Source organism: Uloborus diversus, chromosome 7 (genome assembly GCF_026930045.1).
Source record: "Uloborus diversus isolate 005 chromosome 7, Udiv.v.3.1, whole genome shotgun sequence".
NCBI classification, from domain to species: Eukaryota; Metazoa; Arthropoda; class Arachnida; order Araneae; family Uloboridae; genus Uloborus; species Uloborus diversus.
Genome location: NC_072737.1, coordinates 171,290,194 through 171,362,282, shown reverse-complemented (window position 1 = coordinate 171,362,282; position 72,089 = coordinate 171,290,194). Strand labels below are relative to the sequence as shown.

General features: G+C 36.1%; 1 protein-coding gene across 1 annotated transcript; it reads left to right on the top strand.

The window, feature by feature from the left end:
* The first annotated feature begins 11,947 nt into the window (after window positions 1-11,947).
* On the top strand, window positions 11,948-52,518 carry LOC129226999 (sialin-like). The gene is made up of 9 exons (XM_054861627.1): window positions 11,948-12,154; window positions 13,292-13,525; window positions 16,184-16,367; window positions 19,906-20,036; window positions 24,150-24,299; window positions 26,019-26,151; window positions 48,919-49,074; window positions 51,476-51,561; window positions 52,300-52,518. The coding sequence occupies exons 1-9, from the start codon at window positions 11,948-11,950 to the stop codon at window positions 52,516-52,518; spliced, it is 1,500 nt and encodes a 499-aa protein (XP_054717602.1).
* Window positions 52,519-72,089: the final 19,571 nt, after the last annotated feature.

The window sequence follows — 72,089 nt, the reverse complement described above, 5'->3', positions numbered from 1 at the left end:
TTTTTCGTTAAAAATTTTCTTTTTAACCTAAGAGAAATCAAATTTTTTGCAGGTACACATATGTGTACCTTAGGTCTGAAGAGGTTATATGTTTTCATAGTAACTTCTTAAAATGCATGTGATTATTGAATTAAAAAACCATATCAACAAATACCTTTTCTGGGGCTCTATAATTATGCAATCTCGGAATGACACAAGATGGTCTTTAAGAGTTAAAACCATAAAAACATTTCTCGATAACTTCAAAGCAGCAATTTGACGACTGGAAGAATTATTGCAAAACGATTCTTTCAATGGTGAAAAAGCTCATGCCCTTCGGCATGTATGACTTCGTGCGAATTTTTATTCAATTTGTATTGAGGAAAGTTTTTGAAAAATGCTTTACTCTATCAAAACATCTTCACAATCTGTTACCCTTAATTTTCGGACTATTCAAGCCATAGTTCAATCTACAATTGATCTGTGCACTATACTACCATAGTTCAATCTACAATTGAAACTGAAAATAGATTTTACATAAATGTATATTTCAATGAAGCGTTGATTCCTCAGAATCAGTTTTTTTAAAGGCGAAAAAAAAAAAAAAATAATTTGAATTTTTGGCATCTTGAATTCAAATTATGTTTTTCACAATCACGAGCGTGTGTGTTTGTGTTGGCGCATGTGTGTGGGTGCGTGGCTGCGTAAGTGTATGTATGCATGTGTGTGAGTGAGTGTTGTGTACGTGCGTGTGCGTGTAGGTGTTCGTTTGTGTGTGTGTGTGTGTGTGTAGGCGTTCGTGTGTGTGGGACATGGACACCACCGCCCAGCAAAAGTGGATTTCGGGGGGACAGTGCTCAGGACCAGCCGCGCCGCCGCCGGTGGACTGTGGTGCTGCAGCCCTGGTCCAAGCTGAAAAAGGCACGGACGCCAAAAACGGTCAAGTGAGAACAATAAGCAATCGTGATTGCTCAAAAAAAAAGTGACAAAAATCTACATGATGATGTGAAGTCAAACATTGATTTTTTAAATATTTTGTATGAAGTAATAGATACAGTTTCGAATGAAATTAACACAAGATTTGATGATACTTATTTTTCTGTATGGTTGGCTCTATTATATCTGGATTGGATTTTGAAAACGAAAAATAAAACGCTTCAATTATGAGTAAAATTTTTAGCATGAGGCAAGAAAAAATACAAGCAATATACCGACAAGATCATTTCTCACGCGAAAGACTACAAATTCGTCCTTGTTATGGACTAATCAGTCTGGAATAGTGAATGACAGAACTGGAGGTAGATGACATCTTATTGAAGTTGACAGCGCCGACGAGACTAGATTATTCATAATTGAAAAATTAAGCCCCTCATAATTTTTGAAGTTGCCTGGGTGAGCAAGATATAAAAAGTGTTTTTCATACATAACTTTGCTACTTCAACTATTTTTTTAAGGTATTCCAATCAGTTCAGCTAGTAGAATTTTTTTTTTTTTTTTATGTCTCAGGAGGTTAGAGAATTATTTTCGAAACACAACGGGTAAAAAAAATTCAAACCAAGTCATACATGTTAAAGGGCATGAGCTTTTTCACCATCTTTTCTATTTAGTTGCACTGGCCAAACAGCACGATATTAGCACTGATAGATTAGTAACACAATTTCCTGCTTTTCCGAATTCCAAAAATCATGCATTAAAACTTTTCCAAAAGCTATGATAATTTTAGTATCGAGATGTTTTGTATGATAACTTATTAGAAAATGAATCAAAATTTTAATTGTTTCTAAAACACTAATTTTTCATTCATATTAAACCGATTTTATGACCACTTCCTGTTAGCTAATGTATGTTTGGGACCGCACTGTGGTAATACATACTTAGGAAACTCAACCCCCCAAATGAAATGCTGAAATGCCGCCCCTGGTCACTCGTCTGGTCAGTGCTAATTCTATATTAGCTTCCAGTTTGTTTGGTACTTCTTGGCTTCATAGTCTTGGCTTCATTCACATCTTGGCACTCTTGGCTCACTCTTGGTTAGCTCATAACCTAACTTTGCCCCCGAACCATGAGGTTCCTTTGGTTCAATGGTTAAAGCACTGGGTTAGCATCACAAAGGTGCATGGTTCAAATCACGACTTGGACAATCATCGTCCACGTCATGATGATCCCGTACGCCGCATATTGGGTGACCCCCGGCAACAGATGGCGCAATGTAACGCAGTATTAGGAATAGGCCCTTATGCCCTTCGTTATGGCCTTATGCCTTTCACCTCGTCTGCCCGACTGCTGGCGCTCACTTACGAGCCCGATTGCGGATGCTCATATAATCTGCATCGCCTCTCACTCTGCATGCGGCAAACACTGTCGCAACGACAGCTGCAGCGTAACGGCACAACTACAGCCAGAGCGGCTGGCTTCTCGGAGGCCCCTCATCTGTTAATAAATTGAATAGCTTTTTCGCTTCTCTGCTCCATCACTTAGTGGGGGGAGCAATGCGGCGTACGTATAAGAGGTCATAACCTAACTTTGCCCCCAACCTTGAGGTCCTTTTGGCTCAGTGGGTTAAAGCACTGGGTTAGCATCACAAAGTCCGTGGTTCAAATCCCGACCCGGACAATCATCGTCCCACGTACGCAAACGTCCATGATTCCGTACGCAACGGTTCTTAATAATTAAGATATGTTTAGGTTCATGGAACCATGTTCTAATCTTACGTAGTCCTTTTGAACACATTTAATCTATATATATAAATGAATGTTTGTCTGTATGTCATCCACGAACTCAAAAACTACCCGGCAGATTTGGTTGAAACTTTCACCGTTTGTTATTTTTTGGTACAGGGAATGTTTATAGACTAGTTCGAAAAAAATCCGATCGATAGTTCCTTTTTTATTCCAATTTAAGTCACAATCCATTGGATAAATACGAATAAAATTAACGGCTGCAGAAATTAATTCGCGTGAAATAATTTCATTGATAAGAAGTTAGCTGTTGCCATTTTTCTTGAGTTTGAACAAATAAATTCTTTCTTTATTTGTTTTATGGCTTTTCATGCAACGGGGGGAATTAAAACTTTTTTCTAGTTGATATTTTTAGCGATTGATTGATTTTGCAAACTGCGTGGAGTACAAAATTTGAGTATAGTCACGGCTTCACTTGATACCTGGACCGATTATTATGAAAATTGCTATATATATGTATTTTTCCACGGAGAAGGTGCATAATATGCTCATTGAAGCCACTCGCCACCAGGTGGCACTGCAGAGTAGCAACTTCAGCCCCGTTCAACCGATTGTCATGAAAATCAATATAATGATGTATTTTTTTGTGAGCGTAGCAACGCGCGTCGGGTACAGCTAGTGTTATATAAAAATTCATAATTCACTATTTATTATTCATAACAAGTTCACTACCATGAAAAAAAAAATTCTTTTTGAGCAATCACGATTGCTTACTGCTTTCATTTGATCGTCCTTGATGTCCAGTTCCTTTTTCAGAATGGACCAGGGGCCTCTGCAACACCGCCGTTCACGGAGGACGGAGCTGCTCCTCTGGTCCTAGCCTCCATTAGCAGCACTGTAGACCGGAATCCCCTCCTCCTAGGCGGTGGCGTCCATATCCTACATACATACACTCTTACACACACACACACACACGTCTACACACAAACAAGTCCTTACACACATACACACACGTAACCGTCCAGGAGGAGGGGCAGACTTGGGAGGACCATGAGCCGTTTCTAGAAACAATAGCCTCCAATGAGTAGGGTCCTGTGGCAACTCATGATTGTGAAAAACAGAATTCGAATTCAAAGTGTCAATAGGTTTAAGTATACGGATGTTTTCTGAATCATGAAGACTTTCTCATAGTATAACAGGATGTGTCCCAAGCCCAAGATACAAAAGGATGTTGTATCTTGGGTCAGCTTGGAACTTTTACTTCAAAAAAATGGCTGGCAACATTTTATTTTCAAAGGGTCTGAATTTTAAAAAATTGTATGGCATAGAAGTATGTTGGGGTATTTTAATATTACTTTTAGATTTTGAATTCGATTCAAATAATTGACGTTAAAAATTAAAATATGAGAAGGTTCAACACTCTCCCCTAATCATGATTCCTTTTAACCCCACTGACCCCGCGACCTCAATTCCTGCGAAATGACTCAGATTCAAACCATTTCTTGTTACAACATAATTAAAACAATTTCTTGATGGGTTTTCGATTTATACAATACTTGCAGTACCCGCACAGCGGTGCCTGTGTTAAAAATTTAAAGAAAATCCGTTGAATGAAAGAAAAACAAATTATATCAAAATTACATTTGCAGTAGCTTTCAAATGTAAAACACTCCATAATTCATCGCCAAATTCGCCAAGCGACTTTCTGCTTAAAAAGAAAATCAATTAACATACGCACAATTAATCTTTACTAATAATAAAGCTAAAAGTCTCTCTGTCTGGATATATCTCTGTCCGGATCTCTCTCTGTCTGTCAGGATCTCTGTGACGCGCATAGCACCTACACCGTTCTGTCGATTTTCATGATATTTGGCACAAAGTTAGTTTGTAGCATGGGATTGTGTTCTCGAAGCGATTTTTCAAAAATTCGATGTGGTTATTTTTCTAATCCAATTTTAAGAACATTTTCCAGAGCAAAATTTTCTTGACGAGTAAATTACGAAATTATTATTAAGTGGAACCGCAACAAGCCAATTGGTGAGAAAATTCACCATACATTATTTGTAAAAATACAGGCGAACCACAAGCCCTTTAAATTTTCTATTACGTGCAAAGCCGTGCGGGTACCACTAGTTTAAAATAAAGTAATAACAGTAAAACATTCATAAGCAACAAAGGCAACTTCCTCCAAAATGTTAAAAAAGAAAGTAATTGAAAAATTGTCTTGAAAGTGGACCTAGTGTTATAGCAATTTCTCGAAAGAGAAGTCTTGAAAATTGGCTCAATTAGAACCGCTTATATCTCCTGTTCTAATTAATTGAGAAAATGGAACAAACATCATCTTGTTTGGGAAAGAAAATCCTTTCCAACGATGTATAATGTTTGGGGGTGGGGGGATTTTTACCCCTAATTTGCCGAAATTTAGCTTAATTAGTTGATTAGAAAAAAAACTAATTCGAAATTTAGAATTTCGGCTTCGAGGTGCACGGTCTCGAGGTACGTTCGAATTTTTGTGCCACGTTTCAGGGCTGTAGGTGCTATGGGATCTTCTGGCCATCGGGTAGAAACAAAGAAACACCGTCACCTTTATATATATAAACAATCAAATGCTGTTTAGAAACTGGACCATCCATCAACATTAAAAACAGTAAAAATTTACAGTAAAAAAAAAAAAAAACCTATGTCAAAATATTTTTTCCATTACTGACAAGCGTTTTGTTTTCTAGGTATTGCCATAAAATTAGTACTCTTGTACAAAGAAAGAACATGGATGAAAGTGCTAAAGGTACTCGTAAGCGTTTCGGTAAGTACTTACGTTCGAAAATTGCGTTAGAGTTCATTTATCAATTTTATTAACTGAAAACTAAAATGATAATAATAATAATAAAATACACAAACTCGTAGACTGCATCCTTTCGTAATCAACAATTCTCTAATTTTCCACTGTATTTGATAAAAAGAAGAAAGTAGAGTCAGGTGTGGTGGAATGGGTATAAAAACAAGTACTTTTGAAATGATTATCAAATTATTCAAATTTAATATCCAACTTAACCTAGACTTAACCTAGAGATCTTTCTCATTTTACAGGAAGAAAAAAGTTCATTTAGTTAATCTGACACAGCTCCCTGAAAGATATTTTAAAGATCATTCTTTAGTTGACTTCTAATTTCGTAATAATAGGGTCAAATGTACTCTTGTGTCAGAAAACATTCAGCCGAACTTTGAGTGTCTTTGTTCCACAACAATTAAATTTAAAAAAAAATTTCAAAGTTGATAGAAGCCCAACGCAGAATAATCACTGTTTATTTTTTGGTGAATTTGTTTTGCATTCAATTTTTATCGATCGTTTTAGTTCGTAGCAATATTTGTAATTCTATATTTTGCAATGGGATTGTTTCCTTTAGTCAAAAGTAGTACTTTTAGTCACTGAAATTGATAGAATAAGCAAAAAAATAACATGGACCGAGAAAATTCTTTCCTTTTCCCAACAGTTATTTTTTAATTAATTTTTTAAACTGTCCGATTTTTCAAACAAGGCGTGGTCTAGATGTCGTCACAAATAATGCTTTTTGGCGCATCTTTGTACCGCGTTTCCACGTTATGATAATCAATAAGCGAATTAAAATTGCGCTCAACCATGCGTAATACGCTTGCTATCAACCATATCGTTGCCAATACACATGAGTAGCGAATTAAATATTTTGCTCTGAGAATGGCAACACAGAATGGCATTTCATCATTTGTGATGTCATCGGCAAGAAATGTAAACAATGAAAGATCACCGATTTAAGTTATGTTTTGAAAATATTAAACTTAAACAAATTATTTAAAATATGGTTAGATCTTATGTTTTTAAGCAAGTTCTTTCAGAAAAAAATACTTTTAAAATGTTGGAAACGACCCCATTATGTTTTCGTTCTTGTTGTTAACTATGAAACAGCATCAAACTAAAAAAAAAAAATCTCTCAAATTTTATTTTCTATGTGTGTGTGTGTGTGTGTGTACGCATTTTATTTTTCTGCATGCCACTTATTACCTAGTAGCCAAGGGTTTCGCCAACTCCTTTCGGAGTTTGGAAGGGGTTCGCAAGGGGGAAAAGGCTGTGAACCGCTGACTTAGTGGAATGGGAGTTTGATCAGACTGGTTTTCAATTTATTTAGTCAGCTTTCGCGTTGTCTAGTGGTTGCATGGTATGACTCGTATTAGGCGGTAGGCAACTTTTAGTAGGATAGTTTCATATCGATAGCATGCTTTACAGTTTCATAGGTCAGCTGGCTTGCATGTCATTTCAGATGCCTTGCGGAAAGTTTGAACCATTCTTTAAATATTGTGTCTTCTATCCAACCAGATTTAGTGCAACCATAAGCAACTCCATAACATAAGGATTTCAGAGTATAAAATTGTTGGTAAAATGAATAACTTGCTTCAGAGAATAATTTTTAATGAGAAAAAATGTGAATTTCACAGCCTATGTCATTAAGCCTAATATTATACTTATTCCACTCCACTTAAAAATATTTAACATATTTCATAAAATCTATGGAATTTTTCTTTTTTAATTTTTTCAATTGACAAAGGAGACTTCCTTTAATGAACATAACAGCAATAGAATGCTCTCTAAATTCAAACGAAATCCTGGAAAAAAAATTTAACGATATCAGTTAGTTTAGATTTTTACACTATAACTTACAAGGAGGCTGCCACTAAACTGAGTGATTCCATTCAGTTTTTTCTTGGCCCAAAATAAAGCCAAACTATTGTAAATAACATGAGTGTTTTTATTTAAAAAATATATATTTTTTTCTTTTCTGCAACTCGAAAGATTAATAAACAACCCATTCCACCTCACATACCCATTCCACCCAACTTTCCAAAATAATCGAAATTTGACTTCTTAAACCTGATTTTTACATCTAACTCTACTTACTGCTTTAGATCTACACTACTTACTAATTTTTAGATCCACCCCACTGGCCGAATTTTATAAACGAGTGACTGGAATACATGGTACGATCCAAAAGTAATGAACCTCACTTTATATTGACGCATGCACACCTTGCAGCTCGCTCCGCTTGACAGCGACGATGGTGGAGGTTGTTGGCTTTACAGCGCAACGCAGGTCAGTTGCCTTTCAGCTTTCGGAGCGGCAGCATCGGCTTTAACAGTAACCCCTATACGGTGATTCGTAACACGGCGATAGGAAAAGTTCATCAGAGCAACGCAATGAGATCAAATTATCTATCAACTATCAACTATCAAAGGACCTTTGGCCCTCAAACCATGAAGGACTGCGTGCCAGGCGCCTTGCCTTCAGAAGACAACACAATAGATGGTGGTGTCATCTATGGATGGTTCGAGAATTCAGAACCAGGCCAGGAGCCGAATAACTTTCTGGTCTGGCACCCCCAGAGGTATCGTTTCACTTGGAGGTCATTGTGACCACGAGCATATTTAACATCGCCCAGTATTCACTAATGACAACGGTGGATCTTCGACCAGCGAGGATCGAACCCGAGACCCTCCGGCCCCAAGTCCAATGCCTTACCAATCAGGCCACCTCGGCCCTCAGATCAAATTATGCTTCCGGTTTCCTTCCCAAACGTTCGCAAAGCTTCAACAGGCGCTTGGGACTGAGTGTGTCCTATTCGCAAGTAGAAAAATCGCACGAGGCCTTTCGTAAGGCCAGGAAGTGGTGACAAACGAATCCCAGTCTGGACGCCCGTTCTCGGCCCGTAGTGACGTAAATTTGCAACGGGTGAGTGAGTTTTTGAACACGGACTGGTGTTTGAGTATCTTCCAAGTAGCAAAAGCCTTGGACTTATCGGAAGCAGGGGTGAAACACATTGCTACGGAGAAGCTGCACATGCGGAAAGTCTGCATGAAACTTGTGCCGACAGTTCTGACTGAAGAAGTGTTGCCCTAGTCTTCCTACAGTCCGGGCTTGTAGCCTGCTGACTTCTCCTTGTTTCCACTATCCAAATCAGCGCTGAAAAGGAAACGTTTTGACTTCATCGAGGACATCCAAGCACATGTCAAGGCAGCCCTTGCAGATGCCTCGAAACAGAACTTAAGGGATGCCTTTGAGTCCTGGAAAAGCCGCCTACAGAAGTACGTTCTTGCAGGAGGTGCCTATTTTTAAGACTATTAGCAACGCCCCCTATATGCTATTAGGCAGTTGTACCGATCAGCTCAATAAATCTGTCTTTTTAAACGAAGGCTCATTACTTTTGAATTGCACCATGTAGTCACTACAAATTCCAGTCACCATAACATTCAATCTTTAAAAAAAATCTCATCCTATAGTATATTGAAGTTGCGATTATTTTTTTTTTAATTAACTAGAAATTCACCCGTCAAGCTCTGACGGGTGAAAATTGCTCCTACATTTGAACGAAGCCTTTGCCTGTTTGATTATATTTTGATATTTGAAATAGTAACCCCAACTCCAGTGGATGAACCCTAAACTCCAGTAGGTACCGTTCATTGTTGACCCTTTTTTAACCGACTTCAAAAAGGAGGTGGTTATCAATTCATACCGTATGTATGTATGTTTTTTTTTTTGTTTGTCCACTCATAGCGTCTCACCTAGTGAACCGATTTTGATGATTCTTTTTTTAATGGATAGGGGATGGCTCAACTTAGGTCCCATTACTTTGTTTGACCATATTTGTTCTTTAGAAAAAAAGTTATGGTCAAAAAACAGTAAATTTTATGCACTTTCCCTATTAAATGATTAAAATGATATTGTAGCGAAGTTCGCACTTTTCATTCGTGGATAACGGTGGCTCAGTGGTAGAATTGTCGCCTCCTACACGAGCGATCCGGGTTCAAATCCCGACTAGGACAAAGTGAAATTTACTAAAATTTCGTTTCTACTGTTTATCGTATTTTCTCGAATCTTCTATTAATTTCTGTATCTTTCCAAGTCTGGAAAGTTCCAGCACTTTCTCAAGTTGTATATAAGGAGATATAACGTTCATTTGTGGTTCTGAATAAAGATCTCGAGTTGAGACTAACGAGTATTCGCTTCATTTGGCTTTCACATTGTCTTCGCTATCTTCATCTACGCGACAATATGAAACTCATTGTTATAAAAGTTTGGTGCCATATAACAGTAACATTAATAGTAATTGAAATGATAATTTTGAATGAAGGCTTCTCTGAAGCAAGCATCTAATATCTTCAAGGGATATTTCGATAATGGGGAATCTGGCGCTGTCGTCTCATTTTTGGCGTAAATAATTTTATTTTAGTAACCCTGCTGATTTATAGTAACCTTATGTGAATTATCAAAATCTTCCTTTCTTCAGTGCTATTGCTCCATAGTAGGGGTAAACCTAACCTGGAAGCGAGGTGATGCAGTGATTAGGATCTGCTTAGCCTTCACAATGCTACCATTAGGTTTGACTCAACTACTCTGTAGTATTTTTATCGTTATCATCTATGCCGATAGCAGATGATCGGGGCTAAGTAAGAAAATACAGGATTGCATCATGAGCAACTTAGATGCTGTGGAATGTAAATTTGTTAGGAAAAACGTAATACTTAAATGGTTATAATTAAATTAAGTACGCATGATTTCCAGAGAGGAGCAAAGATAAGTTTTTAGTGCCAATCGCTTAAAGTTTGACGCGTGTCAATAGTTTTTTTTTTTTTTAGTATAGATCATTTTTAAGAAAAAAATGTGAAGTTTCGTGATGGTAACTTTTTATTATTTCTGAAATACCTACATTTACACTAAAAAGAATGAAATAAAAAAATTTTGAAAAAAAAAAAATAGAACCGACTTTAAAATTGCTCTAAAAAGTGAATTTTATTCTTTAAACACCATCGATAATGCTTTTAAACATAATTTTTGAAGTTGGAGCAAAAACGATAGATAAAATCATTCACAGCCATAACTCAAATACAACTATAAATTTAACCAGGACCAGTTTCTTCACTATCACATACATTACGCATTGATGACAACATATTTGAATAGCGATATAAATGTTTCGTTCGTAACTTTGGATGCTTTTCTGAAAAAAAAATATGAACGAAGCGTGGTTACACTGGATTTTACGTTTTGTTTTTGCGCCAACTTCAAAAATTATGTTTAAAAGCATTATCGATGGTGTTTAAAGAATAAAATTATTTTTAACTTTTTAGAGCAATTTTGAAGTCGGTTCTATTTTTTTTTTTTTTTCAAAATTTTTTCGTTTCTTCATTCTCCTGAAATGACAGTCTTACCAGTAAAACTGTTAAGTGACCGGATCGAGTTCAGCTTTGTCACAATAAAGCCTTTCCCTGCATGTGAAACACTACCAAAACATATTATCAAATTATCATGCCGTGGCTCGAGTTTGACAAACGAAGAAAAGAGCGCTCAAGTGATTTTAAACCAAACATTCCCATTAAAAAGAAATGCATGTGTAATCATTTAAATGTATGATTGAAAGCTAGATAATGATAAAAAATTCTCTACATGACTTGAGCCGCTCTTTTCTTCGTTTGTGAAGTCTTTTTCTTGGAACAATTGAAAATTACTGGAATACTTAAATTATCCTTTCGGACCCAGAAAAGTTATTTTCCCCTTTTTAGTGCACTATGAAAAGTGATTAGTATTTTTTAAAAAAAAAATCTGTTTTAATATATAGAGATAACAGATTGATTATAGTAAAGGGTGTTTTTTTTTACAGGTATGGAACTTTAGGTTCAAATAAAACACCGTTAAATGATATAAATCGCCATGAATATGGCTTTATTCGAAAGATGATTCTTTGCCATTTTTATTTAAATGTGATTTCTGGTATATGGCCACTTTGGCTGGATTGGAGAACGTCTAATCGGGAAGCCCAATTTTCTATCACTTTTTGCAGCAATGGGGGTCGTATGTGAGTGATATGTGGCGAATGTTATTGTCCAAGGCGTCAATCGTCTGTGGCTTATCGGTGTAGACCTGAGACTTCACACAGCCTCACAAAAAATGGTCCAGCGTAGTTAAATCGCATTATCTCGCAGGCCAATTCACGGGTCCATTAAGCGAAATTATTCGTTCACGGAAAGTTTCTTTCAATAAACCAACTGTGACATGCGCTGTGTGGCTTGTTGCACTGTCCTGCATGTATATTCATGATAAAATGGCAAAACAAACTAAACACAAAACAAGTGACAACTATCAAAATGGCCCACAAATCAAACAGTGTTCCCGACCTTAAGTTCTAAACCTCTTTAAAAAAAAACACCCTTTATTTAGCTATTGTATTTATCAAAACATAAGTTTTTTTCATATTTCAATCCCTTCAGAGATGTCTGGCATTCGCTACTTGTTCACTCTACTCAGCTTCTTGGGCTTCGCCATCCTCTACATCATCAGGGTCAACTTAAACGTGGCCATCGTAGCCATGGTCAACAGGACTGCTGTCTACAAAGATCACAATGACTCCAAGTCTGAGGAATGTCCGGAGGATCTGCCACCATTGCTTCGAAACCACACTAGGTCGGACAATGAAGAAGTAAGGTGGAACAATTTTTACGATCAAAATTTTCCGAAAAATGTTTTATATTTTGTAAGCTTAAACTACAGAGTGGAGCTTCTTTCGTCCGAGCTAATTGGTGACGACTTCGGATGTGCACTAATTAGGATTACAAAAATGAATTCATTGTTGAATCCTTAAATCTGAATAAGGTGGAAAATCTAAAACTAATTAAAGCAGAGGATTATCTTTACTAATAATAAAGTTGAATGTCCGGATGTCTGGATGTCTGTGACGCGCATAGCGCCTACTTTGTTCCCCCGATTTTCATGAATGCGACACATAATTAGTTTGTAACGGGGGGGGGGGGTGAACCCCGAAGCGATTTTTCGAACATTCGATTTCGTTCTTTTTCTATTCCAAATTTAAGAACATTTTACCGAAGAAATTATCATAACATGGAAAAGTAAATTACCATAACGTGAACGAGTAAATTACCATTACGTGGATGCACAAATTACCATAACGTGGACGAGTAAATTACCATTACGTGGACGAACAAATTACCATTACGTGGACGAGTAAATTACCATAACGTGGACGAACAAATTATCATAACGTGGACGAGTAAATAACCATAACGTGGACGAGTAAATTACCATAACGTGGACGAATAAATTACCATTGCGTGGACGAGTAAATTACCATTACGTCGATGCACAACTTACCATAACGTGGACGAGCAAATTACCATAACAAGGGCTAGCAAATTGGCATCGTCTATTATTTGTAAACTAGAAAGTCGCCCGTCAAGGTATGACGGATGAAAATTTGCTTCTACATTTGAACGCAGCAATTGCCTGTTCGATGATATTTTGGTAGTTGAAATTTTAACCCTAACTCCAGTGGATGAACCCTAAACTCCAGTAGGTAGCGTTCATTGTTGACCATTTTTTCGTTTCTTCATCCCCCCCCCCCCCCGTGGGAAGTCTGCATTCATTCAGCTCAGGAAACCTTTTCATCGAGATAGTTGATTTTCACAGGAGGCTAGTGAAATTTCAGAACGTTGCCCATAAATAAATCTGTTACGTTTCGGAATTTTCTCAAAGTGTAGTTATTATTTTCTTTTCAGATTATATCTTTCATATTGTCAGTTGAATAATGTTTTCCCACCAGAGTGGCGAATTCATCTGGTCTCCAGAGATGCAGTCAGTGGTGCTTGGAGCTTTTTACTACGGGTATGCCATATCCCAGATTCCAGGCGGGCGCCTAGCCGAAATTTTCAGCGCCAAATGGGTATTTGGCATTGGCGCACTCATCCCGTCTTTACTCACGTTACTGACGCCAGTTGCAGCCAGATATCACGTAGGAGTGTTGATAGCTATTCGAGCCTTGGAAGGACTTACACAGGTATTCGTTACTAAAAGTTACAAACTAATTCAGTAAATGTATATGGGTAAGAGTGCAGAATATGGGTACATTGGAGCTTGGCGATGTTTATATTTTTTATTTAGCAGAAAAAGAAAAATATTGCTTACTGTCCAACCACGGATTGCATGGAATTTTCAAACGTCCAGATAAGAAGAATCTATCTGAATGAGGGGGTAAAGTAAAAATTTGATGCCGGTATTCTGCTCATTTGAATGAGACTCTGCTTCTGCAAAGCTGATATCGGTAAAAAATAATAGATTCGTCCATTTCCGGCTGTAAAACGGATGTTTGACTTGACGGATGATCCGTGGTCAGACAGTACTTTGGTACCAAGTTTGCTCTTTATTTACCTTCTTAATAAATGTTTTATGATGAATTGATATCTTTATTTGGTGGATTTTTTTTTTTTAATAACTTAAATGGAACTCTTATTGAATGCTTTTTGATGACTTGACATCTTTATTTGGTGGATTTTTTTTTAATAACTTAAATGGAACTCTTATTGTTATTGAACGTCTTTTTCTTATTTAAAAGTACAGTCGAGCCCGCTTAATGGAATAGCCAATTTTCCACGAAAAAGTATTCTGATAAGCGGGATAGTTCTTTAAACGGGATTAAAATAATATACATTGAAAATTTGGTTTGGTGCATTGAAAATGTATTACATTAAACGGGATATTCTTTTAACCGATATTCCAATAAGCGGGCTAGACTGTAATTTAAAGTAACCACATAATGTGTGATATCGCCAAATAAGAAGTGTCTATGTGACTTAGACTAAGCATGACGGCAAATGTTAGGGCTGCCGTTGTCATTCAGTTGCACAATATCACAAACTAGGAAATCTGTAGTTCTCAATAGCAATAAATCTTTTGTCACCAAGGTACACCTGTTCTATGATTTTGACAACTATGCTTAATTTTGGAAATTCTTACTTTTTCAGTTTTTAAACTAAACTAGGGGCTCTGCCTCCTGCATGCTTCTCTCGCCACCCCCCGTTTGCCACATACGGCGGATGACCATTGTTGATTTGAATGCTCTTACCCTTGGATTTTCGAAACCTTGAAGTTTAGAGGGTTTTTCCTCGAACCCTGTATCCAACGGTACCAGTATTGACCAGGAAGACATTCACGATTTAGAGGATATAGGGTTACAGACACACACACAGACAGAAGTGCACAGGTTTTAATCGTATAGATTAATACAAGCCGGATAAAGAACATGTACGGCAGAGGATCGTTTTAACCACAGACACCCAGTTGCAGCAAATCTAACCTGGCAGCATTGTTAAGGCTACACAAATCCTAATCGCAGCATTGCAACGTTGCCAAGGTTAGGTTTGCCCCAACTATACTTTGTTTTAAACCAATCCAGACAAGACTTGTCACGGGATTTCATTTAAAAATATCAACCATTTTAACTTTGGCTCTACGGGAGTTTCACAAAATATGCCCAATATCGTCAAACTGACACAGAATTCGGAATCACATTTTTTCTGCCAACTTGACTACCAAACAGGGCTGCCAAAAGCTAGGCGATATATTGACGAGTGGTTCCCAGTTTATGAAATTGCTTCAGTTCACTTAAAAATGAGCAATGATTTGACATAAAAACGCGTCGGGAGATTCTTTGGAACATCGGATCGAGACCAAACGGGGAAGTGGACAACTCGACTCCAAAATGACTCTACGAACAAAATTTCCTCCTTCGATTGCATAAAGTTTTTGAGTTGCCAAGACACGCACATTTAAACTGAGCTAAGACTAGCTAGTATACATACTAATGTACACATATACATATAGAAGTCACGAGAAAACTCGTGATAGTTAGGACGAAGTTGGTCAAATTGGATATTTCAGTTATGCACATGAATGAAAGTAGCAAAGCAATTCGTCAACGTTCATTCAGAGGTGAGTAAAATGGAAAATTAGGACTAAGTTGCAGCTAATTTTTTTCGGAATTACAACGCTTTTACACATTTTACCTTAAAGTAAAGCGATCTCTTGGGTATTTCGTTTCGCTTTGAAATGCCCTCGGCAAAATTTAATCTGCGGTGCAGTTTCGCTTCGATAAGAGTCCAGGTGCCTCCATCTAGTGGGTGGTCGTCGAATTCTCGTGGTGATGGCATTCTGCCGATAGTGGTGCCACGTGAAAGAACGGATGTCGCATCGAGGTATCTATCGCACTAGGTCTGTTATTGATTGATCCAATAACGCGTAGCCCTAGAGCCGCTGTATAGATAGGCCGACGCATCAGCTTAAGTTTAGCCATTTTGGATCGGATTTTTCATTGTTGCACTGCCAGGGTTATCATAACAAAGTTTCGGATTTCGCCAAATTTGCCGAAAATAATATTTTATTTTATAAACAATTCACGTGCCGCTAATAATTGCTCACAGTGAAAAATCACCAAACGCGAGAACTCGTCAGAAAAAACAACAACTCTAACACGCGCTCGGATCCAAAAAGGTTAATCTTAAGCTGATGCGCCGGCTCGTATATATAGGGGCCTTACGTAGCCCTATTGGGAAAGAAAATATGTTTTCGTTGTGTGATTCCATAATATTGAAATGTTCAAGTTGCGGCTGTGACCGGAAATTCAATACACAGAAAAATTCTTGCTTTGTGTATTTTCCAGGGCGTGACGATGCCTGCAATGTACTCCCTGATGGGCCGCTGGCTCCCTGACTCAGAGAAAGGGCTCCTTTCGACGATAGTGCACGTTGGATTTGGCATGGGCACGGTTGCAGGCATGAATCTCTCTGCTTACCTCTGCGACAAAGGGCCCTTCGGGGGATGGCCTTCTGTCTTCTATATAATTGGTAAGAGCACATGTCTAACAGTATATACTAAACAGGGACTGCACTGTAAAAAAAATTGTGTAAAGTACCAGTATTAATGAGTGTAAAGTTTCATGAATTCTGGAGTGGTGTAGTATCATTGTTTTAAAAACAGAAACTGTTAAAAGAGCCTTGCACTATGGTTTCAATAGAAAGGGGTGGTTTCCTTCAGTCAAAAGTACTACTTTTAGTCATTGAAATGGATAGAATGAGCAAAAAAAATAACATGGACCAAGAAAATATTTTCATTTTCCCAACAGTTCTTTTTTAATTAATTTTTTAAAATGTCCGATTTTTCGAACAAGGCGTGGTCTTTGTGACGTCACAAATGATGCACTCTGGCGCATTTTCTGCTACGTTTCCACGTTATGATAATCAAGCAGCGAATTAAAATTGTGCTCTACGCTTGCTTTCAACCATATCGTTGCCAATACACGTGAGTAAAGATGCGAATTAAATATTTTGGACCGTGAATGGCAACACTGAATAGCATTTCAACATTTGTGATGTCGTCGGCAGAAGCATTAAACGATGAAAGCGCTCCGATTTAAGTAATTTTTTAAAAACATTAAAAGTAAACAAATTTATCAAAAAATGGTCAGATCCTATGTTTTTAAGCATGATCTTTCAGAAAAGAAATACTTTTAAAATTTTGGACACGACCCCATTCAAAGCGCATGCGTGAGGATTATCATCGGCGCGGAGCTGGTAAGTTCTTATTAGCGAAACGAAATCCCGCGTTTGTGGCCGAGCGGTAAAAACTCTTACTTTGCGATCTGTCTGTTAGACTCGCGTTGACTGAGGGTTCGGACTCCACCCAGGTTATTTCCTCTCTTAGTGCAATAAAAATATCTTGTTTGTATCTTTAAATAAATAAATAATTGGTGTATATTGGTTGGGGGTGAAAAAGCATGAAATACTGAATAAACGAATTATAAAAAGAAAGAGCTGTAAAGAAGAGAGAAAAAAAGGGGGGGGGGGTTCAATCATTATTTTTGTCGAATACTGTATTAACGAAATTTTAAGTAGGGTAACCTACTCATTTATTTTTGTACTCTCACTTTAAAACGCATAGGAAAAAATTATTACTTCATAATTTAATATACCTGGATAACTTACACCCTCTAAGTGTTAACGTGAAGTATAAGTCTACTCAAGCTCACCCATATGGGGGACAAGTGGGGGCTCAAGCACCCCCTCCCTTTTTAAAATTAGAGTTTCCTTGTTTTTAGCACTTTTTTCTTTGCAAAAATGTAAAGACATTTCTTCTCCAGCTATTAATGAATAAGTTACTAAAAATGTCAAATTTTAATAACTCTAATCTGTACTAAAATCAGTTTCTATGGGAAAAATATCCTTCTAAACCATGGGGAAAATATCTGAGCCGCCCCCCCCCCCTTAAAATTTTGCATATGGGCGCTCTTGAGTCTACTTACAATTAAAAATGAGTACCCGTTCAAGAAAGGTGAAAGCTTAATTTTTCTAAATCTTTCGAGCAATTTCTCTGAAAGCACACAGAAAAATCTCGTGTAACCTTACGCAGAAATCAGTGAGCCGTTACGTTGTAGTTACATTACTATGGCGGAACTTTCCACGAGCAATGTGTAACTTTACACCAGTTATATCAGTTAAGTTACTCCAGAGCAGTAGAGGCAGCTATGCTGCCACCGACTTTATGGAGTAAAGTTACACAAAATTTTTTGCAGTGTGATCGAGAGAGGGAGGTTATAACCTCCCTGGGGAGGGAGGTTCTCCCTACCTCTGGAAATGACACCCTCCAAAATCAGAAGCGGAATCCGCACATCATTTTAAGCAACCGTCAGTGTCAATTGTTGATAAATCTTGATATGTTCCTTTTTTTTTTTTTGGTTTATACCGTTAAAAATTTTATAAATAGGTGGGGGGGGGAGCTGTCCGTAGTTATTTATAATCTTGCAAAATTTGATAAATTTGTTAGTTTTCAGTCAAAATTACCTCAGTTTTTGAAGCTTTACCTGCAAGGGTTTGTTCTCCGCTTTACCCGTGTTTGAACACTATGTCTATGGAAATTGAAGTGGAATAGCCAAGTTGCCATCATTTGTGGCGACTTATTATTAGAGCTAAACTTGGTAAAAAATCTCCAAATGTTGCCAAGCTTGTCAAAATTTCGAACCTAACAGAATTTAATAGAATACTATAGTCGCTAGGGTGGCTGCCTCGATCTGGCCTCTTACGGCGGCTTGCACAAGTGTACATTTCCGAAACAAAGTGGGGGCGGTGCATGTGGGAGACTTCGCCCCCTTCTTGCTGCCTGAGGTTGCGAAAGAACGCGTTTTAGCGTCTGCGACGAAGCGTTAATTAAGCAGCACAGGGACGCCCATTTCATTCAAGAGCAATGGCACCCACTGAAGTAACATGAAGCCCTCCGCTCACCCCTTTACTTCAAAAGCACCCCTTGCAAATTTCAGTGGCGCAGTCTATACCATGACTGGCACCCTTGAACCAGCGTAGTACATTAATTAAACACTTTTTTTCTCGCCACGCGACGAACTCACCGCTTGAACTAGGAACTGTTACTCCCAGGTCAAGTATTCTGCATATTCGTTTCCTAGCAAGCAACTTAAGTACGATTCCTGTAACAGACAATCGGTAATTTTAAATCGAGTGAAACATCGCTGAGAATTGACGTTTTAATTAATATCTCCGCTAATTAAAGCCGCAAGAACACGAAAACTGCCTAAACATGATGTCCAAAAATGTATGACTCTATCGATACCTGTTTCGATCGTCAATTCTCTGGCGTTCGGAAGAAGTTAGAGTGATATACATAGATAGATAGATACAAAGATACTCTCAGCATTTGATAGTATAAGATAGCCATTTTGTCTTCGAAGGATATAAATAAAAGCTGCTTCGATCTTAGCCAGCTGTGAGTCCAGTTATTTAGTTTGTGTTTTTTTAAGTTGTGATCTATTTTTCGTAGTGCTTTATCGATTTTGGAGAAAAATGTGTTTTTAGTGGTGTTACGATGTTTTTACGACGACTATTGCTTCATTGCCGGATGTTTTTCCGATTTTTAGGACTTCTATAACTTTGATCAAAGATGGCGACAATAATAATAATAATAATAGTAATAATAATAATCGCCAAAGTTTAAAATACGCTGAGCGACTACCAACAACGGAAGAGTACCTATGTTTTTATATATTAAATCAGGGTTCGTTTACAAATGATGTCACTCTTTGGGTGAGGGGGGGGGGGGATCGAAAATTTGTAAGTTTGTGACAAGTGAGAGGGAGGGAGTGAAAAGAAATGTGACATCCCGCATTTCTTCGCAACAATATTATTATGTAATATAGCGTGACATATGACACGGGGAGGGGCGGGAGTAAATTGAAACGCAAAACTTTGTGCTAAAGGGGAGGAGGGGTGAAATAGAACGATTAAAGGGAACATCATTTATGGACAGAACACACACAACCCCTTCTGTAAAATATGTTCAAATAATGGACATCATTTCTGAACGTGTCGTGTGTTTCAGGTATAATTGGATGCCTGTGGTTTGTGTTTTGGAGCCTGCTTATTTCAGACTCGCCAGTGAATCACCCTTTCATAACCTCAACGGAGGTGAAACTCATCCTTTCCGATCAGAAAGTGATACCAAAGGACAAGGTAAAAAAAAAAAAAACGAAAATTGTAGGCAGTTAAGGTGACTCTCTTTCTGTTGTCTTGTAACAAAACGTTTTCATTCATTCAGGAGTGCCCCCCCCCCTTAAAAGCAAGGGCGCACCCCGTAAATATCGCGGAGATCCCCACCCCCCAAAAAAGCAAAGCAAGAGCCCCCCAAATGAGAGAAATACCCCTCAAAGCACCCCCCTAAAACTTTCAATGGCGCAGTCTGCACCATGATCCCCCCTCCCTTCTCTAGGTGGGCACCCCTGAATCATTTCAAATATTGTTACAACGTTAGTAATAGTTACAGTCTGACCACAAAAAATATGAAATTTGGCAATCGGCCGAGCTAAGACGTTTCCATCAGGCAAGAAGGGAAAATAGCGATGGGATTTTGATGCATGCGATTTATAATGTCGCTGAGGCCTTATTAATTAATTAATTAATTAATTTATTTATTTATTTATTTTAAAGCTTTTAGGAGCAATTTTTTTAATTTCGTTATTTTTGATTTACCAAATTACATGCGTAGCTTTTAAATTCCTCAAATTTTTGCGTTCAATTGCTCATGAAGTATTAGAATTAGTATTCATGCCCCATGCACAGTATTGAATATTTTACTATTTTTTATTATTTTCTCTTTATATTAGCAATGACGTCACTGATTGTTTTTCACTTAATTGTTGAATAACTGAAACAGTTTGTTTTTCTTGTTGTACTCTTTTCTATTAATAAAGTTACATTTACTCTTTACTATAAATCCTCGGGTTCGGCTGAGTCGACCCCACGTTGAATCAGCCTTTCATCCCTTCAGTGGGTTGATAAGTGGAGTAGCAAACTTGTTTGGGACCAGTGTTGCCAGATGGTCAAATCCAGATTTCCCCAATTCCCTTCCAACTTTTCCCCAAAAAGCGATGTTTTCTACCAAAATTTCCCAAATGCAAAAATGATTTTTCCACTAATATTTTCATAAAATGAATCGACTTCCTCTAATATTTTTGTCTCTTGAATTCCCCCCCCCCCCCAAATAGCCAAATTTTCTTATAAAATTCCCCAACTTTTTTTTTCTTCACATTTTCGCTTTTTTTTAGTCTTCTTTATCTTTACCTTTACTAATAAAAAAGCTGAAAGTCTCTCTGTCTGGATATCTCTCTGCCCGGATCTTTTTCTGTCTGTCAGGATCTAACGCGCATATAGCACCAAGACCGTTCGGCTGATTTTCATGAAATTTGGCAAAGAATTAGTTTGTAACATGGATGTGTGCACCTTTAAGCGATTTTTTGAAAATTTGATTTTGTTCTTTTTCTATTCCAATTTTAAGAACATTTATATAAGCGTATACATATACGCCTGACCGAGAGATAAGAAATAACCAAATATTTTTTTTCTACTCGCGTTTACTACTCTGCTTCTGTATGTACATTTAAACTATGATTTTTGTATATGTTTATCCAAGAACAATCTTCAGCACACTCATTTTTACCTGTTTCACGTATCAACTAGTTACTCACGCAGAACATTAATACGAATTCCATAGCATAATATTCCACATAATGCGAAATGCGAATTCCATTAAGTTGAGCAAAGCTAACCCAACGCTGTTTGATACAAACAATGTTCCCACTACTTCTTGACGCGAATTTAAATACAAAAAAAAATCTTTTTTTCACCGAGGTTTTATTCCCCCAGGTTTTCCCCGAGGAAAAAATTTCTCCCCAAAAAATTCCCCTCAAAATCCATTTCCCCAAAATTTCCCCAGAGAGCACCAGATTTCCCCAAAATGGGGAAATTTCCCCCAATCTGGCAACACTGTTCGGGAACTAAATCCTTGGGGGTTATGCATTCGGTTGATTACCTAACCGGAACATCTGCCTTGTACTCCAGTCCAGAGCCCAGTCGGTCTCGTAAACTAAGATTTTTATTCTTCACAGAAGAACAAGAAGCCATTCTCAAACGTAAGACGTAAATGCAGCAAGTAGCGCCGGGGGGGGGGGGGTCGACTTTCTCCACCATCAGCACTCAAGGTCTCATCTACAAGTTAAAAATCGATTTCATAGTATCTTCAGTGAGGATTTATTGAATATTGGCAGCAAAACTAAATACAGTCAATTTTCGATAACTCGAATCTAAACTAACCAAAGAAAAACTTCGACTTACCGCTAGTTTTGATTTTTGACATTTTAGTATTAAAAACGATCGAATATTTGAATTGATGCGTACATATAACAGACAAAATTACAGAACTTAAAGTTTTTAAGCATAATATGTTAGTTTCTCTTTTAGGAGTTCTGATGATGATGTTGTGTCTGGTCTAGAACTTCTCCAGTCATTCAGCACTGGAAAGGCGTGGAAATGTTCTATGTTCAGTAAAAAAGAAAAATTCGTTGCTTTCTCACGCACTTATAGAAATGGCATGGTCTTGAATTCGATACTGCTGGAACCACTTGAATGGAGCCGATTCTACTCGTGGGCCACGTTCTACTTCAGGAAAATTGCACATCTTCATTCGTTTCAAATTCGGATTCATGGATTCGTACTGTTTTTGATGTTTCTCTTTTAATATCGTTGACAGAGTATTTGGAGCCATATTTCAATGCATTATCTTTCTTTTGGATTGTTAGATTCCTTTGAATGTTATCTAAGATTTACTTTACTTTTAAAATCCAGAGTTTTTAGCTTTCGCTTAGACATCTGGAAAGAAAACTCTATTCGCAACTCCAGAGCTCGAATACGCTACCTTGCGATGATTACCAATACTACGGAAAAAGGTAAAACATTCCATTCCACGTGTTTTCTTTAGGGTAAATTTCAAGCTTCAGACAGTTTGTGGTGTAATGTAATTTCAGAAGAAAAGAAAAGAAAGCTTCCCGTAAACATGATGAAAATTACTGCGATTCACAAAGCGTCAAAGCAAGTTATAAGTTACGGCATTTGTTTGTTTTACCTTTTTCATCCGCCATTAGACCGTGGCTGCAGCGCCCCCTATAGTTTATTGGAGTTGCGAATCTCTCTCTTTCTCTCTCTCGGGAACTTATCAGCAAATGATTTAATTAAAGAATGAAGGGAAACGCATCTTAACTTAGGTCAGCCTTTGAATAAAGGTACAATAAATTGACTTGGCAACTTGACAGCTTAAAAGCAGATTCGTAGTCTCGCAACATGTCTAAGTATAAAGAGTACAGTACAACAAAAGAAAACAAGCTATACTCATTTCCGCACCCGTGTAATTCCTTTATCGCACATTGGCTCAACAGGTATTCTCCAAGCTTCAGAGGTCTATTGCGTATTGCGCAAGAATAGCGAGTGAAGGCAGATGAATTTTTCTCTCATAGTCACTTGAATTATACATTTTTTTTTCTTCTTTTTTTCGTTCTTTCAAAATAAATTTCAAGTCATCTTTGAAAAAACTTCGACTTAAAGGAAGTTAACTTCAAAATATTGAGCAATAATTAACATGGAATTAAATACGAACGGATTGGGACTTGATAAAACTTCGAGTTTTAGAAATATTCGTGTTATTGGACTTGAGTTATCGCGAATTGACTGTATACAGATTATTTATAAAGTCTTGGTTTGATACAGAAAATTTATTTACTAAAAAAGCTAATTAAAATTAACATCTATATAGTTATTTTTCCTACTGGCTAATATATTAGTAAGAGGCATGTAGGTGACGCTAACATTGTACACTTAAAATGGCGTCTATAAGAGAAAAAACTCCCAGAGGTGCCATAAGGGGGCTTTGAGGGTCAAACCCACAGACAGGGGTGCCCATCTAGGCCGCAGACTGCGCCATTGAAATTTTTAGGGGGATGGTTTTGAGGTATATTTTTCGCTTTTCGGGGGGCTCTTGCGTTTTTTTTTGGGGGGGAGGGCCTTCGTGATATTTAGGGGGGTGCGTCCTTGCTCTTAGGAGGGCCAGCTCTGCCGCAGAGCCTTTGGTTTTAACGCATATTGCTTAATATCATGTGACAGTTTATTCCCATTTTTTGAACTGTTATTACAATGAATATTTTCTCTTTAATCTGTGCGATAAATGTGTTCATAATTATTTATTTTTAATACTTTCAACTATTGTGCAACAATTAAATGTTTCTTTGAATTTTCTTTCAGCTGCCGCCCATTCCTTGGTTGAAGATTTTGACATCAGTACCCTTTCTGACATTAGTAATTACACAAGTAGGAGACGATTGGTGCTTTTACACGGTTTTAACTGATCTACCTACATTTTTTGACACCATTTTGCACTTTAAAATTCAAGAGGTATATAATATTACACTACATTACATCGAAAGTGCAAATTGTTGGTAATAATCTCTGTTTTCACTTTCTTCTATTTCTACATAATAATAAAAGAAAATACGGTTTTCGTGAAAATTTTCAAATTTAGACGGCTTTGCAAGCTTTAAGGTGTGCTGAATCAATTTTGATCAATTTTGGAAAATGCCTGTTTGTCTGTCTGTGTGTGAGTAACGGATTAATTGGGCCGCTCTACAGAAAAACTATAGCATGAAGTGGAACGAAATTTGCTGCGCGCATGTGAATGGGGTTGTTTCCTTCAGTCAAAAGTACTACTTTTAGTCATTGAAATGAATAAAATGAGCAAAAAAAAAATTAAAAAATGTTTGCTTAAATTAATTTTTAAAACGTCCGATTTTTCAAACAAGGCGTAGTCTTTATGACGTCGCAAATGATGCAATTTGGCGCGTCTTTCTACTATGTTTCCACGTTATGATAATCAATCAGTGAATTAAAATTGCGCTCTGCGCTTGCTATCAACCATATCGTTGCCAATACACGTGATTGAAGATGCGAATTAAATATTTTGTTCTGTGAATGGCAACATTGAATGACATTTTATCATTTGTGATGCCACACGACAGAAGTGTAAACAATGAAAGCACAACGATTTAAGTCATTTTTTAAAAATATTAAACTTAAATAAATTATTTAAAAATGGTCAGATCCTATGTTTTGAAGCATGCTCTTTCAGAAAAAAATACATTTAAAATTTTGGAAACGACCCCATTGGTGCCCATTAGATTTTGGTGCCAATTCATCCAAAAAGGGTAGAGCAACCGAACGTTTTCTCCGTTATGCATGACTTCTATATCTTAGGACGCAAAGGGCGGAATTAAACACGAATTAGTCCGCATGTAGACCCTAGAGAGTACAGGTGCTATTTTAGATTAATTTTGGTGCTAATATAACACAGGGAGTGGAGTAATCGAACGTTTCTTTCGTTGCTTGTGACTGCTCTATCTCAAGAAGCAATGAACGGAATTAAGCAAAAATTGGTCCATGGGTAGAGCTTAGCAAGTTGCAAGAGCTGATTCGATTTTTGGCGTTGATAGTTTCAAGGTGGGGGATGTATTTTTAGATGCTGAATGTGTTATAAATTAACTACATATTGCTTATTTCTTTTTTAATTTGAAACATGTTATTAGGAAACGTAGAGCTGCTCTGTTCGCTTTGTGTTCAAAATCAACAGGAGCAATCCAGAACTCGCTCTTAATCACTGGTAAATCCTTTAAAATAAGGACAAAGTAACTACATACAACTAAACACTACTAAGTAACACAACTAAAAACATCAAAAAACAGCATTTTGTCCAAACTTCAATCCGATTGCGGCAAATCAAGAAATTACCAAAAAAAAATTCAAATTGTTTATGTGCGCTTTGCTCCATTAATGGCGCCTTTTCCGCACTACCTATCGTCGAAATTTAAGAAAAAGAGTGTTTTTCTGCCCATCCTACTGTAAAATGGCCCGAAGAAGGAAGAAAAAATCAATCAAACATCGTTATAACAGAAGATCTAATTCAACTGAATCTGACAAAATTAAAAAGTATTCATTCTTTACAAGAACTATTTCTGGTAAAAATACTTCTAGCCGCAAAATATAAGCACAATATGTGAGTGATGCACTTTTACGTCAGTTAAAGTCAGTTGTCTGTTAAAAAATGATATTTTTGACTTTCAGAACGGCTTTCTATCTTCGTTTCCAAAAATACTCCAGGCTATCATAGGAATAGCAGTTGGAATAGTGTCCGACATGTGCATTCGTCGCAATCTCGTCAGTGTTGCATTCTCGAGGAAGTTTTGTCAAATGATTGGTAAGTACAAAATTTCCCACTCAATTTTTGCGCATTCCAGTTTAACTTGAGAGACCTCTAATTTCGCAACCATTAGTCCTAGACGCATGCTTCCAGTTGCAAAAATGGTCAAAATGCAGTGCAGAAAGTTTGAAACGGTGAAGAAAAAGTACGAAATCTAACTTTTTATACGGATTCCCGGCTCCCTAACTTATGTTTAGGAAAATTATATCCATTGGAAAATAATTCCAACACAAAACATTTGAAGTGGTTCCGACCCTCATTGAGTTCAAAATTTTAAGGAACCGTGCAGAAGATGAGAGTGGAACTTATCGCCCTTTCAGAAGAATGACAGGTTGTCGAAGTAAAGAAACAAAATACTTGTATTTTTCCTTGCTACTGAAAAAAAAAACTAGTATGTTGTGGCCATTACAAAACTTTCTTCTATATGGGTCATTCCATGCGAAATGAGCAAATCAGCTGTGGCTGACATGTCACAGATTTCAATGAAAATTTTTATTTAGGTAAACCATGCATATCTATGAGGAAATGCAAAGTATGAAAGTTTAAAAACTGTTTGTTGCTTTGTTATTGAAATTAGAAGTTGATGCTTATGCTAAGCCTAAATTTTCAGAGTTCATTGCTGCCAGTCTGTGACTCAATAACTCCATAAGTTATAAACGTACACTTAAAAAATAAATATTTCTGCATTCTATAAACAAATCTCTATTGAGAAAGAGCAAAGTAAAATTTACTCGGATCTTTTTTTGAATCTGAGATATTAACAAAGATTGAAATTTTGCCAATTTACTTCAGATTTTAAATCACTCTTCTAGCTCTTTTAATGAAAAAATAACAGTAAAAATGATCCAGATTGAAAAACCATCTATAAGAAACTATCTGCTCTAATTTAGTAACTGTTTATGAATTTCTTGATGACGAAATTGTACTTAAAAAAATCGAAAATTTCCAAAAATTTCATTTTTTCCTCCATTTCAGATGTTTTTTTTAAAATGAGTGAATGCTCTAAATTTGCTCAATTTTTTTTACATTATATATCGAAGTGTCTTTTAGATGCTACTAAATTTTAATCATTGGTATCAGCCTATTTTTGTTACTAGAGTAACTTGAACTAAGGTAAAATTTAATTAGTTATTTCTTTTTATTTTGTAAGTTTAGCAAAACTAACCATTTTTTTCGTGTTTCATTTTCTCAAAAGCATGTTTATGAAGTACATGCGGAAATGTACAGTTTTTTAATTGAAATAAATGTCAATTTTACTTGCTTTTGTATCATTTAGTCGTTTATCAAGTTCTTTGAATTCTCGTTATTTCACATAAGGGTCAATCCATACAGGTTCCACACAGTATAAACTTCTCATTCATGTCCAAATATTTCTAAGTTATCAAATTAAAATAATTATTTTGAAAATTACAATATGTTTTTTCAGTATAATGTATTATATAGGGCACAATATACGTAATTTAAGAAGGTGCCATGAAGTTTTTACACTTTTTATTTCTGTTTTAGTGTGTGAATTGACTAGCGAAATTGCTTAATTTTAAAGACCTGTATCTTTTTTACAAACCAAATAAAAAAACCAATATGTATAACATGTATAGTATACTTGAATGGAATATTCAATTGGCCAGGAAATTTTATTTTTAATTCAATCCTCTTTTGGTTTATAGGGATCTAAAAATGTCATTTTTGTCATTTTTCCGAATTTTGAGGGGCTGTAATCTATAAAGGGTACACAAAAAAACAGCAACAGTTACATACTCTTTTTAGCATGGTTCCAGTGATTAGTTTTTGCCGTATTTCATTTTGTGTTTCCGTCCCCTACGTGAGTTATCCAACTTTGAAATGAGTAAAATTTTTACATTTGGACTTGAACTAACCTGTTGCCATTATTTTAATTATTAACGTACAGCTACGTAACTCAGCATGTAAGACTATCAAATTATGCACTTTAACATCAAAGCGTTAAATTAACTGTCATAAATCTAATTCAAATAGATTTTGGCCAAAATGCAAAGATCTAAAAGTCCCATTTTTGACTACGAAAATCACTTTTGATGACCTACAAAAAATCAAAGTTGAGAGAAAAAATAAAAGAGGTTTTAAACATCTTTCATATGCAGCTTTTAGGGATATGAATTTCAAAAAAATTAAAATTGATCGAGCGCAACCATCCGTCGAACCTGTATGGATTGACCCATAAAACAGAAAGAAAATGCTATTTTTCTGAATTTTATTTTACGTTTGGAAATCAAAAACCAATTTCGAGTTTCTTCAAGCAAATAGTAGAAACACAGCTCTATATTCTTGAAAAATTTTAAAGTTGTCTGAATTTTCCCTCATTTGAATTTTTGTGTGTACGTGAAGGGGAAAATCATCATTTTACAAAATGTCACTAAGTTTAAAACTAATTTTGATGACAAATGAGTTAAAATACAACTTCAAAAGTAAAGAATTTCTTTTATGATACTTCGCACAATATCAGGTATTAATTTCATCAAAGATAATGCATTCCGTAAAGACTGAGATTAAAAAATAAAATGCTTAATTATGAGAAAATTGAAATATTTTCAGTTTTTGAGACTCGGTTAAAAGTTAACTATAATAACTTTGAAAATTTTACTGATATCAGATTGATTACCCTACTCCATAGATTGCAAAAACATATAACTTTTATGTTTTCATTAAATAGTTAACAAGATACAAGCCTTCAAAAGTGCAACATTTAGCATTTATGAGAATGCTGTTCAATTTGACCAATTTTCAATCGCATGTAACTATTTAAATAAAAAATTTTAAGCAAAAATATTTTAGATATTTTTATATAGGCATAAAAGGAACCTGTATACCAAATTTCATAAAAATCTTACCATGCGGCCACCACTTTTTTGCGAATTTTGCTGATTTCGCATGGAATGACCCATATCTTTCTTATAATTCTGATCCCTCCTCATGCTTAACGAAGAAGCAATATTCCCAACGAAAACAAAATTACACATGCCAAAACTTGATGACCATCCCAATTCCTGATTTATCTCAAAAGCAAAGCAAAGAATGAAAATTGAAAATTATTTTTAAAGCCTTGCTTAAAATAATTACAAACATTTATCTGTTAACAGACACAATATGGCAACAGTTAAAAATTTTAAATCATTGAGATACTATTTCGGATCCTTTGCATGCAATTAAAAGCACGAGCTGAACGCAGACGACAGTCTGTTACGATTTATCTTTCTTATTGTTGCAATTAAAAAGCTATTTTTATTCACACAAATAAAAAAAAAATCAGCCCCCCCATGGAGCGATTGGCGCCAAAATTAAACCAACGCCTGTTTACATATGGATTCATATTTATTCCAAATTTCATCCAGAACGTAGCATTTCTTCTTGAGATATGGCACTCACAATGGAAAAAAAAGAACGTTCGATTGCGCCACCCCCTTTTTAGCTGTTGACACCAAAATAGAATCATTTCTTATACCCTCTAAGCGCTACTTGTCGATAAATTTTTGTTTGATTACGTTCATTATTTACTGAGATACAGCAGTCACAATTGACGACAAAAAACGTTCTATAGCTCAACTCCCGTTTGAGCTATTGACACCAAAATTCAATCAGCACCTGCTCCTGTTAGGGGCAACATATGGACCAAATTTTGTTTGATTCCGCCAGTTACTTCCTGAGGAATAGCAAGCACGCGTCACTCAAAAAACGTCCCATTGCTCCACCCCCCTTGGAGGAATTCGCGCCAAAAACCAATGGGCACAGGTTCACATAGGGGCACATATGTGTACCAAATTTCGTTCAATTTCATGCGGCAGTTTTTGCTGTAGAGCGGCCACAAAAAACTGGTCACACACAGACGTGACACACACACACACATACACACACACACACACACACAGACAGACAGACATTTTCCAAAAATAGTCGAAATGGACTCGGCACACCTCAAAAAGTTCAAATCCGTCAAAATTCGAAATTCGAAAATTTGCACGAATCCAGTACTTTCTTCTATATATTAGATATAGAAGAAAGTAAAACTAGTATGTTGTGGCCATCACGAAACTTTCTTCTATATTTTTCCTTTTTCTGATCCCTCCCCATGCTTGACGAGGAAGCAATATTCCTAACAAAAACAAAATTACACATGCAAAAACTTGACGACCCTCCCAATGTCTGAATTATTGCAAAAGCAAAGCAAAGAGCGAAAATTGAAAGTTATTTTAAAAGCCTTGCTTGAATTAATTACAAATATTTTATTTGTTAACAAACATAAGATGGCAACAGTTAAAAATTTTAAATCATTGAGATAATATTTCCTATCATTTCCATACAATTAAAATCACGAGAAATACGCAGACGACAATCTATTACGATTTATCTTTCTTATTGTTGCATTAATAAAAATATTTTTATTCGCAAAAAAAAAAAATCAACACCTCTTGAAGCGATCGGCGTCAAAATTAAACCAGAGCCTGTTTACATATGGATTCACATATATTCCAAATTTCAACCAGAACGTAGCATTACTTCTTGAGATAGGGCACTCAAAATGGAAAAAAAGAACGAGTGTTTGCGCTACCCCCTTTTTAGCTGTTGACACAAAAATAAAATCAGTTCTTATACCCACTAAAGGCTACTTGCCGATAAATTTTTCTTTCATTCCGTTCATTATTTCTTGAGATACAGCAGTCACAATTGACGACAAAAAACGTTCTATAGCTCAACCCCCGTTTGAGTTATTGACACCAAAATTGAATCGGCACCTGTTCCTGTTAATACCAACATATGGACCAAATTTTGTTTGATTCCGCCAGTTACTTCCTGAGGAATAGCAAGCACGCGTAACTCGAAAAACGTCCCATTGCTCCACCCCCCTTGGAGGAATTCGCGCCAAAAACTAATGGGCACAAGTTCACATAGTGGCACATATGTGTACAAAATTTCGTTCGATTTCATGCGGTAGTTTTTGTTGTAGAGCGGCCACAAAAAACTGGTCACACACAGACGTGACACACATACATACACACACACATACATACATACACACACACATACACACACACACACAGACAGACAGACATTTTCCAAAAATGGTCGAAATGGACTCAGCGCACCTCAAAACGTACGAATCCGTCAAAATTCGAAATTCGAAAATTTGCACGAATCCAATACTTTCTTCTATATATTAGATATAGAAGAAAGTAAAAAAGGAAAGTGGAAGGAAAACACGGTTGATAAATGATTTTAGTGCAAAAATGACGTTTCATTTTATGTTACACTTTAAACATTTTTATTTGCCTTAAACTTACTGATACAAGCTGCAAAAAAATATACAATTTTCACCACATTGAAAAACAGAGTAAACTTTTGAATTAAAGCATGCGCAATGAAAATACGAAAATTTAAAAACAATGCTCCTCAGTAAATGTGCTTCGTTTTGTAATGACAAAAAGAAGTATAATGTGGAAGATTAAGAAGAAGAAATGTTCTTACCTGATATAATTAAATCTACATCTTTTCCTTGCTATCTCCCCCGCCTCATTGAAATTAGGTAATCCGAAGAAAAGTTTATCGAATCATTTTTCTTTACTTCCCTTGGGGACTACACAGAGATAACTTAATTAGAATTGATTAAAATAAATTTAAATTTTTGTTACAGCAGTACGGATGTTTTAGCCCTTTGCCATTACTCTGATAAATTTTAGATAAATCTAAAAAACCTTTTTTTCTCTACTAATGAACTCGTCAAGCAATGAACTTTCTTTTAAGAATAACTACTTTAATCTTATTCCTTTAATTTTGCGTAACATGACTAACACTAATCCAAGTGAGGGAAAAAACATATACAGACAAAAAGAGTGCGAAGATTTAACAGAAAAACATTTTCAAGAAAGGTTTTTTTTCCTTTCTCCTTTTAAATTATTTTATTTTCTAATATGTAAAGCACTGTAAGGATTTGTCATTACGCATTTTGCTAATACTTTTTTTTTTCTTTTTAAATGATATAATCAAAGAACGTTAAAAAAAATAACCCAAAAAAATTGAAAATTGGCACACTTGTGCATAAAGGGCTCCTGATGTGTGTACTAAAAGTATCTGGTGCTAAGGGAGGGGGGGGGGAGCTCGTGCCACTATCTTGGATTTTACGTACATTTTTTTAGTTTTCGTTTTTACTTCCTTTTACAACTAGTATGTTGTGGCCATCACGAAACTTTCTTCGATATTTTTCCTTTTTCTGATCCCTCCCCATGCTTGACGAGGAAGCAATATTCCTAACAAAAACAAAATGACACATGCAAAAACTTGACGACCATCCCAATGTCTGAATTATTGTAAAAGCAAAGCAAAGAGCGAAAATTGAAAGTTACTTTAAAAGCCTTACTTGAATTAATTACAAATATTTTATTTATTAAAAAACATAAGATGGCAACAGTTAAAAATTTTAATTCATTGAGATAATATTTCCGATCATTTCCATACAATTAAAATCACGAGAAATACGCAGACGACGATCTATTACGATTTATCTTTCTTATTATTGCATTAATAAAACTATTTTTATTCGCAAAAAAAAAAAAAAAAAAAAAAAAAAATCAACACCTCTTGGAGCGATTGGAGTCAAAATTTAACCAAAGCCTGTTTACGTATGAATTCACATATATTCCAAATTTCAAACAGAACGTAGCATTACTTTTTGAGATAGGGCACTCACAATGGAAAAAAAGAACGGGCGATTGCGCTACCCCCCCCTTTTTAGCTGTTGACACCAAAATAAAATCAGCTCTTACACCCACTAAGGGCTACTTGTCAAAAAATTTTTGTTTGATTCCGTTCGTTATTTCTTGAGATACAGCAGTCACAATTCACGACAAAAAACGTTCTATAACTCAACCCCCGTTTGAGCTATTGACACCAAAATTAAATCAGCACCTGCTCCAGTTAGGGGCAACATATGGACCAAATTTTGTTTGATTCCGCCAGTTACTTCCTGAGAAATAGCAATCACGCATAACTCAAAAAACGTCCTATTACTCCACCCCCCTTGGAGGAATTCGCGCCAAAAACCAATGGGCACAAGTTCACATAGGGTCACATATGTGTACCAAATTTCGTTCAATTTCATGCGATAGTTTTTGCTGTAGAGCGGCCACAAAAAACTGGTCACACACAGACGTGACACACACACACACATACACACACACATACATACATACACACACACATACATACACACACACAGACAGACAGACATTTTCCAAAAATAGTCGAAATGGACTCAGCACACCTCAAAACGTTCAAATCCGTCAAAATTCGAAATTCGAAAATTTGCACGAATCCAATACTTTCTTCTATATATTAGATATAGAAGAAAGTAAAAATGGGCAGATTCTATGTTTTTAAACATGCTCTTTCAGAAAAAAATACTTTTAAAATTTTGGAAACGACCCCATTTACATACGACTTAATACAAAAAACACATTCTATGCACACATATAATTTTAAACCTTTATTAGCCTCTTTTTTTATCTGTTGCCAGTTTCTATTTGTTCAAAAATAAAATACTTGTAGTTGATTTTTACTTTCTTCTATATCTAATATATAGAAGAAAGTATTGGATTCGTGCAAATTTTCGAATTTCGAATTTTGACGGATTCGAACGTTTTGAGGTGTGCTGAGTTCATTCCGACTATTTTTGGAAAATGTCTGTCTGTCTGTGTGTGTGTGTGTATGTATGTGTGTCACGTCTGTGTGTGACCAGTTTTTTGTGGCCGCTCTACAGCAAAAACTACCGCATGAAATCGAACGAAATTTGGTACACATATGTGCCCGTATGTGAACTTGTGCCCATTGGTTTTTGGCGCGAATTCCTCCAAGGGGGGTGGAGCAATGGGACGTTTTTTGAGTTACGCGTGCTTGCTATTCCTCAGGAAGTAACTGGCGGAATCAAACAAAATTTGGTCCATATGTTGCCATTAACAGGAATAGGTGCTGATTCAATTTTGGTGTCAATAACTCAAACGGGGGTTGAGCTATAGAACGTTTTTTTGTCGTCAATTGTGACTGCTGTATCTCAAGAAATAATGAACGGAATGAAAGAAAAATTTATCGGCAAGTAGCCCTTAGTGGGTATAAGAGCTGATTTTATTTTGGTGTCAACAGCTAAAAAGGGGGGTAGCGCAATCGCCCGTTCTTTTTTTCCATTGTGAGTACCCTATCTCAAGAGGTAATGCTACGTTCTGGTTGAAATTTGGAATATATGTGAATCCATATGTAAACACGCTTTGGTTCAATTTTGACGCCGATCGCTCCAAGAGGTGTTGATTTTTTTTTTTTTTTTTTTTTTTTTGCGAATAAAAATAGCTTTATTAATGCAACAATAAGAAAGATAAATCGTAATGGATTGTCGTCTGCGTATTTCTCGTGATTTTAATTGTATGGAAATGATCGGAAATATTATCTCAATGATTTAAAATTTTTAACTGCTGCCATCTTATGTTTGTCAACAAATAAAATATTTGTAATTAATTCAAGCAAGGCTTTTAAAATAACTTTCAATTTTCGCTCTTTGCTTTGCTTTTGCAATAATGCAGACATTGGGATGGTCGTCAAGTTTTTGCATGTGTAATTTTGTTTTTGTTGGGAATATTGCTTCCTCGTCAAGCATGGGGAGGGATCAGAAAAAAAACTAGTATGTTGTGGCCATCACGAAACTTTCTTCTATATTTTTCTTTTTTTTCTGATCCCTCCCCATGCTTGACGAGGAAGCAATATTCCCAACAAAAACCAAATTACACATGAAAAAACTTGACGACCATCCCAATGTCTGCATTATTGCAAAAGCAAAGCAAAGAGCGAAAATTGAAAGTTATTTTAAAAGCCTTGCTTGAATTAATTACAAATATTTTATTTGTTAACAAACATAAGATGGCAACAGTTAAAAATTTTAAATCATTGAGATAATATTTCCGATCATTTCCATACAATTGAAATCACGAGAAATACGCAGACGACAATCTACTACGATTTATCTTTCTTATTGTTGCATTAATAAAGCTATTTTTATTCAAAAAAAAAAAAAAAATCAACACCTCTTGGAGCGATTGGCGTTAAAATTGAACCAACGCCTATTTACATATGGATTCATATTTATTCCAAATTTCATCCAGAACGTAGCATTACTTCTTGAGATAGGGCACTCACCATGGAAAAAAAAGAACGTTCGATTGCGCCACCCCCATTTCAGCTGTTGACACCAAAATAGAATCATTTCTTATACCCTCTAAGGGCTACTTGTCGATAAATTTTTGTTTGATTACGTTCATTCTTTATTGAGATACAGCAGTCACAATTGACGGCAAAAAACGTTCTATAGCTCAACCCCCGTTTGAGTTATTGACATCAAAATTGAATCAGGATCTGTACCTGTTAGGGGCAACATATGGACCAAATTCTGTTTGATTCCGCCAGTTACTTCCTGAGGAATAGCAAGCACGCGTAACTCAAAAAACGTCCCATTGCTCCACCCCCCTTGGAGGAATTCGCGCCAAAAACCAATGGGCACAAGGTCACATACGGGCACATATGTGTACCAAATTTCGTTCGATTTCATGCGGTAGTTTTTGCTGTAGAGCGGCCACAAAAAACTGGTCACACACAGACGTGACACACATACATACACACGCACATACATACATACACACACACATACATACACACACACACACAGACAGACAGACATTTTCCAAAAATAGTCGAAATGGACTCAGCACACCTCAAAACGTTCGAATCCGTCAAAATTCGAAATTCGAAAATTTGCACGAATCCAATACTTTCTTCTATATATTAGATATAGAAGAAAGTAAAAAGAAAAATATAGAAGAAAGTTTCGTGATGGCCACAACATACTAGTTAGTGTATGGCTTTTAAAAGGATTTTCTTTTTACTTTCTTCTATATCTAATATATAGAAGAAAGTATTGGATTCGTGCAAATTTTCGAATTTCGAATTTTGACGGATTCGAACGTTTTGAGGTGTGCTGAGTCCATTTCGACCATTTTTGGAAAATGTCTGTCTGTCTGTGTGTGTGTATGTATGTATGTGTGTGTGTGTGTGTGTGTGTGTGTGTGTGTGTGTGTGTATGTGTGTCACGTCTGTGTGTGACCAGTTTTTTGTGGCCGCTATACAACAAAAACTACCGCATGAAATCGAACGAAATTTAGTACACATATGTGCCCCTATGTGAACTTGTGCCCATTAGTTTTTGGCGCGAATTCCTCCAAGGGGGGTGGAGCAATGGGACGTTTTTCGAGTTACGCGTGCTTGCTATTCCTCAGGAAGTTACTGGCGGAATCAAACAAAATTTGGTCCATATGTTGGTATTAACAGGAACAGGTGCTGATTCAATTTTGGTGTCAATAACTCAAACGGGGGTTGCGCTGTAGAACGTTTTTTGTCGTCAATTGTGACTGCTGTATCTCAAGAAATAATGAACGGAATGAAAGAAAAATTTATCGGCAAGTAGCCCTTAGTGGGTATAAGAACTGATTTTATTTTTGTGTCAACAGCTAAAAAGGGGGTAGCGCAATCACCCGTTCTTTTTTTCCATTTTGAGTGCCCTATCTCAAGAAGTAATGCTACGTTCTGGTTGAAATTTGGAATATATGTGAATCCATATGTAAACAGGCTTTGGTTCAATTTTGACGCCGATCGCTCCAAGAGGTGTTGATTTTTTTTTTTTTTTTTTTTTTTTTGCGAATAAAAATATTTTTATTAATGCAACAATAAGAAAGATAAATCGTAATAGATTGTCGTCTGCGTATTTCTCGTGATTTTAATTGTATGGAAATGATCGGAAATATTATCTCAATGATTTAAAATTTTTAACTGTTGCCATCTTATGTTTGTTAACAAATAAAATATTTGTAATTAATTCAAGTAATGCTTTTAAAGTAACTTTCAATTTTCGCTCTTTGCTTTGCTTTTGCAATAATTCAGACATTGGGATGGTCGTCAAGTTTTTGCATGTGTAATTTTGTTTTTGTTGGGAATATTGCTTCCTCGTTAAGCATGGGGAGGGATCAGAAAAAAAAAGAAAAATATAGAAGAAAGTTTCGTGATGGCCACAACATACTAGTTTCCTCTTAATTCTACATTTGAGACTCAGTCGGTTTTTTTTTTTTTTTTTTTTTTTTTTTTAATTTTTACTTTCTTCTATATCTAATATATAGAAGAAAGTATTGGATTCGTGCAAATTTTCGAATTTCGAATTTTGACGGATTCGAACGTTTTGAGGTGTGCTGAGTTCATTTCGACTATTTTTGGAAAATGTCTGTCTGTCTGTGTGTGTGTATGTATGTATGTGTGTGTGTATGTATGTGTGTCACGTCTGTGCGTGACCAGTTTTTTGTGGCCGCTCACAGCAAAAACTACCGCATGAAATCGAACGAAATTTGGTACACATATGTGCCCGTATGTGAACTTGTGCCCATTGGTTTTTGGCGCAAATTCCTCCAAGGGGGGTGGAGGAATGGGACGTTTTTTGAGTTACGCGTGCTTGCTATTCCTCAGGAAGTAACTGGCGGAATCAAACAAAATTTGGTCCATACGTTGCCATTAACAGGAACAGGTGCTGATTCAATTTTGGTGTCAATAACTCAAACGGGGGTTGAGCTATAGAACGTTTTTTGTCGTCAATTGTGACTGCTGTATCTCAAGAAATAACGAACGGAATCAAACAAAAATTTATCGGCAAGTAGCCCTTAGTGGGTATAAGAACTGATTTTATTTTTGTGTCAACAGCTAAAAAGGGGGTAGCGCAATCACCCGTTCTTTTTTTCCATTTTGAGTGCCCTATCTCAAGAAGTAATGCTACGTTCTGGTTGAAATTTGGAATATATGTGAATCCATATGTAAACAGGCTTTGGTTCAATTTTGACGCCGATCGCTCCAAGAGGTGTTGATTTTTTTTTTTTTTTTTTTTTTTTTTTGCGAATAAAAATAGCTTTATTAATGCAACAATAAGAAAGATAAATCGTAATGGATTGTCGTCTGCGTATTTCTCGTGATTTTAATTGTATGGAAATGATCGGAAATATTATCTCAATGATTTAAAATTTTTAACTGTTGCCATCTTATGTTTGTCAACAAATAAAATATTTGTAATTAATTCAAGCAAGGCTTTTAAAATAACTTTCAATTTTCGCTCTTTGCTTTGTTTTTGCAATAATTCAGACATTGGGATGGTCGTCAAGTTTTTGCATGTGTCATTTTGTTTCTGTTGGGAATATTGCTTCCTCGTCAAGCATGGGGAGGGATCAGAAAAAAAAAAGAAAAATATAGAAGAAAGTTTCGTGATAGCCACAACATACTAGTTAATTTTGACCTTTCAACCGGGAGTATGCATCAAGAGTTGGCGCCAACCTAGCCCGGCAGCATTGTGAAGGCTACGCAGATCCTAATCACAATAACACGATGCTGCCAGGTTAGGTTTGTCCTGACTATAGGACTAATGGTTTCAAAAATAGGCCTTACAGGTAAACAGGGACACTCTATATTTCATCTCTCTTTGAAAAACAACATTATTGTACACCTCTATGTCAACATAGACATCATTGTATGTAGGGTCTCTTTTATGTGTTGTTTATTGTGTTTGCTATGTGTTGCTAACCTTTTCTTCTTTTCAATAAAACGCGGACTTGGGCATGGGTTCGCCGGGAGTATGAAGTATGAAGTGAAAAGGGGGGCGCTTGAAACGAACGCGAGCACTAAGACCGCAGATCTATTGCACTGTCCCCGAGACTACTGAAGGTGCCAGGGCCGTGGTAGCCCGATCGGTAGAGTGTCGGATTCGGGGCCGAAGGGTCCTGAGTTCGAACCTCGATGGTCGAAGATCCACCGTCGTCATTAAAGGGGACTGGGCGACGTTAAATATGCTCGTGGTCTCAATGTCCTCCAAGTGAAACGATACCTCTGGGGGGTGCTAGTACCAGGTAGCTATTAGCTCCTGGTCTAGTTCTAAATTCTCACTAACTGTTCGATCCGGTGATGGTGCTGCCATCTATCGGTATAAAAAATAATAGAGGCAAGACACTTAGTATGCAGTCCTCGACATAAATACAGTTGTATTCAGTTGTGACTCGGAATCGTAATCGTATACTAAAGGAGCCCAATAACAGAAATAAATTTCAGTAATTACCTAACCGAAATTTTAGGCAGTTCCCAGGGATCTACATAGTGGTCGCCGGGAGGCTCTTGGGCTTTGTAGTGGCGGGTGCTGCACTTCCTGAGGGACTCCCATCTGGTATGTCACTGCGTAACGAGACCAGGGGATCCTCGGGGAAGATGTACGTATATTCCATCTATAAAAAAAAACAGCTTTATCCAAGAATTGCTTTTCTAATTCAGGAAGTGCTTTTCTTTCACAATGGGGTGGTTTCCTTCAGTCAAAAGTACTACTTTTAGTCATTGAAATGGATAGAATGAGCAAAAAAAAAAAAAAAAAAAAAAAATACATGGACCCAGTAACTACTTTTATTCTCCCAACAGTTTTTTTTTTAATTAATTTTTTAAAATGTCCGATTTTTCAAACAAGACGTGGTCTTTATGACTTCACAAATGATACAATTTGGCGCATCTTTCTACTAAGTTTCCACGTTATGATAATCAAGCAGCGAATTAAAACTGCACTCTACGCTTGCTATCAACCATATCGTTGCCAATACACGTGAGTAAAGATGCGAATTAAATATTTTGTTCGTCGAATGGCAACATTGAATGGCATTTCATCATTTGTGGTGTCACACGACAGAAGTGTAAACAATGAAAGCGCATCAATTTAAGTAATTTTTTAAAAATATTTACTATAAATAAATTATTTAAAAATGGTCAGATCCTATGTTTTTAAGCATGCTCTTTCAGAAAAAAAATACTTTTAAAATTTTGGAAACGACCCCACTTGACACTGATTTGTTGATTTCATGCCATGAACCGGTTTGAAATGAATCAATCTCAAACAGGTCGAAAACCGCTGCCAAAAAACGCGTTTGTCTTCGAAACCAGCTGAATTCATGCTTTTACCTTACCACATGGCCACTATGAAAACGAACGGGTCAACAACATTGTCAGAGCCGGCGAAAGGCCATGTTAGCGTAGTCAGAAAATAGGACCCCGAATAGGAATCGGGGTAGTATAAGTTTAATGAGTTTTATCGCGGGGGGGGGGAGGAGAGTTGGCCTGGGTAACCAAACGGACACGGTCATGTTTTCATGAATTTCTTGCTGAACTCTCATTTTTGATTGGAGCGAGTGGTGGATTAGAGTGGAGCGGAAACCATCAAAAAAAAAAAAAAAAAAACACGTTTCTCTTAATTAATTTAACCTGTATGCGGAAAAGTTGCCACATATTAGTGTAATCATGATACTGAAATTTCAGCTTCCTACGGCAATATTTTAGCTGCCCATTTGCGATTGAAATTTATAAGAAATTGTACAATTCAAGAATTTTTACTTCAACTCTTCGCAAGTTTTCTGTTAGGAAAAAAAAAAAAAAAAAAAAAAACAAGATCTGATCCGGTGAAGGTGGCTGCATAGAGAGGTAAATAACACCACCACCCTTTTGTCTTCAAAAATCTTGGTTCATTGTTTTCTAGAACCCCACAATGTTGACTCTTAATTTCAAATTTAGGTAGTGAAACTCTAGATGCTATCTTTGATCATATAAATCCGTCTCTAGCGTCATTTCCCAGGGTTCGTACGCTCCTTCAAAACTCCTCCAATACTCCTTCATTTATAAAAAAAATTTGAATGGTCCTTCAAACTCCTTCATTTTGGTTTTAACTCCTTCAAAACTCCTTTTTTAATTCAAAACTACATAATCTTCCTCTATAACAGAAACTTAAAATACTTCGATTGACAACTAACTTCATCACTAAGGCGATTTTAATGTAGTAATTTCGCGCATTTTTTTTATTTTTTATTTACAAATTCATCATAGTAAATTCATAAAAGTTGAAGGTGAAATTTTTATTAGAAGACTAAGACATTTCATAAGTGAAGTAAAACATGCTTAAATGGTGCTTGGCTATTTTTTCAAATTTTATGATTATTGTTTTTCCTCCACCACACTCTCTGCAGCAAAAGTCAAGTTGTCTAATTATTATTTAAATATTTAAAGCTACATAAGTAAATGTACTACATTAAGTAATTGCGTTAAAAAAAAAAAAACAGTTGTTTAGTTAATTTCAGTTATGATTGTAAAAAGGGTCATCCACAAGTGATGTCATGCTTTGAGGAGGAGACGGGCTCATGAAATTGTGACAAGGGGAAGAGAGAGGGTGACAAAAAGTGACATCACACAGTTATTGTAACAATATGTTTGTAAAAAATATGACGTGACAAGAGGAGAAGTTTGGGGTGAAGTATGACAATTTGTGATAAAGGGTGCTGATGGTCAAATATATTGAAAAAAAAGTGTGACATCATTTAATGACACTTCATTAGTACTCCTTCAAAATCTCATTTTACTCCTTCAAAACTCCTCCAAAACTCCTTCATTTTATTTCTGAAACTGAGTACAGTTTGACCATCGATTACATGGAAAGACTAATATCCGGTTTATAGGCGGAAATGGACGTACAGTGGCTCCCAAAAGTGTTCGTACACCTACGACTTTCAATGAAATAGGCCCTTATCCATTGGTTAGAATTAATATTTCGGAATAGGTATTTTATTATAAGATCTATGAGATCTATTTTTAACAAAACTACACAAAATTTTTTAATAAAACATTAAAACTTAATTTTTTAAAAATCAAAAACCAAAAAGTTACGGAAATTTTATCTCACAAAAGTCTTCGTACACTTTGAAAAAATGTCAAAAATTAGTAAATAATCTAACTTTTTACTAAGTTATTATTTAGTGGGATATCATGCAGTAACAACAACAGCTTTTAAACGTCTGGGAATAGATTTCATTGTTTCTTTCTTTCTTTTTTTGTGCAATTTCTGAGTAAGTGTTCAGCCGCACTACAAGTCTTACTGTTTCTAGTTCGCTTTTCGTTTCAATGGTGTATTTTCGTAATCTAGCCACCAGATATCTCCAAATATGTTCCATTAAGTTTAAATCTAGCGATTGAGGAGATATTTCCAAGCTTAAGGACAAATTTTGAGGCACCAAACGCGAACGTGTGCTTCTTATCGTTATCTTGATAAAAAACAAAGTTGTTTCCGATTATCAAATTTTGGGGTAATAGTTTTAAATTGCTTTTAAAAATATTTAAATGAACAGCATAATTCATTACTTCATCAAAAAATTCCAAATTTCCAAGTCCTGATGCTGAGATGCACCCTCACACAAGAACATCTTCACCGTTCTGATTAATCGATCCAACTAAGTTCTTAAGATTGAATTCCTCTTTTTTTCTTTCATTTACAATTATACAACAATTTAACCCAAAATGTTGAATTTATTTTCGTCTATAAATAAGTCGTTGTTCCAAAACGTATTGAGCTTATTTAACATTGATTTTACGACGGAAAGTGTAAGCTTGCTGTTTTTCGCACGAACAGGAAAATTTCTGCGGGAAGAGGTCCCATTTAATCTAGCTAATCCGAGAACTTTTCGAACAATTTTAGGTAAAAATTAAACGTAAAATGTTTCATTCAATTCTGTAGAAACTTTTTTAGTTCTGAAATGTGTATTTTTTATATTTTTTTTAACTGTAAACCTCCGATCACGCTTTGTTAACTTTGCCAGTTGACCTTTTCTTACCTTGTTTTCGATCCGATTCTTGTCTTTAAAGCATTTTATCAAGCCCTTCACTATAGAATGGTATAAATTAACCAATTTAGAGACATTTCAAATCATCTTACGGCTACTGTGAGGGAAAAAACCAAATTTCGAATCGTGTTTGTTGTTTTTTACGCATACCTGCCATTTTAAAATAATAAGCAGAATATTAAGGAATAAAAACACTAAAAATTAAAGTCAAATGACTTTACAGTATCATTACAACGCAAAAATAATAAAAAAACCACATATGATAATTTTAATTATGAATTTATTCGAAACTATTTCAGTGTACGATGACTTTTGTGGCGTATTTTTTCTCTGTCTCTTCGTTTTTTGACAAATTTCAAAAATAAAATCTGGCAATGTTCCAAAAAAAAAAAAAACTACTGGGTTTTATTCACAATGGCATAGGAATGGTGTGAAAAAAAAATTGGACTTCATATTCGAATTCAGTTTTGCGTTATTTTGGTTTTACTACAAAATTTCAAGGTGTACGAACACTTTTGGAGCCACTGTATCTATTAGTTTATAGGGGTGTTAATTGGTTTGTTTCAGATGTGCACTTTTGCATCTCTATTATTTAGCCTTAGTTTTGTAAAAATGAAAATTTGCTCGCAGCAACATTTTTTAAAACTAAAGTAGATTCGATCTCTATTCTCACGGCAAAAGTTAATTGATTTATTTATTCACAACGAAGTTTTGAGCTTACCATTTTGCTTTTACGTTCCTGAACGAAATGAAAATATTTTATTTTCTTTTTGTTGTTTCCGTGGTAACTATCTTTGTTTCCCCTTACTTTATTTCTGAGAATGCAATAAATGAATAAGGCACTAGTGACATTATAGAACGCGTGTATCAATATCCCATCGATATTTTCCCATCTTCCCTGCTTGATTAAATCAGATGGAATCGTCTTTACTTGGCAGATTGCCAGATTACATACAATCCGTGGTCAAACAGTACGAGCTCTGTTTCCACATACGGCTGCTGATGCATCAGTAACTAGTTTAACGTAGCGTTCTACTGCTTGTGAATGGCACGGGTATTTTAAAACAGTAATATCCTTATTGGGAAAATCCAAAATTATCTGGCTCAGTTAATTATCAGAAATAGATTTCGTATCTGGTGCTCAGTAAGTGTAACTGAATTCCAGTTAATTAAATCCGTATAGCTATCTGCGTTGAAATTTACTACTGGAATCTTGAATTTTCGAACATTGTTAACGGATTACCCATTTTTCTACATTTTAAAACTCTTTGAAGGCCCAACTGTCTCACGTGTATTTTACTATCAGACAGCATTGATAGTAGAATGTTCTCTGGATATCCGAAGTACGCGTTTCTCTGCAGTGTTCTATCTACTATGTTCTTAAGCTCTTCAGGCTGAAATCGAGATTTTTTAATGATGTTGTAAAATGTTGACTACCATACCGACACGATGATTCAGATTTAATATCAAACCTTGTACATGGTTTGATACGTACACTCTCATAACATATTGTCTTAAAAGTTTCAAATTGTCCGATGGGTCTCTTGTTGAAATACACAACTGCAAAATTCTATTTGCTGTCGTTAACCATCTGGAATGGCTCATTTTTCCAGGATTTTTTTGTGACAAGTTAAATAAAATTTTTCCGTTTGAAATTCCAGTACAAATTTCGTAGAGATATCGTTAATCTGTACTATGTTCATTAAACGCAATCTCAGGCAACGTTACTTCTACTTTTTCAAAGTTAATTACAATCATCTTTTCACATGATTCCAGTTTTTTCCCAATTTCTCCACAATATCCTTCAGGGCCTGAGGTTTTTCCGTCCAAATGTTGCAGTAAATGGCGTAGAGGTAATTCATTAGTATGCACTAAGCAAATAAACCACTAAGCAAAGGCCGTCCAACAGCAAGCTCAATTTGTCCTATGACTGCATTTTTAACCGACTTCAAAAAGGAGTCGGTTATCAGTTCATACCGTATGTATGTTTCTTTTTTTTTTGTCCACTCACAGCGTCTCACCTAGTGAACCGATTTTGATGATTATTTTTTTAATGGATAGAGGATGGCTCAACTTAGGTCCCATTACTTTGTTTGACCATATTTATCCTTTAGAAAAAAAGTTATGGGCAAAAAATAATAAATTTCATGCAATTTCCCTATTCAATGATTAAACATAAAACCCATTGTTTCAACAATTTGGTGCTATACAACAATAATATTAATAGTAATTGTGGTGATAATTTTGAATGGACCCTTCTCTGAAGCAAGCATCAAGTTTCTTCAGTGTCATTGCTCTATAGTGGGGGTAAACCTAACGTGGAAGCGAGGTTTATGCAGTGATTAGGATCTGCTTAGCCTTCACAATGCTACTAGGTTAGGTTTGCTTCAACTATAGTAGTATTTTTGAAATTGAACCAAAGCCTGTTTACATATGGATTCACATATATTCCAAATTTCAACCAGAACGTAGCATTACTTCTTGAGATAGGACACTCACAATGGAAAAAAAGAACAGGCGATTGCGCTACCCCCTTTTTAGCTGTTGACACCAAAATAAAATCAGTTCTTATACCCACTAAGGGCTACTTGCCGATAAATTTTTCTTTCATTCCGTTCATTCTTGAGATACAGCAGTCACAATTGACGACAAAAAACGTTCTATAGCTCAACCCCCGTTCGAGTTATTGGCACCAAAATTGAATCAGCACCTGTTCCTGTTAATGGCAACATATGGACCAAATTTTGTTTGATTCCGCCAGTTACTTCCTGAGGAATAGCAAGCACGCGTAACTCAAAAAACGTCCCATTGTTCCACCCCCCTTGGAGGAATTCGCGCCAAAAACCAATGGGCACAAGTTCGCATAGGGGCACATATGTGTACAAAATTTTGTTCGATTTCATGCGGTAGTTTTTGCTGTAGAGCGGCCACAAAAAACTGGTCACACACAGACGTGACACACACACACACAGACAGACAGACATTTTCCAAAAATGGTCGAAATGGACTCCGCGCACCTCAAAACGTTCGAATCCGTCAAAATTCGAAATTCGAAAATTTGCACGAATCCAATACTTTCTTCTATATATTAGATATAGAAGAAAGTAAAAATTATGTTTAAAAGTATTATCGATGGTGTTTAAATAATAAAATTATTTTTCACTTTTTAGAGCAATTTTGAAGTCGGTTCTATTTTTTTCCAAAATTTTTTAAAAATTCCTGACGTATATATAAGTAATGTCTTACAACATCTGCATACGTAGGTAGGTCTTTGAAGATTTTCGTAGCTTCAAACACTGGAAAAAAGTCTTGTAATCGAGTCTGAGGCATTTTGAAATACCCCAAGGAAAGAACTTAAAGTACTCACTAAACATGAACAAGAAAAAAAAAAACTATCACATTATATACACTTAAATAGAACTCTCTGACGATAGAAAGGCAGCTAACTTAAAATAAAAAACGCAACTGACTGTCGCGAACTAAGTTAGCGTTAAGTAAACATTAGCTGGCCGGCTAGGAAGAGCATGCGCAAGCGCAATGTACATTTGAAGACCATCTTGCAATTCCCAAGGCTATTCAAGTATTCATTGATTATTTATTTTCTTTACTAATAATAAAGCTGAAAGTCCCTCTGTCTGGATGTCTGGAGGATGTCTGGATGTCTGAATCTCTGTGACGCGCATAGCGCCTAGACCGTTCGGCCGATTTTCATGAAATTTGGCACAAAGTTAGTTTGTAGCATGGGGGTTTGCACCTCGAAGCGATTTTTCGAAAATTCGATGTGGTTCTTTTTCTATTCCAATTTTAAGAACAAAATAATCATAAGATGGACGACTAAATTACGAAATTGTCATAACGTGGAACCGTAACATGGGCAGAAGCCAATTGGCGAGATACAAAATTATCATAACATGGAACCGTAACATGGGTACAAGCCAATTGGCGAGAAAATTCACCATACATTATTTGTAAATATACAGGAGAACCAAAAGATCTTTTAATTTTTTTTATTACGGGTAAAGCCGTGCGGCTACCACTAGTATTTAATAAGATTTAGTTTTAACCATTCGTAGCTTCAAATAAGATATGTTATGTTTTAACATTCCGTTTTTGTCATTTCGGTGCGAAATTAGGTAAAATACTTAAAACTGATGGTAAAATGGGCAGCTAAAGATATCATTTGATTTAGTTGAAATTTTGCATGACAAATAGGCTTGGTAAGAGGCAACTTTTCAACATACTGGCTCTTTACGTATATCTTACTTTCATTTTTTCACTCCACCCCATTGCACAGTATATTGCATAATATTGAGTTACCCTATGAATTTAACTGGAGTTTGAATGCAAAATTAGAAACAAAAATAGGATAAGAGCGATTCACTTCAAAACCAGCTCACTACCAAACGGTACGACCTTGAGGGTCACGGATTTGGACAAAATTCTAGGTATAGATCAATTCCCACTATGTATTAGCACAGGTAAAGTGGTTTGACTGCATAGGCCCTAGTTCGGCTGCTACGAGGGTCCAAAGTTGTTAATTTGTACCCAGGATGGAATGAAGTTTCCTTTAAAATTACCATTTTTTATCCTCTTTTCTGCTACTGTACTGCAGTATGAGTACAGCATTTGCATGCTTCCCTTTGAATTAATTATCTTGGATTCTAATTTCCAATAAGCGGTTCTCAAATTTAAATTGGCTACTACTTTTAATTTCAATAACTTGAATGCCAAAATAACCAAGTTACAGAATATTTATCGCTTGCAAATGAAACTAATTATTTTCGTTTTATATATTAATCGTCTGCTAGTAAAAAGTATTTATCGTTTGCCAATAAAAACATTTACTTTAACTTCATATTTATCGTCTGCTGTCAAAGATATCCCATATTGATAAGTAAAAAATGAGAGAGGAGAAAAAGCTCTGACTTATTGCACATGACATACACACAAACAAACAAAAAATAAATAAATAAATAAATAAAAATGCATGATCGTTTCGACTTTTCAAACAACTAGATTGTGCCCATAAATAAATACGTTTTCTCCCTCATACTCAATTTACTAACTAAAGATGCTAAAGGTGTTGGAAAATCGAACACAGTGTCGAAGTCTGAAATTCCAATGGAAACAACATTGCATTTTTTGGGCCAAACTAACAGTTTCGACCCTCGTTGCAGCCAAACCTGGGCCTATGCAGTCAAACCGTTTTATCTGCGCTCATACCTAGAGGGAATTGACCTATAGCTAGAATTTTGTCCTAATCCGTGACCCTCAAGGTCGTGCCGTTTGGTCGTCAGTACAAATTACTTTTACCTTTAAGTAATTAGAAAATACTGCTTAGTTAAAAAAGAAAAACAAAAATGAAGTTGTAGTCATACACCGAATGTTTTTTCCAAACAAGAGAAAAATCTTTTGGAAAAATGACGTGGACAGAACGTGCAATTTATTTTTCTCTCCTGTAAATTTCATAAAAATGGATTTAGCTGCTTTTGATTCTAAATGTCTCATCTAAAAAGCTGTTTTTTGGTATGCATTCATGTATGTGTCCTTTGGTAATCCCCCCTTACCTCTTAAAGTATTCGAGCCAAGTGTTGATGCAAATTAGGCGATTCCCGGAGGAAATACAATTCTTTCTAGTTGGAATTATTCCTAGAAGAGCAAGGTGTCATTCCAAAATTCATTGATTTTTATTTTTATTTAAAAAAAATCGTTAATGTAAGATAGAGAAAGAAGTTATTTACCTAAGAATTTTAGGATCATTTCAAAACGGGAAAAAGAATAATGCATAAGATGAAATTTGTTCAAAACTCTTATCGATGATTATAAATCAAACTCGCTGCCAGGAAGGCTTGTTTATCCGTCTAAGGCAGCCATCTCGGTACAAGGTCTGCAAATAATGTGAAACCAACACGCGGTCCCATTATAAACAATAACGAAGAGAGCTTTTGTATGGTTCTTACTGAAAAATTATGCATTTTTGTCATAGGTACCTTCGGCACTGTAGCTGGTCTACTGGGCGTGTGCTTTGCAGGGTGCGATGCTACTCTTCATATTGTTTTCTTTACACTTTCAATAACCATTGGCGGATTCAGCCTTTGTGGGTACGTCCTCACTCCGCTGGATTTGTCTCCAGAATTTGCGGGTAAGTAAAAATTGTAACTGCTACTAATGAGGTATGAAAAGGATTAAAAGTGATATTAACAGTGTTGCAAATTTCGTAACTCGTTGATATTTTTTTGTTTCGTTGGGAACTTGCTAAATTTAATGATTGTTCCATCGATTTCGACTCAACATTACCTTACTTTTTGAAGTACAGTAAAACCTGTAAAGTTGACCACACTTGTAAGTTGACCAATGACCACCAGCTAAGTTGATCTCTTTTTTCAGGTGCAGAATTATGTCATACATATCAACCTATAGGTTGATCACCTGTTTAAGTTCACCACTAAAGTAGTGCACCGCTAAGTGGTACACAGGTTTCACTGTACAGTAAAACCTTTTATCCGGGAACCAAAATACCGGGAAACCAGAAAACCGGCAACCTTTTGCCAATTTTCCTACCATCTTTAAAAAATACGCATTTTTATCAATTTTTGAAAAACTAAGCATTTTTAGGAAATATCTAAAAGAATATGAGTGGCTTCTTAAAAAATACCATATTACTCATCTATAACTCGGGAAAATGTTCACAAAAACGAACTTCAAACGGTTATCCTTACCACGGGGCAAATTTCCGAAATATTTTCTTGAATTAAAAAGTACACTCGTAGGTCTGAAATTTTCGTGTCTTATTCCAACTGAAAACTAAAGAAATGAATATTGTCATATTCTGATGCAATATTTTATTGAATAGTCTCTAATTAAAGCCGTTTAGAGCATAAGTAACGTCGCAAAAGCGCGGGAAATACCGAAAACCAGATTCGCGAAGTTTTCGAATAGTTAATGATGGAATCTAGAAATCGTTAAACGCAAGACTCATAGATCAAATTTCTGTTAGTATGAACTTAATGCAAAAGCAATATGTATCAATAACAACAATAATCGCAAGACCAAACCATTACAAAAGAATTTAAAAAAAAACGCGTTCCTGAAAGCAAATTTTTTCATACACTATCGCAGAAAAATCACACATTTACATTCAAAAACTTGTTTCTCGCCTTTTTCTTCATTTTCTTTCGTTTTAAAACATGGAAAAAGTGGTGTTTTTTTTTTTTTTTTTTCAAAATGAATGCGAGGGTCTCAGGTCTTATGGATAACTTTCAATAATAAGCATTTCTGAACTGTTTTCTTCTTATTTTTATATGCATTACTATTAATTTTATAATTTAAGTTTTATAAACAATAGGCCAATAGCACATTTTAGCGATCCAGAAAACCGGGAAATTCAGATATCCGGGACAGCGATGGTCCCAAACGTTCCGGATAATTGGTTCTCTACTATTATTTGATGTGATTTTCTCTGCTTTGCACCATCTTTAGCGGCAGTCATAGTCTATGGGCTTGACTCGAAATTGGCTAGTTCTCGCCGAACTGGCAGCTTTTTTAGTGCCAAATTTGCTGAGGAATCGCATGGCTTAAGTCATCAGTTTAAAAAGCGTTTTCAAAAGGTTTTTTTTCTTTTAAACCATATATACATTTATTTTTAGTTTGTTTATAGCCGTTTTTGGAGATTTCGCTACTCAGAGGTGGCACTTTTAGACGTTCACTGCATATATGACAGTTTAAAAAAACATGGTTCTAAAAATTACAGCTAAGTTTAAATCGATATTTACATGTACACTATCTTATGTGTTTACTTAAATCAAATTTTGAGGAATATTTCAATAATTGAGACTCTTGGATATTTTTCAATTGTCACCAACTTCTTTGACAAAGTTTATGCGATAAAAAAAGTGTTTTTCGACCTTGCCGATGTTGTCAAAATACTGCTCGGCTACCAGTGAGATGGAAAGGCAAGCACCCGGTTAATGAGCGAAATAGTAGCATCTAATACTGTGCACTGATGCCAGTTTCCGAATTCGAAGTAGAAACAGATCGAAACAAACACTTAAAAATTCCCCCGCGATTATGATTATTATTATTTTTATTTATTACATCTATTTATTTATCATTTCTTTTTCATTTTTATTTCTTTACTAAAAAGTCGCCCTTCAAGGTCTGACGGGTGGAAATTGCTTCTACTCTTCTATATTTGATCCAAGCAATTGCCTGTTTGGTGTTTGATATTTGAACTTTTAACCCTAACTCCAGTGGATTAGCCCTAAAACTCCAGTGGGTAGCGTTAATTTTCAACCACTGTTTTTATTCTTCATTCCCCTAAAATGACTGTCTTACCTGTAAAACAGTTTGTAAGTTACCAGATCGAGTTCAGCCTTGTCACAGTAAAGCCTTTCCTTGCATGTAAAACATAAACAATGAATATTATCAAATTATCATACTGTGGCGCGAGTTTCATTGTAAAAGCACGCGGGTTACTCGATCATCGGCTATTACTTATATGAGGATTTTATTTATTGTTTTTCTTTCTTTCTTTTTTTTTCTAGGAACTTTGATGGGAATAGCGAATACTTTATCAAACTTGACCGGATTTTTAGCGCCTTTAGTAGTAGGTGTCTTGACAGATGAATCTGTAAGTTGAAAAAAATGTTTTCTTCCCGTTTTGTGTGTGGTAACATCGTTGCTTGAAATGTCATAAATGTCATTTACTGACGTCATGTTCGAAATTTTATGAGGATCATGTTTAGCCAGGTTGCACCTTTGTACAACTTAACCTAAAACGTCGATTATGGGCAGACTTTTTTCCCTTCTCGACGACGAGAACGTTGCGGCCATCGCTGAAATGTTGCCAGTCAGTTCTTGCTCTGCTACGAACGAAAGTGGATTGCGTCGACGCTTACCAATAACGCCTGATTCGAGCAAAAGTGGATTAAATAAGACACGTTTTTTGATGTGATGACTTTTTCATCTCCTCTTTTGAAGGAATGTAATTTACGTTTGAAAAATGTCAATTGAAATTCTTTCGCTAACTTCAGTTGCTTAAGGTGGCAAGTAGGGGCGAAGTTCTCGAACTACAATGTCGAATAGGGTGCAATTTGAGAGAACAGATGCGTACAACACCTCCGTTTTCCGTTGAAGTTTTTTAAAGTTTACAATCATAGTATTTTTGCAATCAAGACATAAAAGTTATCAATTGCTAAAACAGGAGAAAAAACTGCACAAAACTATGAGCCATAAGCTTAATGGGTACATACGTTTCGTATATGCATGCTGAAATAGTGTTTTTAATTGTCATCATACATCTTATACTTCATTTAGAACTATTGTAGTACCATTGTAACGGAAAATTGCACCTTTACTTATTTTTCAGCAAACGCTTCACCAGTGGCACATCGTCTTCTACATCACCATCGGCATCTTCCTGTCAACGGGGCTGGTTTTCCTGTTTTTCTCTTCTGCCGAAAAACAACCATGGTCATTTCCAGAAACAAGCTACTACGCCGAATTGCCCATACAAACTGAGCAGACCTTCAACAAACAGACGCAAGAGCAAATTCTGTCAGGAAACAAATCGGGAGTTACAAGCTGATGTATACATAAACATGTTGTTTGACTATCTTGTGTTTTTTGTATGACTTCAAAAATCCAGCGTCAATAACTACACAAAACCGTTCTTTTGAGTTTTTGATCAACTCCTAAGAAGATAGTAAATTTTTGAGTTGGTAAAACTCGAGTTGAAAAGTGATTTTTGCGCAGAAATACCGATCCGATTCCGAGTCACAACTGACTACAACTGTATTTATGGTCGAGGACTGCATACTAAGTGCCTTGCCTCCATTATTTTTTTATACCGATAGATGGCAGCACCATCACCGGATCGAACAGTTAATGAGAATTTAGAACTAGTCCAGGAGCTAATAGCTACCTGGTGCTAGCACCCCCAGAGGTATCGTTTCACTTGGAGGACATTGAGACCACGAGCATATTTAACGTCGCCCTGTCCCCTTTAATGACGACGGTGGATCTTCGACCATCGAGGTTCGAACTCAGGACCCTCCGGCCCCGAATCCGACACTCTACCGATCCGGCTACCATGGCCCTCGCAGAAATACGTTTCTTAATTTACTCTTAAGAAGATAGTAAATTTTTGAGCTTGCTAAAACTCGAGTTGAAAAGTGATTTTGGCGCCAAGATACTGTTCTGACTGTAGCGTGCAGAGGTTTCCATGCGTCCTTAACAGACGACAGAGTGGTGTAGCGGTTAGATGATGACCTATTACACCCAAAGGCTCAGGTTCAAACCTGGCTCTAGTCGGTGGATTTTCAAGATACAGAAAATCGACAGCGATCAGCGGACACTTGCGATAGCAAAAGCTGCCTTCGGAAAAGCTCCCTCGAGCACTCGTTTTGCTTAATTTCTCTTGGGAAAATCAAATAAAGTCCAAGTGTAGGAAACTGGGAGTTAAAATTCTTGTGGTAATGGCATCATGAATGGATGCTTTATCGAGGGATCGCACTAGGTGTGGGGCCGTGGTAGCCTGATCGGCACAGTGTCGGATTCGGGGCTGGAGGGTCCTGAGTTCGATCCTCGATGGTCGAAGATCCACCGTCGTCATTAAAGGGGACTGGGCGACGTTAAATATGCTCGTGGTCTCAATGTCCTCCAAGTGAAACGATACCTCTGGGGGTGCTAGCAGCAGGTAGCTATTAGCTCCTGGTCTAATTCTAAATCCTCATTAACTGTTCGATCCGGTGATGGTGCTGCCATCTCTCGGTATAAAAAATAATGGAGACAAGGCACTTAGTATGCAGTCCTCGACATAAATACAGTTGTAGTCAGTTGTGACTCGGAATCGTAGAATCGCACTAGGTGTGCTAAACGTAAACGCAGCCCTAGTAGAAAGAAAGGGGATCGTACACTTAAAAATTCAGGAAGATTTTCTGGTAATTGTTACTGTAAAATGGTGGACTTACAGCATCGCTGATTTTTACGGTAATTTATGCCGGAGAAATAAGCGATCCCAGCTCCAATTGGTTGCTGTGACCTACCGAGGAAACCGTAAAATTTTACAGTAACATTTGATTTTTACGGTAATAGTTACGGCAACATGGATGCCAATAACAATTACCGTAAATTTTCCGGAAAATTTTTAACAGTGTAGTGGCCTGATCGGTAATGCATCGGACTTGTGACCAGAAGGTCCCGGGTTCAATCCTAGCCGTTCGAAGATCCACCGTCTTCATTAATCGTGACTGGGGGACGTTAAATATGCTCGTGATCACAACTCCTCTAAGTAAACGATACCTCTGAGGGTGCTGGACCAGGGGTTGCTGTGCAGAGAGCTGCCTTCAGGATCCCATCCAACTAGTTAAACTACAAAAAATGGTAGGTTCGGGGGACCCGGAAGTGACGCGAGAAAAGTGGAAAGAAAGGGAAGAAAATGGGTTTTCTAAACAAAGGATACCATTCTCAGGGTATTTAAATGACTTCCTAGGTAGCACACTTCGTTCCATAAATGTTGTTAAGAGATTGTTACCATTGTAACAACCATTTTAAAAAATCCATGAAACTTTTTAAAGGTTTGTGTACTACATGGGATGTTCTTCATCTTGCTTTTCGTCGCAAATAGAAAATTTAAGCGTTACATTAGGGGTACACAAAAGGGAACCCCGCTCTGCTATGCCATCTAGGGCTTCCAGAGTACTGACCTTTCGGGAACCCTTACGGGAACGAAATCCAACCACTTACGACTCTAGACACCGTGGACCCAGGTACAGACCTGACTCCGGTGGCGCCCATTGTCTACTCACTGTTCCACTCGATAGCCACTGGGCAGATACAGATCTGATCAAGCGTAAGTAAAGAGTGGTGGTTTTACATGCGTGGATGCTACACCATCGCAAAACCCTCCCCATTTACCCGGGCTTGGGACCAGCATGGGGACGAGCCTGGTACCCCAAAGACCAAACCCCACCTACGGCTGGGTTCGCAATATTAGGGGTATCGAAATGTGTAATGTCGTATTTTTCAAAGAAACAAATTTTTATTTTTTTTTAACCTTTAATCTACGATGTAAGTACCCTCGTTATCAACATATTTTTGCCAACTGATGTGCAAATTTCGAATTCCAAATTGAAAATTATCAAGCGTCAAAATTTCTGGGGATGGCATTGTGGACATTCACCAAACTTTCCAACTTTTTGCCATTTTTAAGTGCAGTAGAGAAATCAGATAGCGCATTGCCGGGAGAATATGTATCAGCAATTGTCAACAGAAAAACTGATTTTGAAACATGATTCAGCAGGAACATTCTGCTCAAGACAAAACGTGCAAAAATCTTATGAACTGTTGCCTGTCACCCGACATTGCATCATCAGATTTATTTTTATTCCGATCATTGTATAACACAAAAAGCACAAACATTTTGGCTAATATTCAAGATGCTATCCAAAGTTATTTTGCTCCACATCTAGTTTATTTTTATATATATATTTTATATCCGGATGGAAAATTTCCACACTAGACGGTAAAAGCACATCGTTGATAACGAAAACAATAGAACGAGAAAATAGTCACGGCAAGTGCAAAAGAGTTATCATTCCTTATCCCCCCCCCTTAACCTTCAACTAATAACTTTAAACTTTTATCCTATATACTAATTTGATGATGATTACAGAATTCACAGGCTATATGAAACTCTATGGCTGCGTTCGTAAACGATCCACCGGTTACACCGCGTGGTTAGACCGGTGTGGTTATGACGTACTTAGAATTTCTCTGGGAAGCGTGGTAGAACAGTTGTGTTTCCGAACGCTCGTGGTTACACCGCGGTAGTTCTAGTTCAGCAGCAAACGACGCTCCAATCAAAGCATAACTTTCGTGATGGGGAAAGTCACGTACGTTACGATCAAAACATGAAACACAACCCGACAACACAGACTTTGTGACGTATGTGACCTCGCTAACCGCTTCCAGACTGCGGTACGACAGGTTGCTACCAATTCGACCGCCAAAAAACGACCGCAGCGTTTCCGAACGCGGTTAAGTGACGTCACCGGTTCGACCGCAAGCGTTTCCGAACGCTTGCGGTGGCACCGAGGCGACCAATCTTTTTTTCCGAATGCACCCTATTTATATATCAACTAAGGGCCGTGGTAGCCCGATCGGTAGAGTGTCGGATTCGGGGCCGGAGGGTCCTGGGTTTGAACCTCGAAGGTCGAAGACCCACCGTCGTCATTAAAGGGGACTGGGCGACGTTAAATATGCTCGTGGTCTCAATGTCCTCCAAGTGAAACGATACCTCTGGGGGTGCTAGCACCAGGTAGCTATTAGCTCCTGAACTAGTTCTAAATTCTCATTAACTGTTCGATCCGGTGATGGTGCTACCATCTACCGGTATATAAAATAATGGAGGCAAGGCACTTAGTATGCAGTCCTCGACATAAATACAGTTGTAGTCAGTTGTGACTCTGAATAGGAATATGAATAGGTATACATCGACTAATTATTTTACTTTGGGTTAGATACTGATATATAAAGTGTAGGTTAGCAGGTTCTGTGATCAAATTGAAATTTTCGACCAATGTTAATAAATAAAAATATTAAACATGAATACATAGAGGTTAAATCCTAAAGATTAAGGTACAAAAATAAAAATTCTGAAATGCATATTCCTAAAATATACAATTAAATTTTTACAACCCGTCTCCTGGGGTAGGTGACCTATGCCACTGCCTAAGGCGAACAGATTTTAGGGGCGGCGAATTTCGAGATATCAAAACTAAGAAAAATGTGTACTTCAGTGCCACAAGATGTAGCGATGGATCTAGCTAAGGTCCGTATAGTAAGGAGCCGACGCATCCGCCATCTTGGATCAAAAGTCGTCTGCTGTTGATCCATTACCGTGGAGCATGCTTGTAAAACAATGTTATTATTGGCTGTATTAAAGACATAACGAGCTGATGTGTGCATCACATGATTTCCTTTTACTCCACTTTAAAGAATCGGAGTGAGCAAAGATACACTTGAAATATTTTCACCCCAAGTTTGCTGCGAACTGAGCAAAGAAAACGTTTTATACAGTTAAATTTTCGCAATATTGGCAGTTTTAATGTGATTCAATGGTTAACTCTTTGAATCTGGCAAAATTGAAACCATATTTAAAAAAACCCGCCAAATTCGTCACCAAGTTGGCGACAAAACTTGGCGACCAAAATCTTGGCGATATATTGCCAAGTGTTTGACAAATTATAGAACCGTTTGAGTTTTCTTTGAAATTAACAATGATTTTACCCCAAAAAGGTGTGAAAGACCCCTTTTAGAACATCCGAATGCAACCAAAAGAGAAGGTGCACAACTAGACCCCACTTGGAGTATATGTACCAAATTTCAACTTTCTAGGACATACCGTTCTTGAGTTATGCGAGATATATACACACATACGCACATACATACGTACATACGGACGTCACGAGAAAACTCGTTGTAATTAACTCGGGGATCGTCAAAATAAATATTTCGGGTGTCTATACGTTCCTAGGCACGTCGAAAAAAAATCTCAACATTCATTCGAGGGAGAGCAAAATGGAAGTTAAGGTCGATTTTTGAGTGAAATTTTTTTTGCGAATACAATATTTTCTTTTTTGTAAAAGAAAGTAAAAATGGGTGGTTGTGCCGCAGTTAATTGTACAAACAGTACAGAGAAAGCATTCCGCTCGTTTAGATTCCCGAATCAGGCAGAAAGAAGAAAAAAAGTGGATTATTAATTGCCGACGTGGGGGGGGGGGGGGCGCTGACTGGAAACCTGGACCTGGAGTTCGATTGTGCGAAATGAGTAGTCTTTATATCATAAACTCTTAAGTATTTTTATTATCAGTATGGTTGAATTACTTATTTTGAACTTTAGTTTGAGACAGTTTCAGTTCATTTCTGATTAATTTCTAATTTAATTATAAAAATCTAAGTTGCAAAGAATACAAGGTTGCCAGAAATTGGACTACTTTATTTTCTTTCAAATGCTAATACTGTTAAAGGAATTAAAGAGTTTATGCACTCATATACCATAAGTAATAGAAGTAATAATTGAATTATTTGATTTCTAATCATAATCGAATAGTTTAAAAAATGTTTTTGACCACAATACTAACTAGCGAAGCTGCAATAGCTTGTCAACTGAAAATGCTTCAATTTTACGATCTGTTTGTTTTGTTTCTCGCTCATTCTTGACAATGTTCGTTCCCTATACTTGATTAATGTTGTTTCTGCTCCTTTTTGTTTTGAAAGAAGAACTTCGTAATCATTTTCCTATAATGGAAATGTTGACATAAAAATTCATTCTCTGTAATGAGCGGTTCTTAACTTTTCGCGACTACTTTGGCGTCATTTTCAAAGGGCTACAGAAAGTTGTTAACGTAGCTTTTAAAGCTTAAAAATGAGATGGTTTTTTCAACAAAAAAATATGATACTCCTCTTAGGTGTACTGCGTCCTCAATAGCTTTTTCAAATTTAAAAGTAAATAAACTAGTTGAAATCTGATAAGCTGGTTGAATACAAAGTTAGTTATTATTTTGTTTTCTGTAACTTATCTTACAATATCCAACATCGGAGTGGAGGAATTTAATGTAAAAGTCCAGTGTTAACTGTGTCGTGCAACATTTTTTGTACAATATTTGAAGCCTTTTACTTAAGTCTTGAATTTAAGTATAGCATTTTATTAGAAATCATTTATTTTTCATCCTTTTTATTTTTTTACAAATGTTGTAAATATTGACTACAAACAATTATTCATAAATTGCGACAAACTCTCTTGGTGTGTGTGTGTGTGCGTGCGTGCGAGCGTGCGCGTATGTATGTTTGCATGAATTAATTTCTGCATCCATCCATCCATCCATCCATCCATCTCCATCCATCCATCTCCCCCCCCCCATCCATCCATTTCCATCCACCCACCCATCCTGGCATCCATCCTGCGTGCTAACGGGCTAGCGCGTGTAAGCGTACGTACCTTTGTGCGTGCTAGCGGGCTAGAGCGTATAAACGTACGTACCTTTGTGCGTGCTAGCGGGCTAGCACGTGTAAGCGTACGTACCTTTGTGCGTACTAGCGGGCAAGCGCGTGTAAGCGTACGTACCTTTGTGCGTGCTAGCGGGCTAGCGCGTGTAAGCGTACGTACCTTTGTGCGTGGTAGCGGGCTAGCGCGTGTAGGCGTACGTACCTTTGTGCGTGCTAGCGGGCTAGTGCGTGTAAGCGTTTGTACCTTTGAATTTTGATAACTGTCATGTGTTTAGTGACATTCAAAAGGTTAAGAGAAATCGATTGACGTAAGATTTATCAAAATCGGCCAAGGCGTTTAGCCCCGTACAACGCCACATAGGAACAAACATACGTACATAGGCTAATAAACACATTATCCTCCTTTGCATCGTGCACGCGCAGTCGGGTAAAAATTAATGGGAGTCCGCTTTTTGGTTGAAGGCAAGAGTCGGAGTAGGGATTTCAAAAATCTTAAGACACAACTTCGTTAAAATTTTAGGACATTTTTAGGGCAACAGACATCAAGTTTTATTTAAACTTAAATGTAATGTTAAAGCTTGACTTTTGTAGTGGATGATAAAACGTTTCAAATTCAATCTTGAAAACTACAATAGAATGCATTCAGTCTATTATTCTTCAACACAGTGACACATTATGAAGTAAAAATATATACCAGTAAGATAAATGTATGTCCTATTGCTTCTTTACTTGCTTTGTTGTTGTTTTATCAAAGTGAATTACAAAGAATGATGAAGAAATATCCTTAATATGGAAGGATTTAAAGTAGGGTGCAAGTCCAAAAAATTTTCTGTACTTTACTTTTATCAGATAATTTAAAACTTTTTGCTATATCAAAAACATTAAAAATATCCCTGTAAATTAAGGATAAATAATTGTTTTTTACGCCAACTAAAGCTAAGAAAACCTCTGGTTTCAAATTTTTATCTTGGAGTGAATTTGGGACAAACGCTTTGGATTGCTTCATCAATCTATTTTATAAAGGTTTGGCAAAAACAAATAACCAATGTATCGCCGTATTAGCATGAGACAATACCTGTGAAAATCCTTGATTATCAATCTTTGAAAGATAATGTACAAACAGAAAAAAATGCTTAAATTCACCCTTTTCTGCACGGCACCATGTGCTGATCTTGCATCTTCTATTTCTGTTTTTTTCCTAAAATATAGGCATATCATCATTTTCCAAAAGTTCCATTTTTAGGTTGAATTTTATTTTTCACAGCAAGTAGGGAATTAAAAAATGAAAATTTTAGGAGTTTTAGCACTTTTAGGACAACTCCTACCCCTGGATAAAGGAGAAGAATCTGCTAAGTGTAAGTTTCAACAATGTGACCCTAATCCTGAGTATAATATTCACTGCATGATGTAGGTTAGTAGGGAGGGTGTCGGGGGAGGGGAGGGAATTTTCAAATTTGTTGTTTCAAAAATGCCTTTTAGCTTGATATTTTTCCAAAGCTTGCAATTCCACGTTGGATGCCCCACCCCAGACTGGTGGAACCCCCCTCCCTGTAACGACTCTACTGTTTAAAGTATTACAGTCGACGCTCGATATAACGACCATCTCCGTCCCAGAGAAAAAGGTCTTTATAACGAGTGGTCGTTATAAGAGGTATACATTTAAAAAATGTACACCGTCATCATGCATGCCCAAGTAAATGCCCAAATGTTTTTTATCATCGGAATTTTTAGAAAAGTAGTGTGCAAAATATTATGACAGAATATTAAACAAGTTTTAAAGTAGAAAATATAGGGAGGAAAATGTTACACACTTTCAGATCTGCTACTACTACTACTACCACAACAATTTCTGAAGATAAAACCAGAAACAGAGGTCTGCCTTTTTAGCAGACGTGATTTTTGCAAAACATTATTCTGTTTCAGATATAGGTGATAAATTGTGTTTCTCTTGCTTTCCAAAGAAACATTTAAAAGTCCCTCGAGAACATCAAATCTTTAAAAATACTAGATTCAAACACCTTTTCTGAGGAATCTGGAATTTTCTCGATTTTTCCTCCCATTATTTTTTCTGTGCTAGCGGTGGTGAATGGTAATCTCCCTCCCACCCCTCTTAAAGTTGGATTTGACATTGAAAACTTCAGGCAGATGTCTGTAAACAATAATCAATGTCATTTTAAGCTACAAATTTGTTTTATTGGAAAGAACACAAGAAATAGCGTCCGCTGATTCGGTCGCTGTATTGGATTAGACGATACAGAACGGTCGTTATAACGAAAGCAAATTAACATAGAGTTTATAGAGACAAAGTTGGGACTTCTACCACTGGTCGTTATAATGGGACGGTCTTTATAATGTGTGGTCGTTATAATGAGCGTCGACTGTATAGATATAAATTAGCTGTACCCACACGGCTGTGCTCGTGCTATAAAGTTTAAAATGAAGCCTCTTGAACAAATGCAAATTTCCCTTTCACCGCTGAGATAAAAAGAAAGAATCTGTTTCGTTAATTAAAATGTGCACACATAATTTTAATTAAGCTCCAGTTTTGTTTGCTTTTTTTAATGTCATTCCGTTTCACATGAAATTACCTTAATTGAAAGGCATTATTTTCCCCAGTCAACATATCAATGCTGTGGATCGCTATAAAATAAAATTATTATAAGAATTTAACAAGAGAAAGAAGAAACAAACGAATAAGTTAAAAGACGTAGGTAATTGAATGTTGGTAATATTTCATTTACTATTCATGTATTCTTTAATTACATGATAAGCAATCAATTTTTGGAAAATTGTAGTTTTCGATTGGCACATCTAATGAATCGTATAGACATACAGGTATCTCACCTGTCAACTCACACACAATTTACTGAATTAATTTTACAAATCTTGATATATATTTCATTTATCTTACTATTAGTTAGTTTTTTTTTTTTTTTTTTTGTATAAAACGCACCTATTTAGTATCGCAAACTCTCAAAGGGTTAAATATAAAAAACATATGGGAAACTTAAAAAGAACAGATCACACAATTCTCGATTTGGTAAACAATGACTGATAAATAAAGCAAAAATGCCGTTACTATAATAAACATGCAGAGTAAACACAGCTACATAAAATTAAATTCATTTTTCAAGCTCTAAATTTGTTTTCTACAGAACAAGTTTCATTAAAATGTAACGAAAGTCATAATGAAAAATTGTACACGTAATGGCTGAGCTTATAAATCGTCATGTGAATTATGCACTAGAGCACTGAGTTGTTTATTTTTTGTAAATAATTTAAACTGCAAAATTTAGTAACTACTATCTGTGATAAACATCATATCTTCCATTCTTCCAAAAATGTTTGGTAACTTTTAAGCTGATAATTCAACTTAAAAATGAAATCTTCTAACCAATTTTAAACACTTAAATTTAGCATAAATAGGATAGTCCTATTACAGAACGGACCATACCTCAGTGCTCCCCCCCCCCAAACACACTCACAGAAATAGAGCAAAATAATTGTTTTATGTTACATTCATAAATTCTAACTTTAGAACAGTGCAAATTGTAGTTTTTTCGAAATTCGCTGTACATGCGAGTCAAATCGTTGAAACCTTAATAAAGCATATATGATCTTTTACATATTATTTAATCCTCTTGTTAATGTACTGTAGGTAAGTCATAACTCAAACTATCAAGCGACATACTTAATAATATATTAACACGTAATGATAAGAACTGTTAAATGCTAGTTCGTGGTATTTAACAGTTCAACCTTCATTTGCAGTTTTGCGTGCTAGAGAGTTTCAAACATAAAAAATCCCAATGAAATACAGAAGACCCTCGTTTTACGCGGGGGTTACGTTCCACGGAAATGTTGCGTAAATCAAAACCGCGTACATTGAGACCTAATAGTAGTGTTAAAATTGGGGTTTGGTTCCGCAGATAACAAAATACTTCATTCTAGCGATGACTAATTGTATAATAAGTTTAATGTGTACGAATATCGACTTTTATGCACAACATGAATAAAGAAAACATAAATTAATTTCGTGTTCTTTTACAAAGATGAGCTGTCTGTGATAGTCTTTTTGCAGTCATTAAGAATTTTTTTCTGAAATTCTTTGCAGGAGCATTAACGCATCCATGATCACTTGCGTTATTTTCATGATAGAATCTTCCTTCACTAAAAAATCTGAAAGATCATTTCTTTTGTCTAGGAATGGCTCAACATTTTCAATGTGAACGTTTTTGTTTGTACGTCACCAACGTCGGTATCCTCGTTGATAACGTTGGTAGTCACCCCTAAAAGATCTTTTTCCAGTGAGTTCTGAGCTGTGTGAGTTTAATAACTTTACTTCTGGAAAGAGCTCTGGAATCAGTTGCATAAAATTTCTCCAGTGGTCCAAGTTCGATTGTAAGCACGGCAAAATGCAGTTGATTACACGCAATCTGCAATCTTTAGGAGTTTGGATTTTGAAAGAGGGGGAAACTTGATCTGTTTGCATTGCCGCATCCGCGTAAAACCGAAACTCATCCGCGTAAAATTAAAAAAGGTAGTCAAATCTTAAACAGCGTATAGTCGAAAGCGCGTAAAATAAACCCGCGTAAAACGAGAGTCTACTGTATTTTAAAGCTCAGTTCACGTAAAGTACACCGTAAAAAAATGACTCACCTGGAATTCTGCCACCTTCATTTGCAAATTTTTCTATGGTATCCAATGCAAGGGTATTTCTCCCGTATTCTACGGCATCTAAAACTTTCATAATACGACTTCATCTCAGAATCTCATTACTGTGGATATAAGTTGCCGTTGAACTTGCATATTGACGTCAGCATGCAAATCTTGAAAGAGCTTGTTTACGTGTTAAAGATTTATCGGTTTCGGAACAAATCTGATATACCCCCCTCTTGGCGACTTTTTCCTGTTGGCGCCAAAAAAAGCGTCGCCAAGAAAACTATGTATGACGTCATATGTCATACATCGTTCTTAGCGATGCTTTTTTAGCGCCAACAGGAAAAATTCAAATTATGTCATTAATTATTTAATGAAATTAATGCATTAATTTTTTTCCGTTGTTTCTCCGGCATACGAGCCAGGACCTCGCTGCCGCTCGGTCCGTTATCCCTCCGACTTTTAATATACATCACAGTCGGATATAAGTCACAGATCTCATCCGTTCAGTATACAATAAAGTCACAGTTTTTATGTGAAATTAACACCATTTTTGTGCTACAAAAATGCCAACCAGACCAAAATACAAACTACCAGAAACACACTAAAAACACAATAATTCAAAATATGTTCACTTACCTTTTTTACTTTTCTTTTACTTCCTCACGTGAGGCAGTGCACATATGTTCCGCTCTTAGGGAAATTATCCCATTTTTTATTATCATTACTTAACAAAAATATTTAAATTATGTTTGTTTTGACAAAAAAAATTCCAAAAAAACAACCTTATTTTACTTGTATTTTGTACTCCACCCAATTAATTTCGCGAATTATTTCCAAAAACTTTACAAACATATCCTCATTTTTGTATTCACAATTTTTTTTGTATAAATAATAAGCTAAATAAAATTTAAAATCCCCTAATCTATTATATGTTGGTAGAGTACTTTTAACGTGTCTCCATGTGGATTCAATTGTGTTAGTGTGACATTTAGTTTCTGGATCTACAAAATTAAGTTTATGGTTGACTGTTAAATGCTCATACCCCTCCTCCCCCAATGTATCATATGCCCTCCAACAATCGGAGTGCACCGTCGTGCCTGGTAGTATCCACTGCTTAATTGCCAAAAATAGAGTTTCCCTACCCCTATCCCCAACAGCAACCAAAAAAGTTTTCCCCGAACCCCGTTCAACCCCCCCAAAAACCCATTGTCCCTCAACTGCATGTCCCCGATTATATTTTCTTTTCCCAAACTTAGATTCATCAACTTCAATAACTTTCCCAACCCCCCCTATTTGTTCGGATTTTAATTCAATGTAATTTAATATTTCTTCATTAATATAATTTCGCCAATCGGCTAAAGTTTGTGATGAAAAAAAATATTGACTTTCAATATCAGCAGTTTTGGTCCCAATTAAAATCTCATATGTTATCAAAAAAATCTCCTCTATTTTCAACTTGCTAGAACTAAACCATGACCCACTCCTGATCGTTGCTTCTTTTCCACAAACAACACCCCCAATAACCTTTCTACAAAAAAAAATTAACCCATCTGAACATTTTTTAGTTTTTTTAATTTTCATAACAGAATTACATCTAGAACATAACATTTCATTCTTAAGTAAACCAATTTCCCTTAAAAATTCTAAAAAAACCTCTTTATTTTCAATTAGTTTAAATATAAAAAATCTATTTAGGACTCCGGTACGTCCAAACGTTGGACGACCTGACGAAAAAGAAAAAGAAGATTCATTCAAAAATTTCAATTGATACATTTGGACAACATCACAAACCGAACTCATAATTAAAATAGAAAATTCAACTAAATTAACATTAAAAAACAACAAGAAAAAGAATACTCTAAAATAAAGTTTGAATTGAAACTTTATTTTAGAGTATTCAACTTAAAATCTCCCTAAGAGCGGAACATATGAGCACCTACCTCCTACCACACAGTAGGGCTCGACCGATGGCATTTTTTGGCCGATGGGCCGATGCCGATTGTTGGCCGATTGTTCAAAGATGGCCGATGGCCGATGGCCGATTATTTTCCTCCAAATGGCCGATTGCCGATGGCCGATGGCCGATGCTGTTGGCCGATGGCAAAAAAAAAAAAAAACAACTAACAGAAATAAATTGATAAAATTGTCAGGGATTTAAAGGATCATTGATTCATTTCACTTTACTTCCTTTCTACGGATAAGGAATTGTAATACTCCCCCCCCCCCAAAAAAAAATCAGATTTCGATCTAAACTTTTATTTTACGATCATCCAATTTAAACTTCACAAGTTTTTTCTGCGCATATGTACATGCATATGTACCTAAGAACATATAGATGACCGAAATATCCATTTTGAAAGCCTCCTTAGTTAAAATTATCGCAAATTCTCTTGTGATGTTTTCATGCGCGTAAACTTACGTCACTCAAAAACGTTATGAAATAGTAAGTTGGAAACTCATACGTAGGTAGTATAATCTAAAAATTCGAGGACAAGTTGTATAAAATTTACCGTGAATCTATCTACAAAATAGTCACCTTGAACGACTATGCACTTCTGCCACCGTTCGTATAGCTTTTAGAAGGACTCCTGGAAGACATTTATCGCAACCTCCTGTAAGGGCTTTTTCGCTGCTGCTTTGACTTCATCGTGGGGAAGAAGGCGACTTTCATGTTGAGGATGCACGGTTCGATTTGTCAATACTCTGATATGACAAACCAATAACATCACGTTTCGTCGGACTTAGCTCCGTGTGACTTTTACCTGTTCCCAGCAAAAAAAAAACATTTGCATGGACGCCGCTTTCTTCCGTCAGGAGAAGATAAAGCTGCATCACAGAAGGTAGTGAAAAATGGCTTCCAGGAGTTTTTCCAAAAGTTATATGAACACTGGCAGAAGTACATAGTCCCTCAAGATGACCTTTTGTAGGTGGATGTGCTTCGGTAATGTGAACTATTCTGGGTAAGGTTTTATACAGCTTGTCCCTCGAACTTTTGGATCGTACTACGTACAATCTGTATAGGGTGTAGTTATGCTTCTTCTTTTTTGAGTGCTGTATGATGGAAGACGAAGAACAACAGCCAAAAAAAAAAATGGAGGAAAAACAAAGAGACTGTTTAATAACCAATTGATTTTTTTTTAAATTGAACATATAACTAAGATTTCAGTTATATTGTAATAATGTTTCGATTTAGGTAAACTAAACATAATTAAAAAGCATTAAATTATGTTGTTTAATCATTCAAAAAAAAAAAAAAAACTATGAAACCGTCAACAAATTGCGCTATTAAAGTGGAAAGATTGCACGTAGACATTTTTTAGTCATCAAGTTAAACAAAAAAGGTAACAGATAAATTACAATATTAAATCATTATAGGAATATTTTTATACTTATTTAAAATTTATGAATAGAAAAGTTGTCATTTTACATAAAATGTATAACAGTGGCGTAAATTTTGCGGAAAAAAGAAATAGCCACGAAATGAGTGAGATTCTTAAAACGCAGCTACAATAAACAAACTCAATATTTACCCCAAGTTAATAACTGAATACATATACATACTACTTGATTTGATGTTAGCACACGTAATATTGAATAATTTGATTGATTAATCTTTTATGGAGCACTACAAACACGTTCAAATTAAATTTTTCAATTTCACAATAATTTTCTGAAATTTAAAAAATTGCATAGTAGAAAATCCTTGAAACTTTTCTATAACATATTATTAAACATATGATGAAAACAAAAAGAACTTATTCATTGATTTTATATAAATACATAAAAATAGTTACAACAGAAAAAAAATCGATCGCTATTAATGATGCAAAAAAGGTGGCGCATTACAAAATATAGGTGAAACAAGTATAAAAAATACGCAAAATGACATTTCTTGACCGAAATAAATAATCGCTAAATATTTAAGAAATCGCTTGAAACGACGAGGGCGGATTAGGGGGTCACCCTCTAATTTTGGAGTAACTCACAATGTTAAACTTCGGCCCCCACTTCGGCTTAATTTTTTTAGTACAGAAGCGCTACCACAAACGCCTCGGAAGAGTTTCTGAATCTACTTCAGCACTTCCGAAGAAAAATTCAAAATCTCTTTGTTTTCCGAATTATGTCACAATTCAAAACGTCTTTAATCAATTTCTAATTAATGCTCTAAACTCTTCCTAAAAAATAGATAAAACTTGAAGAAAAAAATCTAAGTTTATGAATGGTTTTAGTTTTAAACAACTCAGAAATACAACTTTAGTTTAATTTCAGAAATTGAGGGAGTGGGAGGAGGAGCACGCAAGTGTTCTCGGAAATACAAAAAATAGTCGCAAAAAATAGAGTTCAAAATAATAATAAACATTGAGCAGAAAAACCCTTTTAAAACTTGCACCCGAGTTTGTTTTGATGTGCAGTGGCGGATTTAAAATGTAGCAAATGTTGCAATTGCGCGAGGTCCCCATAACCCTAGGGGCACCGTAGGAGTTACAACAAGGCTTTTGATAAAAGTTTTACAACTTCTGTGATAGAGAAATACGGCCCCAAAATGTATTTCGACGGGCCCCAATCTTGTAGCTCCGCCGAAGCGATACAGAAAAGACTGCATTACTGTGATTCATATTACAAACATCGAAAAATTAAAAATTACCGTCGGTTCAACGGGAATCGAACAAAATGAAACAAAACCGGTTTCGCCATCTCATATTTGTTTCCACGGTCTCCAATTCGGTAATATATCACCAAATGATCGTCAGTCTGAGACGCTATATTAGTTTTGCATTGAAATAAGTAATTAATAGCCACAAAAAATCAGTTAATAGGCTTTTTTAGAACATCCCATCGAAAACAAAAAGGGAAGGTCACAACTGGAACGTGCGCACTTCCCACAGGCGAAAATTTAGCCTTCTACAGCTTACCATTTTTTAGTTATGACTTACGAGAGATACATACGTGCATCCAGCCGCAAGAAACAACGTAATAATTAACGTGTTTGGTACCTGAATGCAGTATTAAAAGCTCTTTCAGGGGTGACTAAAATATAAATTCATACTGAAATTTAAGTAAACAATTTTGTTTGAAAACAACAACTCCCTTTACTTTGTATTAAAAAGTAAAACAAAGATCTTTTTTTTTTTTTCAAAAACATCGGCCAATTCCATCGGCTTTTCGATGTTTTTAAGGCCGATGGGCCGATGTTTCCTGCAAGTTAGCATCGGCCGCCGATGCCTATGCCGATGGCTAAATTGTTGAACCATCGGCGCCGATGCATCGGCCAGGCCGATGCATCGGTCGAGTCCTACCACACAGACACGTGCAAAAAGACAGACTTCGAGAAACTACTTTCCAGCGTTCAAGTTGCAAAACCAGGGTTGCCAAGTTATCGTCTTATTGGCGATTTTCGTATCGAGCGAAAAATTAAAATCTCGCCAAGAAGGGGGCATATCAGAGGAGAGCCTCGGTTTCAAATTATCCACAACAAGTAACGCACACTTCAAGTAAAACCCAAGATACAAACACAGTTAGAAAGTAACAGTTTTAACTATCATCTTCATTTCAAATCCCCAATCTTCAATTCGATCCAATAATTCTTTCTTCTCGGAGCTTAATGCTCAGGTTTTATTTGACGAGGACTTCAATCTTAGGAGATGTTTCGCCTTTCTCACATATGTTATATTTTTATTCCATATAGTATAGAACATGAAAGAATTTACATTACAAGGAAGTGAAAGTACATCTGGAGAGAGGGTGGGAGTCGAACTCACCGCCTCAAGTGCGTCAAGCAACCACTCTGACCACTCGGCCACTGAGGCTCCTGATCCAATATTTAAAAGCTGCAATTTCATTCTCATTTTTCGAAAGTCATTACTGTGAAGAACAAGAAATCCATTCAATAGTATTTTTTAGGTTGCGTTCGGAAACAGGGATCAGAGTCAATGCAAACGTAGCAGCTGTTCTTTGACGTCACCTACCAATGATCGAAAATGCTTGCGTTCAAATTCTGGTGGTATAACCGGTTAAAGGCAAATTTGTAACCAAAATTCAAGGAGATATTAGAATTTGAAATTAGAAGGGACTTCGCAAAAGATGGAATTTAAATCTTTTCAAAGTAATGACAGTTTCTCGAAGTAAAAAAACAAAGTTTACCCTTTTCATTGCTTTTGAAAAATAAACTCATATGTTATGCTATGATGCGAAAAATCGCAGTAAGATATTTCGATCAAATTGAGAAACACAATCTATGAAGATATTAATGGGGTTCCTTCCTTCAGTTAAATGTACTACTTTTAGTCACTGAAGTTGATAGAATGAGCAAATCAAAAAAAAAAAAAAAACATGGAACGTGAAAAATCTTTTATTTTCTAAACGTTTAATTTTTAATTATTTTTTTTTAACAAAGCGTGGTCTTAATGACGTTACATGTGATGTACTTTGGCACTACTCCACTAGCACGTGGAATGTTTTCACTTGCTGTCTACCGCGTTTACAGGTTGTGATAATTCATAAGCGAATTCAATATTGCGCTCTACGCTAATGGCATTATCGAATTGTATTTCATCACTCGTGATGTCATATGCAGAAGCGTAAAATATGAAAATGCGTCGATTAATTTTTTTTAAACATTAAATTTTGTCAAATTATTTAAAAAATGGTCAAATCCTAAGTTTTTAAGCATGCTCTTTCAAAAAAAAAAAAAACTTAAAATTTCGGAAAGGACCCCTTTTCCAATAATTGTTAGCCGCTATATTTAGCGGCTCAAAACGCCCTCAAAAGGCTGACTACGAGAGAAAACGGTGTAAGTCACAAAATTTGCGTTTCATGTGTCGATGGATATTAGTCGTACTCAAGTCATTTTTTGTGCTTGTTTTTCAAGTTGGTGGTTTCTTTGAAAGGAGACTTGGGAACTGTATAAAAAAATACATTTCGTAACAATATTTACAGATTTTTTTCTTTTATTTATTTATTTTTTTTTTTTTGCTTCAAATTTTTAGTATCTTATCTGCATCTTGTTTTGATTATTTTAGCAGTTGGAAGTATGTATTTAGACTGTCTCTCACCACGGTCTCGCCGCAGTTAGCGGGGATTACATGGCATTTTTTCGCCAATCCGGTACTGTCTCACGTTTTACATTCTCTTTGAATGGAGCGTCGTCTGCTGCTGAACTAGAACTAATCGTGCTGAAACCTCGAGTATTCAGAAACAAAACTGAATCTATTATTTCAGAAAGGGCATAAGTCCACCTAATGCAACTTTTCAGGAATCAATAAAAAGTGATTATTTCATTCTGAAATGAACTAAATTCAACGAAAGCGTTTACGACTAATCTAGCCACAAGCAGGATCATTACTTCACCTTAAATTCTGCTTCATTTTGTCACTGAATGTTTTTTTATTTGGACTTATGCCCTTTCTGCAATGAATATCCTGAAAGACTAGTTTAGAGTGATGAAACTGTAAATCAAATGAAACAGATTTGTTTCAAACTGATTTTTGATAATAAAAAATGATAAAACAAAGTGACAAAAATAATTAGAGAAGTCCGTACTCATAAATTCATTATCTTAAGAAAATGTATCGTGTATTTTCCTCTTTCTCTTGTCTTGTTTTAGTGAAATAATAAAGCCTGGCGTAAAAAAAATTAAAAAATACAAAATCTAACAAACTGAGATAAATAGCAAAAGTTTTACATGTGTATAAATCTATATTAATACATATATTCATAAAATGCATTCTCCATGGAATTTTTTGTTCTATCCTTCTCTTGTCTAGTTTTGTGTACCAAGTTCAAAGTACATATTAGTATGACTATGTTCAAAATTGCATTGATCAATAATCTTGCTATTTTTTATTTCTTCCAACGATATGAAAAATTTCCCTTTATGCTCAAGGTAGTTCCGCCGACAAGCGTTACTTTGCAATATTCTCTTGAAAACTGTCTATAAAATAGCTTGCCTGAAACCATTCCTTTGATGTTCTATCGAATATTTCAGCATATTAATAGATAATAGAACACATTTGTCACCCAGTAGAATATTTTCCAAAATCTCAATTTGGGAGATAAGTCCTCTTAAAAACTGAAGGGCACATGTTTTAGCAGTTACAGATTTCATTTTTTACTTTCTTCTATATCTAATATATAGAAGAAAGTATTGGATTCGTGCAAATTTTCGAATTTCGAATTTTGACGGATTCGAACGTTTTGAGGTGTGCTGAGTCAATTTCGACCATTTTTGGAAAATGTCTGCCTGTCTGTGTGTGTGTGTATGTGTGTCACGTCTGTGTGTGACCAGTTTTTTGTGGCCGCTCTACAACAAAAACTACCGCATGAAATCGAACGAAATTTAGTACACATATGTGCCCCTATGTGAACTTGTGCCCATTAGTTTTTGGCACGAATTCCTCCAAGGGGGGTGGAGCAATGGGACGTTTTTCGAGTTACGCGTGCTTGCTATTCCTCAGGAAGTAACTGGCGGAATCAAACAAAATTTGGTCC

Bases quoted from the DNA above. Each gene is read 5' to 3' on its own strand.
- LOC129226999 (XM_054861627.1), top strand. From the start codon at position 11,948: ATGTCTGGCATTCGCTACTTGTTCACTCTACTCAGCTTCTTGGGCTTC. The intron at 20,037-24,149 runs GTAAAAAAAAAA...ATTTTCTTTCAG, and splicing joins AAGTGATACCAAAGGACAAG to CTGCCGCCCATTCCTTGGTT. The intron at 24,300-26,018 runs GTATATAATATT...TTTGACTTTCAG, and splicing joins TGCACTTTAAAATTCAAGAG to AACGGCTTTCTATCTTCGTT.